The 72,089-nt window shown below is 39.2% G+C and overlaps 1 protein-coding gene and 1 pseudogene across 1 annotated transcript; one reads left to right on the top strand and one right to left on the bottom strand.

Annotated features, from left to right (window-relative positions):
* Positions 1 to 27,905: 27,905 nt before the first annotated feature.
* On the bottom strand, positions 27,906 to 28,280 carry LOC148023357 (mannose-specific lectin-like). Its single transcript, XM_087695368.1, has one exon. The coding sequence runs from the start codon at positions 28,278 to 28,280 to the stop codon at positions 27,906 to 27,908; it is 375 nt and encodes a 124-aa protein (XP_087551494.1).
* A 2,072-nt stretch (positions 28,281 to 30,352) lies between these two features.
* On the top strand, positions 30,353 to 41,767 carry LOC148023356 (uncharacterized; annotated as a pseudogene).
* The last annotated feature ends 30,322 nt before the right edge of the window (positions 41,768 to 72,089 follow it).

The following is a 72,089-nucleotide window of genomic DNA, read 5'->3' as shown; positions in this document are numbered from 1 at the left end:
AAACCATATAAAGCCTCAAAGGGTGAAACTCCTATGCTCGCATGAGTGGAATTTTTGTAAGCAAACTCAGCCAAGTGTAACCAAGAATCCCATGAAATTTGGACATCGTACCAAAAATGGCGAAGATAAGTCTCCAACCATTTATTAACTCTCTTTGTCTGTCCATCAGTTTGGGGATGATAAGCCGTAGATGGAGCCAATTTAGTGCCCATAGATGTAAATACTGCCTGCCAAAAGTTACTCATAAACTTTGAGTCCCTATCATGGACAATCACCTGCGGTAATCCATGTAGTCTAAAAATATGCTCCATAAACTGGTTGGCCACTTGAGAAGCAGTAAACTGAATCTTTGTTGGGATAAAATGAGCAGCTTTGGTGAGTCTGTCAACCACCACATAAATACTATTCCACCCCTTCTTAGTAGTAGGTAAGCCAGTAATGAAATCCATAGTAATATGAGTCCATTTACCCGTAGGAATAGGCAATGGTTGTAACAAACCTCCTGGCTTATGGGTGCTATCCTTATTTTGCTGACAAGGCATACACTTCATAACAAAGTCCTTGACATCTTTCCACAGTCCTTTCCAATAAAAGCTTTTGCTGATCCTATCATAAGTCTTGAAAACTCCCAAGTGTCCAACTAAAGGTGAATAATGTAACTCCTCCATAATTTTCCGCTTAAAAGAAGAAGTAGAGGGAATAACAATCTTGCCTTTCCACCAAATAAGACCATTTTTAAGCTGATAATGCAAGTTTTCTTCCGTAAGACCTTGCTATAATTTCTGAAAGATTTGGCTGAATTCCTCATCTAAAAGATAGGCCTCCTGTAGTTCTTCAATCCAATCATTATGTAATTCTGTCATAGCCGACACTTTGCAGGCCCACATACGAGAAAGAGAATCAACCACTATGTTATCTTTACCCCTTGTATGAGTGATGTCAAAATCATAATTTTGTAATGTAGCTACCCAGCGACGTTGCTTTGGAGTGAGATTTGACTGAGTAAGGAAATACTTGAGGACCCGGTGATCACTATGTACTCTAAATCGGCTGTCATATAAGTAATGGTGCCACTTCTTAATTGCATGCAGGATAGCCAACATCTCCTAGTCAGAAAAATTCATGGCCATCTCCTTATCTGTAAGCTTACGGCTCTCAAATGCAATTACTCCATGCTCCTGAAGCAAAACAGCCCCAATGCCACGGCCACTAGCATCACACTGTATAGTAAACTCTTTGGAGAAATCCGGGCATACTAAGATAGGAGCAGAAGTAAGGAGTTCCTTAAACTGGTTAAAGCTGCTATCTGCAAGCGTCCCAAAAGAAAGCCTCCTTCTTCAACCTGTCAATCAAAGGAGCTGCAATTGCCGCATAATGCTTTATAAATCGACGATAGAATGAAGATAGACCAAGGAATCCTCTAAGAGAGGTAGTAGTAGTAGGCGTTGGCCAATCTCTTATGCATTGCACCTTCTTTGGATCAGTCTGTATTCCTTTTTCACTGACTATATGTCCCAAGTATTCCACTTCAGTCTGCATGAAAGAGCACTTCTTCTCCTTAGCAAAAAGCCTATGATGTCTCAACACATCAAAAACCCTCCTCATATGTGCCAAGTGATCCTGTAAAGTCTTGCTATAGATCAAAATGTCATCAAAGAACACCAAGACAAACTGAAAGAGGAAAGGTTGCAAGATCTTATTCATCAGGCTTTGAAAGGTAGCTGGAGCATTTGTAAGCCCAAATGGCATCACTAAGAAATGATAGAGCCCACAATCGGTCCTAAAAGCAGTCTTGACTTCATCACCCTCTCGCATGCGAATCTGATGATACCCTGATCTCAAATCAATCTTAGTGAATAATCGAGCCCCCTTAAGCTCATCAAGCAAATAATTAATCCTGGGTATAGGATACCTATTCTTCACTGTTATCTTATTGAGATCCCTGTAGTCAATGCACATTCTGAAAGATCCATCTTTCTTTTTGACTAATAGGACTGGAGATGCATAAGGTGAAGAACTTGGTTCAATGAATCCCATCTCAAGAAGTTCTTTGATTTGCTTGGCTACTTCCTCTCGTTCACACTTTGATAATCTGTAAGGTGGCTTATTGATTGTCTTTGAATTGGGCTCCAAATCAATGGGGTGATCCACCGCTCTCTTAGAAGGCAATGAAGTAGGTACTTCAAACAAATCTCTATACTTCTCAAGAAGAGCTGTCAAGGCTGGATGGTTTGCTGAATTATTGGATTGATCCTGTGTTTCTCTGTTTAAACGTAAAACAAATATTTGTGAGCGCTTCTTGTACTCTCTTTTGAGTTGTTGAATGGTGATAAGCTGAAAATCAGATTTACTAGGAATTCCCTGTAAATGGATAAGCTGTCCATTGGAGATAAACTCCATATATAACTATGAGAAATCCATAGTGATCCTGCCTAATGTCATCAACCAATCACAACCAAGTACAATATCTATGGGCCCCATTTCCAAAGTGATCAAGTTTACTTTGGCTTCAAAATTTTCAGCCAACTGCAAAGAAACCTGTGGGCAAATCTGTGTGCTGATTTCTTCTTTACCATTAGCCACTTGTACTCTAATGGGTTGCTGTAAGTCTATGGGAACACAATTTAACTTGTCCATGATGGACTTATTGACAGAACTATGAGTACTGCCACTGTTTATCAGGATGAACACTGACTTTCCACATATGCTTCCCTTCATACAAAGTGTATTAGGGCTCTCAGATCCCGTCCAAGCATCCATAGAGATAGAACAATTAGTGGCAGCAAGCGACTCATCATAAGATCCACCAGGGTCAAACGGAACATCTCCATCTAGATCAAAAGGAAAAGAGTCGGCTGGATCATAAAAGTACTCCTGTCCAACTTTCTCCTCAAGATCTTCATTTTCAACATTAATTGCCACTGCATTAGCTTCATCTATGTCATCTTCAAAGTCCTCAAAAACTAGTATATTCTGAAGTTTTGGCTTGACATTTTTGTATACACACTTTGAAGCATGATCAAGTGTATACTTTTCTCCACACTTGAAACATAAGCCCTTGTCCTTCCTTTCCTTGTAAAGATCCATGGGAATAGATTTGGGATTTGTATTAGCTGAAGTAGACTTAGGCTTGTTGTCCCCCTGTTTGAATTCAACCTTTGGACTGTTTGCTGTCCTGAAATTACTTTGAGGCCTAGAAGCATTAAATGGAGGATAAGTTGGTACCCGTAAGCTCCCATTAGGCACATGATTGCTGCCATAAATGTTACCAACTTGTCCCTGCTTTAAAATAGTCCTTGACTGTCCATAACTAGGCTGAAATGAAGATTCTTTCCTATACTTTCTTCCATAGCACTTCGCAAGCTCAATAGCCTTGAAAAGTGAAGTAGGATTTTGCGCCATGACATCAGCTAACAAAGATGGCTCCAAACCATACATAAACTTGTGAAGCTTAGCCTCATCACTGATGCTTTCCACATACATGGTCAAGTTGAGGAATTGGTTTGTATACTCTCTTACACTTAGGCCCCTTTGTTCCAAACCATACCATCTTCGTGCTAACTTATCTTTCTCAAGAGACAAAACAAAGACTTCAGCCATAAGTGCCTTGAAAGCTTCCCAATTCTCTACAAGTATATTCTCTTTCTTGATATACCTCCACTAAGTATGGGCAAATCCTTCTAGATACAAGAAAGCAAAGTGAATCTTCATATCATCAGTTTTAGGGTATATATCAAAGTAGGACTCCATCTTAGAGGTCCATTCCTCTAAGTCTGATGGTGAAGATGACTGGCCATTAAATTTGGCTAAAACAATTTTATCCTTAAACTCCCTTTCATGAAAGGGTTGCTGTCCCAAAATTGATTGATTAGGATTACCAAGTACAGAGCCTCCAAATTGAGACTGAAATCTTCCAACAGGTGGCTGAGAATTACTATGTAATCTTCCTGTTGGTAAAGTACCCCTGGAATTTTGAGTATGCAGTCCCAAAGCTTGAGTATTGGCCCCATTCAAACTGCCCAAATAGTCATCATACCTTTGTGAAGCTTCTCCTACTTCATACTAACTATTTGGAATGCCTCTTCTTTCAATAATCCCATTTCCATGACCATTTTGGTTAGATGACTGAAGTGGGGCTGAAGGGCCATTGTTTGAACAAGCCTTCTCATTAACATCTCTTGATACCATTTGCAACTGCATGAATTTAGAGATTTGTGCCATGAGTTGTTCATTGGATTCCACCAACTTATCAATAGAAGCCTTGGTCTGATCAGTAGATAGAACCATTTGCTCCATTCTTGACAAGATGCCTTCATGTCGTTCCCTATGTCTTTGTTCATGGGCACACAAAGTATTATTGAGTATACTGACTTCTCCTTGTTGTTGAAGCTCTTCAGGGTTCTCTTGAAGTGTGCTATCCATCATGGAATCCCTGATTTGCTGAGCATAATCCTCCTGGACCTTATTTTTGCCTTTATGTCCTGCCATATTAGTGCAGTCTTGCAGTACCCCCCATCAGAAAAATAGCTATAACTTTGGCTAGGAAACTTCGATTTCAAAACTTTTTTGTGCGAATCAAAGCTAAGAATTCCCTCTTCGAGATGAGCTATAGCACGCTATAACAGGTTTAGGATAGAAAATTTTGTAGCTGGATTTTAGAGTCTGAAGTGTCCAGTCCTACACCCTGTCTAGACTTGTAAGTGCCCTGTAATGCAAGATAGTAACCCCAAATGGCTACCAAACCACCCTGCAAAAGGGTATATAGGACCTATGGGTACCCTGTAGTACCTGCACTTGTGCTTCAGTAATAAATGGTGTACCTATAACCACCTGTAAATACCCTGTAAGTGACTTGTAAATTCCCTGTTTTACCCTGTTTTGGTCCTGTATGTACTTGAGTCCTTGGAAAGTCTTCAATCTTCAATCCTCCACTCATTGTACCTATGTGAGGGATAAAATGGCATGATAGGCTCCCTACACGGGCTTTCAATCACCGAGAGGTGGGCAAAGTTCCCCCCGGGTCGATTGGTTGCACCCCTTCGGGATCTTCAATAGTGAGGGAGGGTCACCTCTCTTTTGTCCCACTATCTCCCCCGGCATCCACCTTTTTCCTCGGTGGGAATATCAACATGGCAGAGGCTAGTGTTCTAAGCAATCAGCATGATATGCATTTCTAAAATATTCATTCAGCCTTTTATGAGATGCAATTAAATGAGATTTTGAAAAATTGGGATAGGAGAAGGGTCTTACCGATGCAATTCAGTGACTCACTGATTGCTAGTACTTACTCTTTTACAATATTTCAACTTAGGCAAAAGAAATTCAGCCAATCAATCGGATTAGAGTAAACAAATTCATCAATCAATGGATTCATTCAATAGGATTCAAGTATTATACTGAAATTTCAGATTGAAGCCTCTAATTCACTGATTGGAACTAATATGCATAAAGCAAGCATTGCATTCATGAATAGATGGATTCAAGCAAAGGTTGGCTGAGAATTTGATGAATAATGTTCAATTCTTTAATCTCTCAATCAAATGGATTAAGGTCAGTAATTGGATTAATGAGAGAGATTAAGAATTGAAGAAGAGTACCTTTGACATGGCTGAAGATGACTTGATCAATCTCATATGCTTGATAGAGCCCCCGGTTGTCCAATGTTGGTAAAATAATCCACAAGGCTTGTTTATCCGGTGCTTAAGAACAATCTTGGAGCCTCAAATGCTTGAAATTGAAGCATTAAACCCGTTTCCCCCAAATTTTTGCTCCATAGAAGCTCTTGATCTTCAATCTTTAACCATTTCGTGCTTAAACCTTGCAATTTGTTAAAGAATCCTTGCTGAGATGATTCCACTGGCTAAAAGGATGAAGAATCTTCAAGAAATTGTTAAGAAATGAAAGCTTGGGCTGAAGCTTTCATGGCTACCCATGGACTATTCATGTAGGGTTTGAAGAGAGTGAAAGGATGAGGAATATAGCCCTATTTTGGAGTAAACACACTAGGAAGTTGAAGAAATCACTGCCAAGGATCATTTAGAAGCACCATAGCTGAAGACTGATTGAGGAGAGATGAAGAACAGGGCTGGAAAAATTAGCGCAAATTTTGGGCTGATGTCCAGTCCACATGGCAGTTCCTACAGACCATAAAATGGTGCTCCGCTTGTTGCATTTGATGTTTAGAGTGCCATTATGCAGGCCATTGTTGATGGAGAGCAAGGATCAGTGAGTAAAGAAGAGATCTCAGCCAGCAAACTCCATGGAAGCTTCGGCAGAGCTTGAAGAAAGAGGAAAGGAAGATCTCTTTTGAAAAGTAACTGTAGTTTAGTCTCTAACTAAGCTCGGTTAACCATCCTTTACCCTAGTTACCTCCATTTTTGCATGAAATTTGATGACGTCCAGCCATTTAAGCCATTATCTGCCATATCTGACCTTGGATATCTCCAGATGTAGTCTCTTACTAACTGTAGATGTCCTGCAGCACTCCACTAGTCACTGTCTTGTACCATTTTTGTTTGAAATTGATTTTGAAATAGGAAAATGGGACTAAAAATGGAAGAAAAGAATGGATCAACGACTCAAGCTCTGATACCACTTGTCAAAGAGAGAACTAGGAAGAGAGAAAGAGGAGAGAGAAGACTGCAGGAAGAGAGAGAAGAAGAGTGACGAGGAGAGAGAATGACTAGATTTAGAGAGAGAAAGTCAGGAAAGAAGGGGAAGCCATAGAAGCTGTGAGCAAGAAGGGAGAGAAAGATTGTAATTGTATTAATGTGTCAAAAAGATGTGAAAATTTACATCTTCTCTCCTTTTATACCAATGTCAATGTGAAATGGCATAATATCAATATTATTAACACTAATTTGTTATTCCCAACTTCTTACAGTATCTAGTCAATTTCTTTAATTAAAGCATGCATGAGTATTTATACACTCAATGTAATATATAAAAGCATTCTATGGGTGTGTGTGTGTCTAATTATGCTTAATTTGCCAAAATTATAATTAGCGAGCGATAATCATGATTAGCAAAATTATGCACAATTAGTAAGAATTGATATTTTTCTTGCGATATTAGATAGCATATAAGTATGATGCAATAAAGAAACCCTCAAAAATCTATTAATATCTAATTATTAAAAATTAATCACTTTTCCTAATTATGAAAAGAAATTAGGGAAAATTAGAGAATCTTAAAATTAAAAAGTGATATGAGTACTATGTGTGAAGATTAATGTAAGGATTGAGAAAAAATTATGAAAATCTAATTTTGAATTAATTAAGGGTAGAAAATCACTTAATTAGAGTTAAAAATTGAACTAATTTAATTAAATAAAATTAAGAAAATTATAAAAATTTAAGATTCTAGAAAATTTTTGCAAAATTTTAAATTTTTAGAATTTAGAGATATTTTTCTATAATTTTTACTAATTTTAGGAATTTTAAATCAAATTTTAAAGTTAAAAATGACTTTTTAATTAAAGAAGATGCAAAAATTAATAAAATTTGCATTAAAATACCTAGAACATTAGGAAATTCTAGTTTTATTTCAAAAATTGAAAATTAGATTAAATTTAAAAAATAATAAGGTAATTGTAACGGAAATTCATATTCGTACTCTATGCTAACCTCAATCTATATGCGGAAATTGTGTCAGTTTTTTTTAATTTTCCTCGTGAGCTTATTATTGTGTGTGAGTGAAAAATGGACCCAAAACGCGCTCACGAGTCCATATACAATGAAGCCGGGACTAGCCGCGAACACGAAGCGTTGGGAGCAACACAACTACACACAATGTCGTCGCTACTACGAATGTACACGAGGTGAGTGGAAAAGCTTTCAATTACGAAGTTCTTGAATTAAATTAATGTCATAATTTAAAGGCATTGCATACGTGACCTTAGTCTTAGCCTAGGGACTAATTGAGAGAAACCTTGACCATAAATGCGGACAATCGTCCAACGAAACTCGCGCATCTGTTTTAAAGTATTTTAAATTCAAAAGAATGTTTGATCTTCCCAAATGGAAGTGTTTGAATTTCCCAAATTTGTTTGGCAAAAAAAGTAATTTTTTTAAATAAGGAAAGTTCTAATGGGTAAAATTGAATTCTCGTCAGCTGGGCGGAATTGACGGCTTCGGTCGTGTGAATAAGTCCTATGGACGTATCCTCCACCCCATTGGGACATTTCCCCACTCTGGAAGGCTAGCGCATCATAGCTTGAGATGGGATGAGCGGCTCGTTTTTCTTGGGCAAGAGACAAGTGGTGCCAATAAGCCCGCTAAGCGAGGAGCATCTCCGAGGGGCAAGGGGACTTAGCGGGGGCTATGAGTCAATTAAAAATCCCTTAGTCGCTTAGGACGAGAAGCTAGCTACCCTCGTTGGTACCGCCGGATTCTAGATCTTCCGGTGTATTAGCATAGTGCTTGAGGCCGAGTCAATTGGAAGCGCAAGAGCTCGGAAAGCCATGCAATGGAAAGGCATTGGAAGTCCCGACGACTCCGATTCATGGCCGGGTGGATCCGATAAGTCAGATAGCTTTCCAACAATTCTAGGTCCGTAGGAGACGGTAAGGATGAGAACCCAAATAAAACTTGTTTTAGGGAAAAGGTTAACGGCCGTGCCTCACACTTGATGGGGAAAAAGGCGTTAACTCTATGAACCAAGTGCAAGGTTTATTTACTGTAATCTTGAGGTCGCAGATCTTGATTAACAATTAGAGGCTTTAAGAGACCGTGTTTCCCCTGCAAGGTAGATAATAGACTACGTTGAAGCAGTACGCTGATGCAAAGAGATTGGATAGAAAATTTGCAGAGGGCGATAAAGTTTTCCTTCGAGTACGACCCAAAATAAGTTCACTATCCCTAGGGAAGTACAAGAAGCTCAGTGCAAGGTATTGTGGACCCTACACTATTACCAAAAGGATAGGATCCCAAGCCTACAAACTGGACCTACTGGCACATCTCAAGGTACATAATGTTTTTCATGCAAGTCTGTTAAAACCTTACATACGGAACCCTGATCATGTACTTGACGATGAGTGGATTATCATGCCAAGTCAGAGTATTCTTGAGTTACAACCTGAAAGAATAGTGGAGACTCGAGAAAGGATTCTTAGGAACCGAATCCTAAGAGAGCATTTGGTACAATGGAAGGACTACCCAACCGAGGATGCGACATGGGAAGACGAAGTTTCACTTCTCAAGGATTACCCTCAGTTCTTTGCGAGATGAGGACATCTCAAGTCCTTATGTTGGGAGAATGTAATATCCCAACCCGAGGTTGTGCTATTCCGAATCTTTTTCTTACGAGAACTTTAAAGAGAATTGAGTTTTTAAAAGTGTACAAATTCAGCTTTCTTTTTGTACATTTTTTGAAGGAGTAATTACCGTATTCGCAAAGGAGTCTTGTGCTATATGTGTGTGCGTACTCATTGGTCGAAAGGGATCGGAAAACGGACAAAGTATGTGCACATTAGACTCAATTCAATTAATGAGGAATTGTTGGGAAAAATGCAAAATTGAATGGTGAAAAGGCTTAGGGCAAAAACCATGGTTTTAGGCACATGGTTTGGGCATGTGTGGTGCATGAGGCAACCACTGCCAAGTGTCAGGAGCATGTGAGAAGGCGCCTCTTCTAGAGAGAGAATGGGCTCAGTTAAGTGCTCCTAACACCCTCTCACTAAGGCCCTGCACTCCCCTATATAAAGACCCCATCCTTAGCCATTTTTAGAGAAAATTTTAGAGCAAAATTTGAGAGCAAATTTAGGGTTAAGCTTTAGAGAAATTAGGGTTAGGGTTTGTGAGATTAGGGTTTCACATTAGGGAAAACCCAAATTTCCTAATCACTCATTAGATTTAGAGAGAAGTTGACAGCGAAGGAGCAAGGACCATAAGCGCTAAGGTAATCTTGTAATTTTCAAGTTGCATATCCTCTTAATTGCTGCAAATTAATGAATTTCAGCACTAGATTAAATTCTTACTCTCTTAATTAAGCTCAATTAGACCTCAATTACTCTCCTTCTCTCTACATTAATCAAAATCCTCTTACGTATCTAGTCAATTTCTTTAATTAAAGCATGCATGAGCATTTATACACTCAATGTAATATATAAAAGGATTCTATGCGTGTGTGTGTGTATAATTATGCTTAATTTGCCAAATTGTAATTAGCGAGCGCTAATCACAATTAGCAAAATTATGCACAATTAGCAAGAATTGATATTTTTCTTGCGAAATTAGATAGCATATAAGTATGATGCAATAAAGAAACCCTAAAAAATCTATTAATATCTAATTATTAAAAAGTAATTACTTTTCCTAATTATGGAAAGAAATTAGGGGAAATTAGAGAATCTTAAAATTAAAAAGTGATGTGAGTACCATGTGTGAAGATTAGTGTAAGGATCGAGGAAAAATTATGAAAATCTAATTTTGAATTAATTAAGGGTAGAAAATCACTTAATTAGAGTTAAAAATCCAGCTAATTTAATTAAATAAAATTATGAAAATGATAAAAAATTAGAATTCTAGTATTTTTTTGTAGAATTCTGAATTTTCAAAATTTAGAGAGTTTTTTCTATAATTTTTGCTAATTTTAAGAAATTTTAATCAAATTTTTGAGTTAAAAATGACTTTTTAATTAAAGAAGATGGAGAAATTAATAAAATCTGCATTAAAATACCTAGAAAATTAGGAAATTTTAGTTTCATTTCAAAAATTGGAAATTAAATGAGATTTTAAAAATAATAAAGAAATTGTAACGAAAATTCATATTCGCACTCTACGCTAACCTCAATCTATATGCGAAAATTGTCAGCTTTTTTTAATTTTCCTCGTGAGCTTATTATTGTGTGTGAGTGAAAAATGGCCCCAAAATGCACTCGTGAGTCCGTACACAACGAAACCAGGACTAGGTGCAAACACAAAGCGTTGGGAGCAGCCACTACTCACAATGTCGTCGCTACTATGAATGTACACGAGGTGAGTGGAAAAGCTTTCAATTACGAAGTTCTTGAATTAAATTAATGTCATAATTTAAAGGCATTGCATACGCGACCTTAGTCTTAGCCTAGGGACTGATCGAGAGAAACCTTGACCATAAATGCGGACAATCGTCCCACGAAACTCGCGCATCTGTTTTAAAGTATTTTAAATTTAAAAGAATGTTTGATCTTCCCAAATGGAAGTGTTTGAATTTCCCAAATTTGTTTGGCAAAAAAAGTAATTTTTTTAAAATAAGGAAAGTTCTAATGGGTAAAATTAAATTCTCGCCAGCTGGGTAGAATGGACGGCTTTGGTTGTGTGAATAAGTCCTATGGGCGTATCCTCCACCCCATTGGGACATTTCCCCACTCTAGAAGGCTAGCGCATCGTAGCTTGAGATGGGATGAGCTACTCGTTTTTCTTGGGCAAGAGACGAGTGGTGCCAATAAGCCCGCCAAGCGAGGAGCATCTCCAAGGGGCAAGGGAACTTAGCGGGGGCTATGAGTCAATTAAAAATCACTTAGTCGCTTAGGATGAGATGTTAGCTACCCTCATTGGTATCGCCGGATTTTAGATCTTCTGATGTATTAGCATAGTGCTTGAGGCCGAGTCAATTGGAAGCGCAGGAGCTCGGAAAGCCGTGCAATGGAAAGGCACTGGAAGCCCGTATGGGTTGTGCAATGGAAAGGCACTGGAAGCCCGGGAAAGGGTTGTGTTGTGGATGAACTCGGACACCTCGATAGGCCATGCTGGGACACAGAAACGCCGATGGAGGTAGCATCATTAAATAAAAGTTAATGATTGTAATTGAATAATGAATTTAAATCAAAGTAGGGACTGTTTTTGGTAAACAATGTCTTATCTTGTTTGAAACGTTTGAAAGGCTATTTTAACGAACAAAATATCGTAAATAAAGTAAAGGAACCTATTTGTATATGTAAAACAATGTGGTAGTAATTAGGAAACACTGGACCCTTCAAGGAAAGTGGGGAATTGGTAGTCCCGACGACTCCGATTCATGGCCGGGTGGATCAGATAAGTTGGATAGCTTTCCAACAATTCTAGGTCTGTAGGAGACGGTAAGGATGAGAACCCAAATGAAACTTGTTTTAGGGAAAAGGTTAATAGCCGTGCCTCACACTTGATGGGGAAAAAGGCGTTAACTCTATGAACCAAGTGCAAGGTTTATTTACTGTAATCTTGAGGTCGCAGATCTCGATTAACAGTTAGAGGCTTTAAGAGACCGTGTTTCCCCTTCAAGGTAGATAATAGACTACGATGAAGCAGTACGCTGATGCGAAGAGATCGGATAGACAATTTGCAGAGGGCGATAAAGTTTTCCTTCGAGTACGACCCAAAAGAAGTTCACTATCCCTAGGGAAGTATAAGAAGCTCAGTGCAAGGTATTGTAGACCCTACACTATTACCAAAAGGATAGGATCCCAAGCCTACAAACTAGACCTACCGGCATATCTCAAGGTACATAATGTTTTTCATGTAAGTCTGTTAAAACCTTACATACCGAACCCAGATCATGTACTTGACGATGAGCAGATTGTCATGCCAAGTCAGAGTATTCTTGAGTTACAACCTGAAAGAATAGTGGAGACTCGGGAAAGGATTCTTAGGAACCGAGTCCTAAGAGAGCATTTGGTACAATGGAAGGACTACCGAACCGAGGATGCGACATGGGAAGACGAAGTTTCACTTCTCAAGGATTACCCTCAATTCTTTGCGAGATGAGGACATCTCAAGTCCTTATGTTGGGAGAATGTAATATCCCAACCCGAGGTTGTGCTATTCCGAATCTTTTTCTTACGAGAACTTTAAAGAGAATTGAGTTTTTAAAAGTGTACAAATTCAGCTTTCTTTTTGTACATTTTTTGAAGGAGTAATTACCGTATTCGCAAAGGAGTCTTGTGCTATATGTGTGTGCGTACTCATTGGTCGAAAGGGATCGGAAAACGGACAAAGTATGTGCACATTAGACTCAATTCAATTAATGAGGAATTGCTGGGAAAAATGCAAAATTGAATGGTGAAAAGGCTTAGGGCAAAACCCATGGTTTTAGGCACATGGTTTGGGCATGTGTGGTGCATGAGGCAACCACTGCGTAGTGTCAGGAGCATGTGAGAAGGCGCCTCTTCTAGAGAGAGAATGGGCTTAGTTTACTGCTCCTAACACCCTCTCACTAAGGCCCTGCACTCCCCTATATAAAGACCCCATCCTTAGCCATTTTTAGAGAAAATTTTAGAGCAAAATTTGAGAGCAAATTTAGGGTTAAGCTTTAGAGAAATTAGGGTTAGGGTTTGTGAGATTAGGGTTTCAATTAGGGAAAACCCAAATTTCCTAATCACTCATTAGATTTAGAGAGAAGTTGACAACGAAGGAGCAAGGACCATAAGCGCTAAGGTAATCTTGTAATTTTTAAGTTGCATGTCCTCTTAATTGCTGCAAATTAATGAATTTCAGCACTAGATTAAATTCTTACTCTCTTAATTAAGCTCAATTAGACCTCAATTGCTCTCCTTCTATCTACATTAATCAAAATCCTTTTTTGTATCTAGTCAATTTCTTTAATTAAAGCATGCATGAGCATTTATACACTCAATGTGATATATAAAAGCATTCTATGCGTGTGTGTGTGTCTAATTACGCTTAATTTACCAAATTGTAATTAGCAAGCGCTAATCACGATTAGCAAAATTATGCACAATTAGCAAGAATTGATATTTTTCTTGCAAAATTAGATAGTATATAAGTATGATGCAATAAAGAAACACTCAGAAATCTATTAATATCTAATTATTAAAAAGTAATTACATTTTCTAATTATGAAAATAAATTAGGAAAAATTAGAGAATCTTAAAATTAAAAAGTGATGTGAGTACCATGTGTGAAGATTAGTGTAAGGATCGAGAGAAAATTATGAAAATCTATTTTTGAATTAATTAAGGGTAGAAAATCACTTAATTAGAGTTAAAAATCGAGCTAATTTAATTAAATAAAACTAAGAAAATTATAGAAAAAATAAATTCTAAATTTTTTTGCAAAATTCTAAATTTTAAAATTTAGATATTTTTTCCTATAATTTTTGCTAATTTTAGGAAAATTTAATCAAATTTTTGAGTTTAAATGACTTTTTAATTAAAGAAGATGCAGAAATTAATAAAATCTGCATTAAAATGCCTAGAAAATTAGGAAATTCTAGTTTTATTTCAAAAATTGTAAATTAGAATTAATTTAAAAAATAATAGGGTAATTGTAACGGTAACTTATATTCGCACTCTACGCTAACCTCAATCTATATGTGAAAATTGTGTCAGTTTTTTTTAATTTTCCTCGTGAGCTTATTATTATTGCGAGTCCGTACACAACGAAGCCGGGACTAGCCGCGAACATGAAGCGTTGGGAGCAGCCACTATACACAATGTCGTCGCTGCTACGAATGTATACGAGGTGAGTGGAAAAGCTTTCAATTACGAAGTTCTTGAATTAAATTAATGTCATAATTTAAAGGCATTGCATACGCGACCTTATTCTTAGCCTAGGGACTAATTGAGAGAAACCTTGACCGTAAATGCGGACAATCGTTCCACGAAACTCACACACGTGTTTTAAAGTATTTTCAATTCAAAAGAATGTTTGATCTTTCCAAATGGAAGTGTTTGAATTTCCCAAATTTGTTTTGGAAAAAAACAATTTTTAAATAAGGAAATTTCTAATGGGTAAAATTGAATTCTCACCAGCTGGGCGGAATTGATGGCTTCGGCCGTGTGAATAAGTTCTATGGGCGTAACCTCCACCCCATTGGGACGTTTCCCCACTCAATGTGCAAAACCGTAACACGCTCCAAGGTACTCAATGCCCATGGAGACCTGATGAGACCAATAGGGCCTCCACATCAGTACTACACAAAGAACAGAGTGTAATGTGGGGCATCCATACACTACGAACTCCAGGACGACGTGCAGCCTCATAGTCCGTAGGTAACACGCCCTCAACATCTACAGCAACAATGGGCCGGATTAAGATGATGGGAGGCCGGCGGTGCTTAATAGGAGGGTACATCGACGATGAGCCAGACACGGACCCAGAGGAGCCGAGCCGTAAACCCATTCAGACGGGGAGCCTAGTGTAGGCGGCAAGGCACCATGGGAGGACACGGAGATCCCTCCCATCCACACATCAGGCCCTCGAGGCAAGGTACTACCTCCTCGAGCTCTACGAACCACATAAATGCCCGTAGAGCCTGAAGATGAACAAAACAATGAAGATGATGAGCAGCAGCCTAGCAATGAAGGGCAGGAGCTACAAGACATACTTCAATAGTAGCAACACGCCCTTGCACAACGCATTAGAGGCAAGCGTAATTAGAAACTTCAAATGTAATCTTCCTTCTGTAATGAAAAATACTTTTGTCTATGACTATGTCAGAGCGCTCTAGCTCCTTTTTGATTGTATAATTAACTAATTGTACACAAGCGCTCTAGCTTAAAATTCTTGTTTTGATATTTTTTCTCATCTACAAAAGTTCTTGCGGATGACACGAGACTTGCGCACCGACCGGCGTGCTGGTGATGAATTTATTTTTTTGTCAGCTGTCTGCTAGGGGCCCCTGTGTGGCCAATAATCAGCCTTCCAAGGATTTTGGATGGCTGATCTATGCGCCTCTCTGGCCAAGGCCCCTACAGCCACACAGGAGCCCCTAGCAGCTGACAAAAAAAGAATTCATCACCAGCACATACTTGTCTGTCTGTCCACAAGTCTCGTATCGTCCATATCAAAGCAATAACTTTAATTTCAACTGAACAAAAAGGAATGAACAGAAGTTGTGCAACAAAACATGTGTTTTCATTAAAAATCATGTTTACATTCGACTGTCATTTCCAAGAAGTTTATTTACAAAGTTTGTGCAATGCCGCTTGGCTTTAGGGACCTTAGCAAGCAAAAGGGTTTTGGTCATGGCATCAAGATCATCACTGCCTAAGCTTCGGTGTATCCCTATGTGGGCAAGCACTTTACCCCAGAATCCTGTGCTAAAGGTACCTATAGCTAGACCCTTCCTCACTAGGATTACATAGTTAGCCCCTTGGTTTATAGGGGAGAGGCACAAAAATTTTGAGAGGGCTTTCACTGCCCATACATAGAATCGGTCGAAGGGTGTGAAGTCTATGTGCAGGATGGCAATATCTTCCTTTGGCATCCTCTCGATATAGTGTACGATTGCCGCTTGTGGGCCGAATGCCTTGCGCGTGGCTCACCCATGCGTCCATGTCAATTACGTTCTCCAAGTACAAGACATATTAGCACTAGCAGTAAAAACCAAACTGTACTGAGCGACATAAGGTGTTTGTTTACCTCATCCAAATCGTCTTCCTCTTTGTTCGTGTTAAGGTTAATGGAAGACCTTTTGTGTGTGGTGCCTTTTTCTACTTGGAGTCGGGCAGGGGGTGCATCGTCCTCTGCAACGAGCAATGCTTGGATGGCCATGAATTCCTCTTCTGACACTAGGTCTTGCTCTACATTCTCGATCTCCTGGTTCATGAGGGTGACAGTTTCTAGTACAGAATCACCAAGGGGGAGGAGCATGTCACTCGGGGGGTCAGCAGTGTTGTCTAAGGGGAATTCAATCTTGATGGCAAGCATCCCCCAAGCATTCATCCATTCGAAGGTTGCATGCTTTATCCAAATCATGGAGAAAAACAGGTAATATCTCGCCCTCGTTAAGCTGTAGAGGAATCCATTTACCCTTTTTAAGCATCCAATGCTCATAATGAAAGCGAATATACAATGTTGTGCGAGATCTTAGGTATCTTATGCTAATATTTTGCCCCATGTTGCATCTATAAGTGTACCCATTGTGCAGTCCTTCCTCCACAATTGCACATTTCTCACCAAGTAATTCCTCAAAAAGCTCAAATTCAACCTCCTTGTATACAAACATAGTAGTAGTTTGGCTGAATGGAAGGTCATGAAAAATGTGCACAAAGACATGGATTGCGCTACACCAACTCAAACCCAGAGATCTAGATGTTGTTCCAAACTTCATTGATGAACAAATATCCATACTGGTCTTAAGCTTGAGGGCAAACACTGACCAAGCATCTAGTTGGGGCCATTCTAAGCTATGAAGATCAGGTGGTGAGAGAGGTTCGAGTTTACCATACTCTCCCGCTTTATTAGGAATAATATACGTATGCGAATAAAAGAATACCCTCCTCTGATTGAGCTGTGATGGAGGCATTCCAGCAAACATCACCTCCCCAATGCTCGTATGAATCGATGTGAATGTACTCGATAGACTTTGGAGAGTTTGCTCTTCAACGAGACTTGAGGGGAAGATGACTACAAAAGCACCAAAGTAAGTAAGCATGCAATGATTTATATTGAAGTTGAAGAGCAACAATGTGATACACGAAACAAGAAACCTACAATTCGTAGAGAATGCCCTCTATCAAATGTTATTACGTTCATGTATGTCCGATAATCCAATGGACAATCGCCACCACTCTGCACATTTCTTCTCCTTGAAACCAAGAAGCCTCCCTTTCCAATGTCGGTCTAATACATCGCGTTGCCGCACACGATAAGGGCCAATCGCTGTGGGTTGCATGTAAACCCAAGAGCCTCTCTCGAACCTTGTTGCTACCCATTCTCCACCATTGTTCCGTGTGTTATGCAACACAAGTTCTTCAATCTCGTCTTTTGGTCGTTGATGGTGTGTGCACGGGGTGGTCATTTGAATGGAGGAAGGGGGGAGCTAGTATGGCTTGAGAAAGCTAATGCGAGCTTCTAAGAGGTTTGGTGAAGTGTAGGTTGTGGCAGCAATGGATAGCTTGAGAGAGAGCTGATGGAGAGAGTTTTGATGGAGAGCTTTGGTGAGGTGCACCAAAGGAGGGGTTGAGATGTATGCATCAATGGAGACCATGGGAGCCTCAGATTAGGTGCACTAATGGAGAACTTGAGAGTGGAGAAGCAACGGAGAGAGCTTGGGAGGGATGGTGCACTTGTAAGCTAGGAGAGCTTAAGAGTGGAGAAGCAACAGAGAGCTTGGGAGGGATGGTGCGCTTGGAAACTTGGAGAGCTTGAGTGTGGAGAAGCAATGGAGGGCTTAGGGTGCAAAGGAGATGATGATTCTTAGTAATGGAGAGCTTGAGAGGTTTAGAGAGAGAAAATGGGAAGGAGAGGATGTGGACTAACAAAAATTTTACTTGCAATCAAAGGGAGCTTGGGAGAGGGATACTAGAGATAAGAAATGCTTTTTTGACCATAGTATAGGTTGGGAGGGAGTTTTATAGGGAAAAAGTGAAGTTTTGAAAAAGTTTCATTTAAAAAAAACTAGGGTTTTTTTATGCACAAGATTTTTTGGTGGGGCTAAAAGTGCATGCATTTAATAACCCCCAACTCCCCCTACCCCCCACCCCACCTAACCCCACCCCCTACGCCCCTTCCTTCACTCTAGGGACAAAGACATAATGAGGCTGGAAAAGTTGACTTCCCCCTACTCTATGGAGGGCCCCAATTGTTACCACCATCCTCTTCCTATTGGCCCATTCATAATCACCCCTTAATCTAAAGGGCCCTTTTGAGGTCCAAAATTTTCCTAATGGGGCCTTCTTTTCCACAAATTTGTCATCTTTTTTTACCTATTCTCCTATCAACTACGATAATTATTAGGAAATTTACCGTGACGAATAAGAAAGATAAGAAGAGGTTCCCTAGAGTTGGCCACAATCACCATGAGCACTACCTCTTCTTTCAATCGCCATTTTGAGGACAAAATGTAGTGTGAACCCGCACCCTAGGTTTAGAGAAAGAGAGACAAGGGGAGAGAGAGGCAGAGACATAGATATAGATAGAAAGAGAATACCATATGACCCCTTGGCCATAGGGCTAGAAAATTGTAAGACTCAAGAAGAGAGACAGAGAGAGAATGAAACGCGAGAGAGAGAGAGAGAGAGAGAGAGAGAGAGAATACCCTATGACCCTTTGGTCACAGGGCTAGAAAATTATAAGACAAAAGAAGAGTGAGAGATAGAGGAAGATAATGAAACAAAAAGAGTGAGAGAAAGAGAGAGAGAGAAACATAAAAAGATAGAGAGAGAGACAGAGAGGGATTATAGAGATCATGGACCTAGATATACCATCTAGCACTACTGTAGCCATCATCGTTGACCTTGCTTCTAATACTTGCTTCCATTGATCAACCACCAAAGAAGGAGCTTGATAGATAGGTTACTAGGACATCAAAGAGCCATCTTGATGGATACCTAGGCATTGAGACGTACTTCAAGTTTGGTGTGCAATTCATTGCGTTCATTACGACAAGACTCCTACAATTGAATGCATCATGGTCGTGGAACAATATACTTGTGTTTCGATAAGTTTTGGGGTGACCAAATTATTTTTGGGGATCAGCAGGGCCAACCATCTTTGTAACTATATTAGGACCAATTTGGTTTCCAATTTGTAGATTATTGAGCCTGGTGAGCCTAGGAAGTTGGTTTTTATATATGTAGATTTTTGATCATGGGATGTGGGCATATAGGCCGCCTAGTTTGCTTTGTGGAGGAGGCTTTTTTGAATGCAAGAACTAAAGGAGCTCTCATCAAAGAGAGTCATGTGATTTTCATAAATTCTTGCATGCAAATGAGTAAGAATTAGGTTTATTTCTTTTACATGTGTGTACTCCTATGCGTTGATGTGCTCTATGCATGTTTTGAGTGACCATGTGCATCATATGTGTCGTGTGTGTGCAAGAACTATGAGAGGTCATAGCCACTCATAGAAAACTCCATTTCCCTTCATACTTCAACCATATGATCCTCTCAGCATATAGATTAGGGGGGTATATCAAGTCATCACCATTTTGAGACAAAAGCATCATATACACGATTGTGTTAGATTTGGTTTTGGATGTGCACGAAGCACACCACACACTCATATTGTGTTTCAAAGCATATACACACCTTAGGTATGAAACCAAATCTTTCCACTATGTTTTATTATGTGTGTGCATGCATCACACTCCCACAAGAGACCTAGACACTCAATACTAACCCAAAATAGGTCCAAAAAGTGTAAACAGCTGGTGCAAACCCTTACAACCATTATGGCAAACCCTCGGCTATGGATGCATGGTTCAACAAGTTCCACATTAGTGTCCTTGCAGTGCTCCTATAGCAACATGTCAGTAATGAAAAGTACAACTGCTATGAAGCCAACACTACATTATCACACGAATTTCTAAGGCTAGAGAAAATTACACATAGGTTGCGGGCTAATCATTTTTGCATTGAAAACTTACAAGATGAGTTCAACTCCATCACCAACACAGCAAATGCTAGAATGACTAGAGCTCAAGATGGCCAATACAGGGCCATAGCTATCAAGATCCATCAGTAAATATGCACACTTTGTGAAAAAGGATCTCCCTACTTTCTAAGATCCTCACCATCTCCTGTGTTCCCATTCACATAAAACGTGAAATCACCACCAACTTGCCACGCCTCATCTGTTTGGGAGAACTTGAATGGGACACATAAGGGCCTTCTTTTTCACAATTTTGTCATCTTTTTTGACCTATCAACTACGAAAATTATTATGACATTTATCGTGACTAATAAGAAAGATAAGAAGAGGTTCCCCAAAGCTGGCCACAATCACCACCGGCACTACCTCTTCTTTCAACCACCATTTTGAGGACGGAATGTAGTGTGGTAGGGGGAATGTAGACCCGCACCCTAGGTTTAGAGAAAGAGAGACAAGGGGAGAGAGAGAGAGAGACATAGAGACAGATAGAAAGAGAATACCATATGACCCCTTGGCCATAGGGCTAGAAAATTGTAAGACTCAATGAGAGAGAGAGAGAGAATGAAACAAGAGAGAGAGAGAGAGAGATAGAGAGAGAGAGAGAGAGAGAGAGAGAGAGAGAGAGAGAGAGAGAGAGAGAGAGAGAGAATACCCTATGACCCTTTGGCAATAGGACTAGAAAATTGTAAGACTTGAGAAGATAAAGAGAGAAGAGAGCGAGAGAGAGGGGAGAGAATGAAACACAAGAGAGAGATAGAGAAAGAGATACAAAAAAGCTAGATAGAAGGATATATATATATATATATAGAGAGAGAGAGAGGATACCCTATGACCCTTTGGCCATAGGGCTAGAAAATTATAAGACACAAGAAGAGTAGAGGACGATAATGAAACAAAAAGAGTGAGAGAAAGAGAGAGAGAGAAACATAAAAAGATAGAGAGGGAGAGGGAGAGGGAGAGAGAGAGGGAGAGGGAGAGGGAGAGGGAGAGGGAGAGGGAGAGGGAGAGGGAGAGGGAGAGAGAGAGAGAGAGAGAGAGAGAGAGAGAGAGAGAGAGAGAGAGAGAGAGAGAGAATACAAAAGAGAGAGAGATTCAAAAAAGATAGACACAGAGAGAGAGAGGGAGAGAATACCCTATGACTTTTGTGGCTTCTTGGCATTAGGGGAAGGATGAGGTCCATAGGGGCCCTTTAAGATGCCATGGGCTAATCAACATGATTAAGAGAAAGGAAAATGGGTGTTTGCCATGTGGAGAAGAATGTTGGGTTTTTAAGAAAGTCTAAAAGATTCTTTCAAAGATTCCTTGTGTACTTTTTCTCTCTAGAAAAGTGGGAGGGAAATTTTTTGATTTTCGGATCAACATTACAGATCTGGAATCTACGCATTGAAATCTTTCCATAGATATGTTACATGATGTAGTTTTTCTCGTCCTCCGATTTTAAATTGGTTTTGGTGGGAAATTTTAAAATTTGAAATTCTAGCCGTTTGAAGAAAAGAAGAGCATCCAAAGTTAAAGAACATTAACAAGTTAAGCCAAAGTGCTTAAAATTTTAATATGGCAGCTAAAAGGGCCCCTATGGACCTCAACCTTCCCCTAATGTCACAGGCCTAGTAAAGAGGCCTTGCGACCTAGAAAAGAGACCTATGTAGCCCGACATAGGCCTAGAAAGGAGACCCCTGTGGGGTCAAAGGGCCATAGGGCTCTGAGTGAATGATGTTAATAAATTGGTATGACTGAGTCCTAGTGGCTAAAGGGCTATGATTGAGTCCAATGGCCCTTTGGCCATAGGGCGCGAAAACTCAAAGACTCTTTGGCAGTAAAACCCAGTCACATAGACCTAGAAAAGAGACCCCTATGGCCCTTTGGCATAGGGCTAGAAAAGAGACCTCTATGGCCCTTTGGCATAGGGCTAGAAAATTTAAGGACTCAAGAAGAGAAAGAGGGGGGGCAAAATGAAACAAAAAGGAGAAAGAGATAGAGATTCAAAAGAGAGGGAGCACCCTATTACTCTTATGGCAAGCCGGTCACACAGGCCTAGTAAAGAGGCCTCTGGCAAATAGAAAGAGACCTATGTAGCCACACATAGGCCTAGAAAAGAGACCCGCCATAGGATTATGAATGAGTGATGCAGAGAATTAGGTGCGTATGAGTCACATAGGGCTTTGAATGAGTGTGATGGCTAAATGGTTGAGATTGAGTCCTCTAGACAAAGGGAGTTGTCACTCTTGGCTAAATGGCTATGATTGAGTCGTATGTCCCTATGACCATAGGAATAGAGACTATATTGCTAAATGACTAAAATTGAGTCTTATGACCCTTTAAGACACGAGGCTAGAGAAGTCTATCTCATCGAATGACTAAGATTGAGTCCTATAGCCCTCTAGTCATAGGGCTAGAAAATTCTAGTACTCTTTTGCAATAGGAGCTAGAAATGAGGGCTATGATTGAGTGGCCACCAAAAAACTACTATGACCACTCAAGCTCTATACCAAGACCTATGACTGATTTTTCTTAGCCCTATAATGGATACCCTTATAGTAATAAGAGGTCTTCATTATTGAGTCTTGTGGCCCTTTGGCCATAGGGATATGGATGAGTGAATATAAAAATATCTCTAACTGAGTGGTCTTATGCCTCCAAGGATACCTCTACATCAGTAATAACTCTTCATTCTTGAGCCGTAATGCCCAGTGGATTACCATTCGAGACCTAATAATGAGATTGGGTGGTTATTGCCTAGAAAGGAGACCTCATAGAAATCTCTCTCTTTGAGTCCTATGGCTTTTTGGCCATAGGACTATGACTGAGTGGATACCATAAAGCAGGAATAGAAAAGAAACCTCTCCATATTTAAGAAATATTTCTTAATGAGCCATATGGCTATGTTTGTAAGGGCCCTTAAACATCAAGAAACCTTGCTTGTTGAGTTTTATGGACCGTTGACCATAGGACTAAAATAGAGATGTATTTTCAAGGCAGCTAAAAACTCATATGGCCAAAGGGTTGTATGGCTATTAGGTTATGATTAAGTCCCACGGCTCTTTGACCATAGGGATATGGGGTTTCTTTCAATAAAACAAGTTGATATTCTTGAGAATAAAATCCCTATAGGGCTATTCATCAAAGGAGAGAAGATGCCTCTTACTTGTTTGAGTGACCACTAATAACTCTTATGGATTTGGCCATAGGGGTGTGGGGCTATTATATATGGTCCTTAAGATCGTTGGAAACACTTTGTAAAAAAAATTACTTTGTGGACACCTTTGTAGGTGAGATGTCACAACAACAAAAGAACCAAACCACCTTTGGTGGATGGCACTATAGAGCCTAAAAAACAATGGGATTTGGATTTTTGCTCACCATCTAGAGGCATTCTAGAGTAGGTTCATTTGATCTTTAAGAATTGCCATGACTCTCCCTTCAAGAATTGTGGAGCTATTCAATATATGAAAGTAGACACATGCGGCATTGATAGGTCTTCATGCCTTTGTGTGAAGACAACAGAGGGTATATCTTATCTAGTGAATCCTTTGGCCTTGAGTGTTGTATCACACATGGCCGAGGGTGAGATGATGATGATGAAGGTGGAATGGTTAGAAAACACCTCTGTGAGGAGCTAGTGAGTGCCACCACTTTCATCACTGCATTAATGACGGTAAATCAATATCTCTTGAAAAAGGAAAAATGATAAGAGGAAGCGTCAACATGAAGAGAAAGATGCAGAGCCAATCAAAACTCTGAAGGAGGTGGGGACAACAACATCAGAGGTCAAAGATATTATTCTGCATGCAGAGCCAATCAAAACTCTGAAGGAGGTGGGGACAACAACATCAGAGGTCAAAGATATTATTATGCATGAGTTTATAGAGATCATGGACCTAGATATGCCTTCTAGTACTAGTGTAGCCATCATGGTTAACCCTAATTCTAGTGCTTTTTTTTATTCCATTGATCAACCACCAGAGAAGGAGCTTGATAGACAAGTTGCCAAGACATCAAATAGCCATCTTGATGGATACCTAAGGCATTTAGCCATACTTCAAGTTTGGTGTGCAATTGATTGTGTTGATGTATGTTGATTACTACAACCTTGTGTCAGACTCCTACAATTGAATGCATCCTGGTCGTGGAACAATATACTTGTATTCTGCCAAGTTTTGGGGCGACCAAATTATTTTTGGGGATCAGCAGGGCCAACCATCTTTTGTATAAAACCATCTTTGTAACTATACTGGGACAATCGATTTTGTTTCCAATTTGTAGATTATTGAACTTGGTGAGCCTAGGAAGTGGGTTTTTATACTTGTAAATTTTTGGTCATGGGCTGGGCATAGAGGCCGCCCAGTTCGCTTTGTTGAGGAGAATTTTTTAAATGCAACAACTAAAGGAGCTCTCATCAAAGAGAGTCGTGTCATTTTCCATCAATTTTTTATTGCAAATGAGTAAGAATTAGGTTTATTGCTTTTACATGTGTGTACTCCTATGTGTTAACTATGCGTTGATGTGCTCTATGCATGTTTTGAGTGACCATGTGCATCATATGTGTTTTGTGTGTGTGCAAGAACTATGAGAGGTCATAGCCACTCATAAAAAACTCCATTTACCTTCATACTTCAGCCATAGGTTCCTTTCAGCATATAGATTAGGGGGGGTATATCAAGTCATCACTAGTTTGAGATAAAAACATCATATACAGGATTGTGTGAGATTTGGTTTTGGCTGTGCATGCAACAGACCACACACTCATATGGTGTTTCAAAGAGTATACACACCTTAGGTATGAAACCAATTCTTTTATATTATGTGTGTACATGCACCACACTCCCAGAAGAGACCTAGACACTCAATACTAACCCAAAATAGGTCCAAAAAGTGTAAACAGTTGGTGCTTCCAAAATCTTGTCAAATTTTCTCCAAAGAGCCTTATAACCATTATGGCAAACCCTCGGCTGGATGCATGGTTCAACAAGTTCCACATTAGTGTGCTTGGAGTGCTCCTACAACAACATGTCAGTAATGAAAAGTACAGTTGCTATGAAGTGAACACTACATTCTCACACGAATTTCTAAGGCTAGAGAAAACTTACGCATAGGTTGCAAGCTGATCAATTTCGCATTGAAAACTTATAAGATGAGTTCAATCGCATCACCAGCACAATAGATGCTAGAGTGACTAGAGCTCGAGATGGCCAATACAGGGCCATAGCTATCAAGATCCATCAAGAAATATGTGCACTTTGCAAAAAACGATCCCCCTACTTTCTGACATCCTCACCACTGCTTGTGTTCCCATTCACATCAAATGTGAAATCGCCACTAACTTGCCACGCCTCATCTGTTTGGGAGAACTTGAATGGGACACATAAGGGACTTCTTTTTCACAATTTTGTCATCTTTTTTACCTATTCTCCTATCAAATACGATAATTATTACGACATTTACCGTGACTAATAACAAAGATAAGAAGAGGTTCCCCAAAGCTGGCCACAATCACCACCAGTACTACCACTTCTTCTAACTACCATTTCGAGGATGGAATATAGTGTGGTAGGGGGGAATGTAAACTTGCACCCTAAGTTTACAAGGATCTTCATCAAAAAATGATCGCTCAAGGCATGTTTTACAGTTTTTTGACATTTTGGGTGACTAATCTAAAATCCTGCCAAACCTTGCGAATATATCCACATGGTAATATGTTCGGGCTCGTATGAGTTTCACTTTGTAACTTCCCAATCATCTGAACTCCCGCCCATGAATTTAGCTAGAACTAGCCTTGATAGCACTCAAATTAGAAGAAACTTGAGTTTTGGCTAGTTTTGGACAATACCTAATTTTTGGCCAAAACTCCTATATAAGTGAGTGCTCGTGTAAAACCCATCCTTTTTTGCTCCTTTCTCAACTCCCTCTTGTGGAGAGTGAAGAAGCATACTTGTGAGAGCTCTCTACTCTCATGAGCTTGTCTTGGTTAAGGAGGACTAATCTATTGCTTATGTTTATGCTAAAGCATGTCTATTGCTCTCTCTCTCTCTCTCTCTCTATTGCTTACGTTTATGCTAAGGCATGTCTATTGCTCTCTCTCTCTCTCTCTCTCTCTCTCTCTCTCCCTCTCTCTATCTTCTTGCTTGTGTGAATGCATGAGTGTTTGCTTGAGCTTGAATGCACGTGTGTGTGCTTGAGCCTAGTGTAGGGTTTACATTAGGGCTAGCTATGCATTGCATTGAGAGCCCGCAAGTGTTCTTGCCTATGTGCTTGAACCATACTTGTGCAGTGAGAAGGAAGTGATAGGATTAGAAGGAGCTTCCTTCAAGCTCTTCTTCTCCAAACCAAGCATCAAGGGGGGCCACTCCAAGAGCTTGAATCACAAGACCTATACTCCATTGTGAGTGAAGCCTCCATGCACCAACTAGGTTGGCAAAGGTCATTTCCTTAGGAACAAATACGATTAGGATAGTGTCTACACAATAGACTACATGGCAATAGAGGCCCTTGAGATTTTAGACTCTCACCACCACCTCATAATGGGATTGCTCTTATGAAGACTCATCTTCGTAGCATTTGTGGTTATGATATGGTTCAAGTAATGGATCTTTTGAGTGAAAAATCAAAATTTAGATTCCTTCCCAAATACTTTGATCTTCTTGATGAAATTGAATATAGCACATATTAAGTACTCTAGGTGTTCTATTTTTTGTTTATTATAAATCATTATATCATTAAGGAGAACTACTATATTTTTTCCCAAATATAAACCTAAAACTTTATCCATCAACATCATAAGTGTTGCTAGAATATTTTTTTAAAAAAAAGCCCATCCATGCTTGGCATTTGGTACTTATTTCTCGCCATTATCTAGTTAAGTATATAGTAATCTATTAAGAAGCACATGCAACCATATTTTTATTTGCAAGAAGAATGGGAGAAGCCCACGATGAAGAATTTAAGCATATAAATTCAACTAGAAATGATGCATAGTAAGTGCATGAGTCTAGTAGAAATGGTGGATATATTCAAGCACAGACGTGCAAATACTAGAAATGCCGTAACTACATAAGTCTAGACGTGCGAATACTAGAAATACCGTAACTACATAAGTCTAGACACGTAAATCTGGTGAGTTTAGATTCCTAGAAACAAATGTGGGATGAGAGAGAGAGAGAGAGAAAGAGAGAGAGAGAGAGAGAGAGAGAGCACATGCAACCATATTTTTATTTGCGAGAAGAATGGGAGAAGCCCACCATGAAGAACTTAAGCATATAAATTCAACTAGAAATGATGCATGGTAAGTGCATGAGTCTACTAGAAATGGTGGATATATTCAAGCACACATGTGCGAATACTAGAAATGCCATAACTATATAAGCCTAGACGTGCGAACACTAGAAATACCGTAACTACATAAGTCTAGACACGTAAATCTGGTGAGTTTAGATTCGTAGAAACAAACGTGGGATGAGAGAAAGAGAGAGAGAGAGAGAGAGAGAGAGAGAGAGATTGCAGACGATGAGAGGTGGCCATTGTTTTATTTAGCTATATAACACCTGGGCCCAATCCAGTTACAACACAGGCAGAAACACCACCCCTCTTCTATAAGTAGTGTAGCTTGTATGTAAGCTACTTCTTGTCGACGCAGTTAGACCAGACGGACACGTCAGCGCCGTCATAGATGACGGCGTTGCCGTCGTTCTGCAGCACTAGCTTGTAGCTGTCGTCCTTGAGAGGCTTGTCGGAGCTAGCCCACTCCACCGTGCCGCAATCACCGAGCACCAGTAAGCGGCCGTCCCTTTGCAGGCAGGCCCGCTTGCCACGCTTAGCTGTGTTGCTGTGCCAGACGGCAGTTCCAGCTGGCGACTTGTACTCCACAAAATTCCCATCACCCTGCATGATCAGAGAATACTGCCCATTTTCCGAGGTCAAGCTCTCATCCATCGCCAGCTCTTGGTCGGCGTACAAAATGGAGCCATGTTTCTTCGCCTGCTCTGCTGCCATTTTTCTGATCCTGATCTTCAGAAGGTGCTATTAGTTCTTCTTCTCCACTTGACCATCTCACCGCCGTCTTGCCTCTTTATAGGCGCAGGTGATAATTGCCTATTATGTCCGCATTATCTATATTCGCGGCATTATCTTTATTATTCCCTTTTTCCTTTATGCTCATAATTATAGCATTCGTGGTCCATGGAGAGAGTGGACATAAGATGCGGTGTATGCGCCGTATCGAACAAAGCTTGGCATGAAACACCATACCACCCTTCTCCCATGTCCCCACCAATAGCAATAATACAAGCTATAACACAAGCACTCATCACTCGAACACTATTCAAAATATGCCCACCAAGGAAACCCAAAGGTAGTGTAAAAGAAAGCATCCATTATAGAGAGAGGGGGTGTGTGTGTGAAAGAGAGAGAGAGAGCGAGACCCCCACACACACACAACGACCTTATAGTATTGGCAGAGACATGTGCCACACGATCTCTACCAAAGCATTATCTATGTGCTATTTATGGTTATGTTCGTATGTTCTTAAAAATCTCACCATGTTGCTACTTAATTGAAAACATTGGAGGAGAGAGAGAGCTAGAACACTTGCAAGCACACACACCCACATGTGTGCATACACACATAGTACAACACACCATCCTTACAAAAGCATTATCTATGTGCTATTTATGGTTATGTTCTTAAAAATCTCACCATGTTGCTACTTAATTGAAAACATTGGAGGAGAGAGAGAGCTAGAACACTTGCAAGCACACACATCCACATGCGTGAACACACACACACAGTACACCAATCGTCGGTGTACCAAATCGGGTTTGTTCTCATGATATAGTTTCTCTAGCACTACGGGGGGGTCACTGCTTTTTAAAATCCTTTTTTGCATATTATTTACTTACAAAAGGCTTCCATTTTAAAGGGGGCATTTACATATTGAATAGAAATAGAGTGTATTTTAATAATTAAAAACTCATAGATAAGGGGTTTTAAAAATACACCTTTAACACATGTGATATAGAGGGTTTATGGATAGCGAACCGGCCCTTGAGATATTGTGAGAAGGCCTGAGGGAAAGAGAACCACCTCTATAAATAGTCCTTTTGAGAGCCTTGGAATGAACAACAACCAAACATGGTCATCGCCAACTATAGCTTGAACAAAGAAAAAACAAAACAAGGACCAGAGCTAGATTGCCCTTGAACATTCACCATGTCACCAACACCCAAAACAATAAAGAGACGCAAAAAATACACAACTTGAGAATTGCTCTAGGCACCAAGATTCAATCACAGGGGCTTAGTAGGATGAGAGGAAAAACTCACACTCTCATGCCACTCTTAAACACTACCTGAGCACCTAGCAACAATATGGAATCTCACCTCTTAGTCTCCTCATCACCGAAAAGGATTGAGATTCTCTCCGAGAAAGGCCATAGAGGATATTTCTTTGCTTGCGTGTGTGTTTTGTACCCGCTTCTTCTTCGGCTCAATCCTTGGTATCTTGTTCATGTTCTTTGTGTGGGCCAAAGAGAAGCTTTCCTTGCTTGATACAATCCTTGATATAATCATCATAGAAAAAAGAAAGCTAAGTGCTAAGTTAGGATGCATGGAGAACACATCTCCCTCATAAGAGTGACACTGAGACTGAACACGCATATACAAGAGAATTCAAACTCCAATCAATTCCAATCCCCTTCATAGTGAAACCATATACACACATTTTGTTTCATGTCACTTGGGCCAAACCAAGAAACGACTTGGTTGGCCCTCCTCTTAACCTCGATGGATTGAAGTTTCTTTGCCCAATAGAATTTTTCAGAAATGTTTTATTTAGATCGACAAATCACAGCAGACAAAGAGACCCAAAGCGCAAATATCCAATGAAGCTATCAGAGCTTCAACACATAGGATTATCATGCACACTATATCAAAGATTTGTGGAGAACCACCAGGCTGAACCTAATAATGGACAAGTGGCAATATACTTTGTTCAACAAGTATATTTCCAGGACATATAAGGAAGGCAAGTTATGTGGCTGCAAAGAGCCAAGAATGCTGGCGTTGGCATGGGTCATCCCGTCGATCGAAAGCGGGCAAGAGAGATGGGCATAGAATTGAAGCAGACAAAGCCTGTGGTACTCACCACCAACGACCATGACATCTTAATGAATTTTGCAGCCGAAGGCATGACTTTAGTGACATAAGGACTCACCGTAGACACTATGGTAACTCGCGTCCATGAGCTAGAGTTGAGAATAGTTGAAATGGAGTTAGAGAATCAATGACTAAAAGGAGTATGCAAGAGATATGAGGATGCACATGCTCCTCTACCTCCTATAATTGGCGACACTTTTGCAATTGATAAGCTCACACAAACTCGTGATTTTGTAAATTTGGATTAAGACTTGTTGATATATAGACAACTTTTGTATATATCTTGGTATTCAATTTCAAGACTTGATACATGGAATATAATTTTGAGATTCTGTCTAATGTATCGTTTATGCTATTCTTTTCCCCTGCTATGTTTTTTTAGTCTTTAATGCATGTTATGTTGTCTTCACTCTGTCAATAGTAGGGACTATATCATCCACATTGGAATTAGTTGAATCAACCTCCCATTCGTTCTCAGACTCTGAACCTTGGTCTTTAGAAACAACCTTGTGCGTTCGTTTTGGATGTGGCTTCCCTTCTGCATGTGTAATATGAGTTGCAATTGATGACGACCTATGAAGCAGTCGCATATTACAAAAGCAGTACACTAGGTCTCTTGCCCTTGAAGCTTTTAAACGATTACGCCTCTTAGTATGAATGAAATCATATGCAGACCAATTTCGCTCACAACTGCCTGAAGATGTTGCCACTGATAATACCCTTCTTGCCACATGTTGGAGCTCTACTTCATTAGAACCATACTCATTCCATCGAACAAGTGAACTTAAGCATGTAATGGCATCTAAACACCACTTGTCACTAAACTTTCCCTCTCTACCAAAAAACCGTATGCGACCATAAAATGCACGTTTTCCATCTTCCCCAGGCAACAGCTGGGGCACACACAAAGTGGAAATTTCGAGTCACCTCATCATTCTTTGTTTGATCATGCAATTGAAATGAAGGATCTAGCATGAATGCAGCGCCATGTAGGAGAGTGTGCATCATTGCCCATCGTCTTTCTGCACAATTGGCTATCTCTTTATGCTCTACAAGCTTCAATTTTTGAAATGATTTTACCTTGCATATTGCTTCAGACATGAGCCAGTATACTTTACCAAGTACAAATTTGTCACTGTCCACAACTCTTAGCAATTCTACAAATGGCTTAGTGACACTCACAATTTTGTCCACCTTGACCCAAAATGCATCTGAGCTGATTGTTGCTGCGCATTTCGTTGCTGTAAGTGCATGCATCTAATGCTTAGTGACCCATCCAACCTATCGTCCATCTGCAATTGTTTCCCTCAATACATCTCCCACTTCCAATAAACGTTCAAGGACATAATAAGCAGTAGCAAAGCATATAGCACAAAATATGCATAATACTTTTTCCGACCTTGTGCGAAAGAGTACATACGTAAATTGATGCTCCCTGATGCACTTAACCACATGATGTGCCTCTACTAAAGTAAGTTTTGAAAAACTCATTTTCCCTATATCCTTGAGGAGTAAACTGATTGAGTGTGTAGCGCAAGGAACCCATGTAATCTCTTTGTAGTTCTCTTGTATAATCATCCATGCTCCTTTATAGTTAGAGGCATTATCAGTCTTTATAGATGTGACATTAACAGGTCCTCCAACATGTGCAATAGCCCTCTCATATATCTTTGAAATATACATGGAGGTTTTCTCTTTAAGAGATGTATCTATTGCATCCAAAAACACTGACCCCCTTGGACATATACACATGATATTTATTAGAGGCCTCTTCTTGCAATCTATCCATCCATCAATAGCTATGGTGCATCCGTAGGCAGGTACATAATCAAGGACAGAACACTTCAAGCTTTGCTCAAGTCCACCTTTGACTTTGTCTAAGTACTCTGTGCACATCTTATTGTAGTCCAGAAAAACAAACCCAGGCTTTGCAAGAGACATCAAAACATCTTGAAATAAGGGATTTCTCATTACATTCAAAGATATCCTACAAGCAATGAAAGCTTGTGTACATTTCAAGTGCAACTCTAGCATTGATGACTTATCAAATGCACTATACAGAGTTCCTTTCTTTGATTTGTCCATGCTGTTAGAGCATCCGTGTTCCTGAGAGCCTGCACTCACATTGTATCTATGTTCTTCGTCCATCAACTGTGAGTGTTGTGATGAGGAGCCACCCACATGTTGTAGTACATTCACGAAATTGCTTGGTGCATCATTATGTCTTGTAGTAGACGTAATTTCAATAGTGTAACCTCCCCCCCCACTTTCCAGAGGCCTTTAATTTCTGAATATATTTGGAAAGCTTTACATGTACATTAGAAGGTGGATTACGACAATGATTCACGTTAACACCCATCCCTAGTAGATGCTCTTTAGTTCTAGTTGCGCTAGCATGGAACTCATGCTGACATGACTTGCATCATACATGAGAAGTGTTCTTTCCAGCTTTTAATTCTTCAACATATTCCCACTCATTACCACAAGTCATTTCAAATTACAAGAATTTGTAGAATTAACCAAAATAATAATAGGGGAGATGCAAAGATATATGCAAATTAATTAACAATATACATCTGTGTACGCACTACAATCAAATATCACCATGGACAATTAATATCTAAATTAGTGTATCCACCTCCAACACCCAAAGTAGTATTGGCGTGTCCACCCTATTTTAGCACCACAATCCACTAATACCCAAAATAGCGTGTCCACATTCAACACCCAAATTAGCGTGTCCACCTCCAACACCCAAACTAGCACTGGCGTGTGCATGCTATTTAATGTCTCGATGTAAAGGATAGGTATCCACAACTAGCACCCAATTTAGTTCTAGTGTGTGTACCACATCCTGTGTGTAACCTAGAAGAGTACAAATAGAATCGGGAAAAATTAACCCGAAAGTTTCCTGTATATATAGAGAATATATTTCGATCGAATAATATATTTATTCGATCAAATACAACCTGTAAAAAAGCGAGTCAACGTCTAAAGGTGATGTGTCATCGTATAATGCAACCATTTATTTCTAAGGGTTCACCAAATACGTGATTATACAATTATTCACGTATAGTCGTATAATGTATAATGCAACTTAGGTGGAAATGTAACTCTCTTTTGATCATTACACACACTATCTAAAGGATTGTAAAGATCCTTTTGTTGGTTGATATCATTATTATCTTCAATTTGCTGGTTGACATCACTTCTATCTTTGATTTGCTGGTTGATATCACTACTATCATCGATTTGCTTCACCTCATTGCTTTGCTGAACAACTGTAGAGTAAGGAGGTAAGACTAATCAAACTCAATAGTAGTCACCTAATATTTTGAATTAAATAGACAAAATTAATAAGAGAGGTTGAAGGAGATCTCTACCAAGGTATTGTTTCTTCATGAGACCTATGACCCTTAGGCCATAGGGCTTTCTAGGTCCATGATAGGTCCTAAAAGGGGACCACTTGGCCATATGTATAAGATATATACAGCTTGCTAGCAAAGAATCCGTATATCTTAACCCTATGGCCCAAGGGCCATATGGGTTGCTAGTGGAAAACATTGGGTTTTCTCATTGATGTGGTCTCCTCTACATTCCTATGTCTGGGTGGCCATACGGGTTCCATTTGAAGGACACTCAAATACAGACCCAAATGATTAAAGATATATACAACTTGTTAGTGAAGAATCCCTATATCTTGACCCTAAGGGCCATAGGGGTTGCTAGTAGTCACTCAAACATTGGGTTTTCTCATTGATGGGGTCGCCTATACATTCCTATGCCTGGGTGGTCATTTGGATTCCATCTTCTCCTACAAGGGCCTATGAAAATGTGGCCGTAGGGATATCATCTTGATGGGGTCTCATCTAAAGGCCACTCAAATATAGACCCAAATGATTCAAGATATATACAACTTGTTAGTGAAGAATCCCTATATCATAACCCTATGGCCTAAGGGCCATAGGGGTTGCTAGTGGCATGGTCACTCAAACATTGGGTTTTCTCATTGATGGGGTTTATTAAACATTCCTATGTCTGGATTAGAGATCACTCAAATATAGACCCAAATGATCAAAGATATATACAACTTGTTAGTGAAGAATCCCTATATCTAAACCCCATGGCCTAAGGGCCACAGGGGTTGCTAGTGGTCAGTCAAACATTGGGTTTTCTCATTGATGGGGTCTCCTATACATTCCTATGTCTAGGTGGTCATATGGGTTTCCTCTTCTCCTACAAAGGGCTATTATTGGGTGGCCATATGGGTATCCTCTTGATGGGGTTCCATTTGAATGCCACTCAAATATAATCCCAAATGATTCAAGATATATATAACTTGCTAATGAAGAATCCCTATATCTTAACCCGATGGCCTAAGGGCCATAGGGGTTGCTAGTGGTCACACAATCATTGGGTTTTCTCATTGATGGGGACTCCTATACATTCCTATGTTTGGGTTAAAGGCCACTCAAATATAGCCCCAAATAATCCAAGATATATACAACTTCTTAATGAATAATCCGTATATCTTAACCTAGTCACACAATCAATGGGTTTTCTCATTGACGGGGACTCCTATACATTCCTATGTCTGGGTTAAAGGCCACTCAAATATAGCCCCAAATAATCCAAGATATATACAACTTGTTAATGAAAAATCCCTATAGCTTAACCATATAGCCTAAGGGTTTTCTCTTCTCCTATAAATGATTCAAGATATATGCAACTTGTTAGTGATGAATATCTTGACCCTATAGCCTAAGGTCTCAACATCATATGGGTTTCCTACACAAACTGGTCATTATGAATTCCTTGTCATGCCGTTTGGCTTGACAAATGCACCGGCCACCTTCACAAGGATGATGAATAGGATCTTCATAGATCACCAATACTTTGTTATAGTGTTCTTTGATGATATACTAGTCTTTAGTAAATCCGAAGAGGAACACAAGAAACATCTTGCTAAAGTTTTCCAATTACTCAAGGAAAATCAACTTTATCTTAACCCAGAGAAAAGTATGTTTTTCCAACAAGAAATTGAATACCTAGGTCACATAGTATCTAAGGAAGGGATAAAGGTTGACCCAAAGAAGATACAAGCTATCAATTCATGGCCAAGACCCAAAAACTTGCATGAACTTAGTTCTTTTCTTGGTTTATGTAGTTTCTACACGAAATTTGTGCGGAATTTTTCATATAAAGCTCACTATCTCACCTTGTTGCTAAAGAAGAATACACCTTACACATGGACTAAAGTGCAGGATCAGTCTTTTCAAGCACTTAAATACGCTTTAACACATGCACCAGTACTCCAATTACCTGATTTTAATCGTCCCTCCTTTGTGGTTGTTACTGATGCTAGTGAAAAAGGTTTGGGTGTTGTTTTAATGCAGGATAACCATCCACTTGCTTATGAAAGCACGAAATTTAGACCAGCACAGGTTAAGTATAGCACATATGATAAGGAATTGTCTGATGTAGTGCATGCACTTAAAATTTGGAAGCATTATTTGATGGGTATTGACTTTGTTATAAAAACTGTTCATCAAAGTTTAAAACATTTATTCTCACAGCCATTGATTTCAGATAGGCATATTAAGTGGGCTGCATTTATTCAAAATTTTCAACCAATTCTTCAATACCATCTTTGCCAGATGCTTTGAGTAGAAAGACAACTCTTAATCACCTACTATCGATCATTCATAGTATTTCATTTGAATCTATGCGTGACACTTATGCACTTTATGATGATTTTAAGCATATTTGGACTCAAATGAATCAACCCAATGCACAATCAATTGTTGATTACTCTATTCAAGACAAATTTCTCTATTTTCAAAAGAAATTGTGCATCTCTAAACCATTTCGAAACCCTCTCATAGAGAAATTGCATAATCCACCTTATGCGGGCCATAGAGGTGTAGCAGCCACATTTCAAAATCTATCTCGTGACTTCTTTTGGCCTCTTATGAAACAAGATGTCAAATCCTTTGTTTGATTTGTCAAAAGGTTCAGTCTACCATAAGCAAGAAGTTGGGGTTACTCCATCCACTCTCTATTCTCGAGAGACCTTGGGAACATATTTTTGTTACGTTGTTTCCTCTAACGATGCATAAGCACGACATGATTTGGACCATCATAGATCGTTTTAGCAAACATGCTTATTTCATTCCTTGTAATAAGAAATTGTCTGCACCTCAAGCCGCTAACTTATTTTTGAAGCATGTGTTCACTCACCATGGGTTACCTAAGGTAATAGTATCTGATAGAGATTCCACGTTTTGTAGTGCATTTTGGCAAGCTTTATTCTCTAATCTAGGTACTACCTTAGACTATTCTACTACATTCCATCCACAATCCAATGGTCAGAGTGAGATCACTAATCGCACAATCATTGATTTGCTCAAAGCTTATGTTCATACACAACCAAAACGGTGGGATGACTACATACACATTTTGCAATTTGCATACAATAACACCACTCATTCTGCTACTACAAAAGCACCTTTTGAAATAGTATATGGTCACACACTCCCTACACCTGTTACACGATTATCAAATACTATTCCTGCTACTGCTGACAATTTAACTGTTGATTTTGATAAGATTTATGCTGATGTTTGTGCTGCCATTTCCCACTCACAAGAATTGTTTACTCATCAAGCTAATAAGCACAGGAAGCCTTATCTTTTTAAGACAGGAGATTATGTGATGCTTCACATTCAAAAGCGTCATATCAAAAGTGTTGACACTAACCCCTTTGTGAAGCTAGCACCACGATTTTATGGACCTTTCAAAGTCATTCACAAAATTAATGATGTTGCATATCATCTTGAATTGCCTAATCATTGGAAGATACATAATTCTTTTCATATTAGTCTCTTGAAACCTTTTAAGGGTACTGTTCCATCTCATCCCATATATGATGAAGCTTCTCAATTGGTGGATTAAGAGGAACAACTACTCCCTGATGCTATAGTGGACCATGAGACTACCACCACACGGGTTGGTTCTGTGTATAACCATTATCTTGTGACTTTTAAGAACCATCCTAGAGAAGATGCTAAATGGTTTCCCTAAACGTTTTTCCGTACTTATCCCGAACTTCGGGACTCTTATAATCACACACTAGATAGTTATGAGTGAAGCAACTGAGGACAGTTGCTATCCTAGGTAGGAGGGATGTTACGGGGTGTCCGTACCCTCCTAGTGTGTAACATCCATGGTTAATGGGCACTATACTCTTATGGATAGCTGGATTGAATTGATCGATTTACTGTCTGTTGTTGGTGTATTAAATACTATCGTGTGTGATGGACAACTGTAGGTTGGAGAGAGTGATAATGAAGTGAAGGGCAGGATCGACGGATGGCGGGAACACATTTTGGATGGCTTACTAGTAGCCGAGATTACCCAGATTTTTATTATGACTATGGTTAATAGTCACTTGTAAATAAATACCCTAAGAGGGTGCACTTGTAAATAGCCTTGAGATAAACAGATAAGACATACAATAGAAATAGAAGCTTGCTTTTGGGATAAAAGCTCCTTCTTGTAAATAAAGAAGTCCCTTGTCGTGCACCCTAGTTTTGGCACAAAGGGCACCCTTTAATATATAAATACTCAAGATGGAAAGGGTGCCGCCATTTGGAGGGGGAGATTGAACCCATTCTTGTGTTGGTGCTTTTATTTAATCTTTACCCAATGTTACACTCTATGCATGGAGATTTCAATTGTTATGCTTGATCTTTATGCAATCTTGTGTAAGTTTGTGCGTACTTGAGGGATCTTGTCCCTTTCAAAGTTAGTGAACTTAGAGTTTCCTAGAGAACTATGTAAATTTATTAGTATGAATTTTCTTACTCAGAAATTACCTCCTTGGAGTTTTTCGCTCTCGGAAGGTTGGCATACCCGAATTTGAGTAAGAAATGAAAGTTTCTCTTCCAAACTATTGTGGATAAGGAGAAAGAATGTAAGTGGAATTAGGACGAAAGGAAAAAATGTGAAAACTTTCCACTCCAGGAGCACCCAATGGAGAAGAGAGAATGTAAGAAATTTAGCAAGTCCTCAAAAGAGGGGTAAAACGCATTTTTAGCACATTCTCAGCCAATCAAACAAAGAACTACAAGAAGAGAGGCGCCTCTTGTTGCTAAAATGAGCCCTACATAGTCACCTGGCCCTCTAGAGGCTAAAATAAGCCCTACACAGTCACCTGGCCCCCTAGAGGCTATATAAAGGCCCCCTACCTACATCATTGCCTAACCCATACGGAAGAGAAATCTTGTTTGACAACCTGTATTTAATCATTTTTGCTAGTAGGAAAACGTAATTTATCATTTTTCGCTAGTAGAATATGTAATTTTTCTCTTTTATTTATTCAAACTAGAGATTCTTTACTCTAGAAACATAAATACTCACTCCTCTTTACATGGATTATATATATATATATATATATATATATATTTGAAAAAAGGCTCAATTTTATTTTTAATTGAGAAGGTAGTGTCATTATAATGATGAAATTTTGGGAAATCTAATTAAAGAGTTACTTTAGAAAATTGAGTAGGGGACTAGGAGAAGATAAATAGATGTGTAATTATGGAGTTTAAAATTCTAAAATTAGTGAAAAAATAACATAGAATTTATGGGAAAATTAACTAAACACTTAATTAAGCTAAGAGGATTTGTTAATCACTTCCTCTCACTTAGTATAACCTAGGATAATTTTCCCCTTAATTTGTGAATTAAGAGTATAGAGAATTTTCTAATTTAATGAGTTTTTAGGAATAAATTTATTAGGGAAATTATTTAGAAGAGTTGGAAAATTATGAAATTTGGAATTGAGGCCTCTTAACACCTATAATATTGATTTGCTCCTTGGTGCTCAATATTGAAATAGACATAAGCTAGCTTGATCTCTATGTCCTTCTTCTCTTGTAATGAATTGATTCACTTGAGCCTTAGATTTGTCACCTTGATTTGCTTTAGGATTATATCTCACTATTTGAGATCCAACATTAGACTGACTTTCATTACCCTTGAATGCTCCTTGCGGTCCTCTAAATCCACCTATTTTTTAATGTGCTATTGCTAGAAGTTCCTTTGGGAAAGATTCATAAAATTCTAGAAGCTAGAGGATTAGTTCGATCTGAGAAGCCTTTATTGGGGTTAGGTTCTTGGTTAAAGTTCTTGTTCGGGTCCCAAGAGTTGTGAACATTTGAAGGATTTAGGTTTGAGGGTTGATGTAGATTAGGGTTTGGAGGACAATCTCTAGCACAATGTCTTGGATCAAGACAATTAAGGCACAAATTCTCTCTGAAGGCCTTCTCTTTAAGGAAAATAGGTAGCTAACTTATCTCCCATTAAGGATTAGGTTTGAAGCTGGAATGATTCCACTTAACATCCCAATTTGGTAGAGGTTCCTCCTTGCACTTCTTGGTTAAATTCACTTCTTACTCCATTGGCTTCCCACCATCCAATACGTCTATGAAAGTAGCCAATCAAAGAGATTGCAAATGAGAATTCAATGGAGGGTTCAAAGCTATAATGAATCTAGCCACCTTGACTTCTTAAGTCATTCTTGGAGATGCATATTGCAATAAGATGAGGAAGTGATGATAATATCCCTCCAAATCATTAGGGGAACTTTGAGGTCATTTTTTTGCCTTTTAGCATGTAGAGAGAGAGTGCTCTTAGCCAATGAGAGGAGAGCTTACGCTATGGAATCTTTCTTTTTTAAAATAAGAAGTGCATTTCTTTTGCTAATTTTATTTAGGGGAAAATTCGTGAAAGGGTCTTTTTCATGTCAGAAGTCACTTTTTTCTCCTCTAGCTCTTCCTTTTTCACCCCCAAACCATCATGACAAATGTCGAGCTCAGCCTTCTCTCTTCACGAGGCCACCTACTTTCTTTAGAGCCAAAGCCCCCCCCCTCTTTCTCGCCATTTTGAATTTTGTTGTTCCCCCTTCTCCTTCTCTTGCTCATTCTTCTTCTTCATTTTTTGGCTATAGAAAACTATGCCAGATCTAAACGTCCTAGTACCTCCATTGAATATATATCCACATATAATACATTTGATATGCAGGAGGGTAGATGGATTCCTATTACCATAGCTAAGGGTAGTTGGATAACTATGCAACAAAACAGGAAAAAGAAACAGGTAACCACCAATCCATTCATTTCGTGTTGGAAAGGAAGAGTGAAGGATTTTAGACACGGCTCAAACATGAAGACAATAAAAGAGGTGCTGGTACAACATGTTTTTATGCATACCATCTTCAACCAAATACTTGGGATCTTCCTTTACACAGGCCTAACTATAAGTTCTCTTTGCATGTTAAAACTGAAGTTAGATTTATGATTTTATAGATTTATAGCATTTAGCTTTTTATTTTGTAGATTTATATCCCTCCAACTTAGAGGAATGGCAGCCAGTGGAGTGTATTGTTGATATTATTGATGTTTTTCATGCCTCTGTTGGAGAGGAACTCTATAAAGGAAGAACAAGAGGGTTCCTTGCAGAGAATGGTGTGTTCTTTTATGACCATTTCTATGTCTCTCCTAACTCACAAGGATCATGGGGTTCTCTGACCAAGCTTCCACTTCCTGATTTTGGGTGTGAGGAGTGGCCTTTACCAAATTCTAGCACAAGTGAGTGCTATAGATGTAAGCTATTCAATGAACTTCAGATATGTATGAAACCTAATATTGCCAGTAAACAGAGCAAAATTGTCCTCTTCATGCCTATCCTTGTGTTTGTAGACTTCTTCTCTAATATGCAAGCTAGAAGGTGTAAAACTTTGATTCTCAGTGAGAAGCTTACAAGCAAAAAATGTTCTTTAGTTTCTTGATGAAGGCTGGGACACAAAAGTAGTTAGTGGAATCACATGTAAGGTGCATCAAGAGTCAATTTCTTGCAAGTATATGGTTGCTACACAAAACTTCATTTTGACGTTTTATTATAGTAGATGGCACCATGTGGGTGGTGTCCTAATCCCTCTAGACCAAGACATGGAAGATTTTGGGGTGAATCCAGTCATTGATCTTGATTTGTGGCTCAACAATGAAGTTATCACTATTTTAAAGATAAGGGCCATGTGTACATTGCAACAAGTGAGACAGAATCTTCTAAATGAAAAAATTGAATCGCCAAAGTCATTTTCTTTCAAAGTGGATGACAAAAAGGCAAGTTTTTTTGACACTAACATTAATGTTCTTAACATTTCATACTAGCATGCATATCTTCTTACTTTACACTCTTTGCAGGTCTCTAAAAGGAGTGAAAGGAATATAAGATGCAAAGACATCCAAAATGTTGCTGTTTAAGTAATTAGGTAAAAGAAACATGAAAACATAATCAGATTGATTTCTTCAAAGACTTACATATCAAATTACTTTGAATTATATTTACAAGTGCAAACTTTTGTTTGCCTTTTCTGTAGGAGATTACATATCTCGGATTAAGAAGGTTGCTGGAGATTACTATCAAGGATTTACAAAATGCTGGAGATATACAAAAAACTTCCACCGAAATGTAACCCAAAAGGGAAAATGGATGTACAAAGTATTTTTTTAATGAGAAGAGTCAATCTATTTCTTGTGTCTTGGACTCATCCTAGTAGAGGCAAGTATTGGCTTTGAAGGGGTGCTTGGTGGTGTTCTCTCTTCTGCCTTTCTTGCTTTTTTCTTTTGCTTCACCTTCTTATCCTCCTCTTTCTTCTCCTCCTGTTGTTGTTTCTTCTTCTCCTCCTCTTCTTTGTCCTCCTCCTTCTCTTCCCTCTCCTCTTCTTTGTCCTCCTCCTTCTCTTCTTTCTTCTCCACTTCTTTCTCTTCCTTCTTCTCTTCTTTCTCCTCCTTCTCTTCTTTGTCCTCCTCCTTCTCTTCTTTCTTCTTCTTCTTCTCTTCTTTCTCTTTCACCTCTTCTTTCTCCTCCTCCTCTTCTTTCTCCTTCTCCTTCTCCTCTTCTTTCTCTTTCTGCTTCTTCTTTCTCCTTCTGCTCCTCCTCCTTCTCCTCCTTCTGCTCCTACACTTTCTCCTCTCTAGCCTTTTTGGATTTCCTTGGAGTCCTTGGCTTCTTAGGAGTAGGGACCTTCTCCTTCTCATCCTGCTCCTTGGAGGTCCCTGCCATCCCTTCTCTTTTGCTCTTTCTCTTCTTAGATGGTTTTTTCTCTTCTTCTAGCTCCTATAGAGGAAAATTATTCACAACCATTGTTACAATGATTCTGGCTCTTACAAGCCAGACTTGTGTAGCATTGTAACAATCCAAGGAAAACTGGCCAAAACAAGAAAAGGGGGTTAGAAAGTAAGAGGGTTGTAAAAATAAGTGTAGAATTTTTTTGCATTACAAAAGAGGTGGATTGAAATACTCACTTTTATATTCTTCTGTTCATTGTCATAAATGAACTTAATCATCCTCTCAGCATTTATAACAACCCTCCCTCCATCCACATGAGTGGGAGTCAGATTGGATTGGACAATGCATGAATAAGGAGAAATTATACTACTCTTAAGAAAGGCAGAAAACCATGATTGTATAACATAACTAAGAGATCAAGGTACCTTGATTTGGTGATGCTCAACTGTAGATAAGATTGGAGGCATTTGTGGACAACTCTCCAGAAGCTGCATGAATCTCATTGCACATCTATACAAAACACTTTTATATTCTTCTGTTCATTGTCATAAATGAACTTAATCATCCTCTCAGCATTTATAACAACCCTCCATCCATATGAGTGGGAGTCAGATTGGATTGGACACTACATGAATAAGGAGAAATTAGACTACTCTTAAGAAAGGCAGAAAACCATGATTGTATAACATAACTAAGAGATCAAGGGACCTTGATTTGGTGATACTCAACTGTAGATAAGATTGGAGGCATTGGTGCACAACTCTTTAGAAGCTACATGAATCTCATTGCACATCTATACAAAACAAAACAATCAATGTATTAGAAATTAGTGGTTGACCTAATATAGTATTTGAGGTAACCATAGTGAAGGTTTTATGAAATTGCTTACAATTTTGCTATACCATGTGATCCTCTCATAGAAATGAGATAAAAACATTTCTTGTCAACTATGTCTATGATAATAAGACTCCAATGGCTTCCGTAAATCATTATTAGTTGTAAATGTTAGACTCTAATGGCTTCTAGAAAATCTATATCAGTCTTGTAATTAGAGAAGCTCTGGTTAAAAGGACTTACCCTTCATTATAGGGCAGTAAGACCACTTCAAGGGTCTCCATATCAATTTTGGCCACCCAGTGCTTAAATGAAGCAACCTCAGTGTCCATCCTCCTGAGATACACTGATATGGAGGGATCAATAACCTCCACCTTTTGTTGCACTCCCAGCTGGAAACTATGCATCATTACCCTTCAAGAACATATACATTCAAATAAGATGGGATTTTGATATTTTGCAATAAAAGAATAAAAAATATTTAGCATAATACTTCTCCTACCTCAATGATGCTAGCACAATGGTGTCATTTATCTCCCTCTTGATGTCCCTAAGTAGTGTCAGGCACTCATGGTCCAAGACAATGTAGTCCTCTCTCTTCACAATATCATCTGGAGGGAAGGCAACTACAAGGAATCCAGCTGCATCAACTTTGGTGAAAAGTACCTTCATTTCCTGCTCCATGTAGGCTAGCTGCTCTTCACTCTCCTCCATTGCCTTTCTCTCTTCTTCCATCCCCCTCCTTGCATCCTGCTTAGGTTTGCCTCTTATGTCCCCCTTCCTCATCTTTGTACTTGACCTCCTCCTCATTGGATTTTTTATCCTCTAGCTTTGGTTTCCTCCATGGAGGTATATTCAATATGTTGAAGGTCTTTTCATCCCTGAATGGTACGGGCTTAAGAAATTTACTAAATCTATACATCAGTCTTCTAAGGACAACCATGTCCTTATCCATGAGAGTGACTTTGTGAGCATGGGCAACAAAAATGTAAGAGTCCTGGAAAAACTCAATGATGAGATCTTCAGCTGCCTCCTGGAGACAATCAAGGGCTGATCTTTGCCATCTCATGGAAATACTCCTCTGGTCACAGATCTGCCTACATAGCCTTTGGAAAGGTAGCCTTGGTATTGCAAGGTTCAATGCTTTCAGTGCCCTCCTTATATCTCTAAGGGAGGTGACATACTGTTTGAACTTTCGCTTTGTCATGGGTGGCTTCTTCCTTTCCTGGCTCTAACCCTTGTATATCTTGGCTGGTATGCCTCTAGGGTCAACCTTTTCCTTCCTTGCAGTTTGCTTGGTTCTAGCCATAGCAAAGAAGTGTTGATGAGCTATGCAAAATCAGTTCACAAGGAGATAGAGGTGCCCTTCCTAATTTGCGCACCTTATCAATGTGAAAGAATATATCTAAAAGGAAAGGAGGTAAAGAATAGCAATGTAAGTGGCAAAGCTTAGCCTTGGGGAAGAAAAATTTCCATTGATGAGTAGTGCTAAATCAGTGTAAAGTAAATGGCGAGCCTTCTTCTAAATTTGCGTAGCTTGTGAATGGGCAAAAATATGTTATTTAGTGGGTGTGGGCTGGGGAATAGGTTGAATATGGGCCTTGCTAAGTAATGAGGGTGAAAAACAGACAGTTGATGAGCTGTGCGAATTCAATAGTGAACAAGGGTGGAGTGTCCTTCTTAATTCGCGTAGCTCATCAATGAGAAATAGTATGGTTTTTAGAGGGTGTGAGTTGGACTTTCTTGGCAATAAGTGTGAATCAGGATATGTTGATGAGCTACGCGAATTCAATGGAGAAGGTGGGGGGAGCGTCCTTCTAAAATCATGTAGCTCATCAATAAGTGTGTGTGCAATGTATGTGTATAGGCAAGAAAATGGAATTCGAAATAGGAAGGTATGGGTTGGAATGGAGAGAATATAAAGTAATACTACCCTTCTCCTCAACTTTTTATAGGTGAGAAATGTGACCATTGCCTCACACATGTGGCACCTTGGGAAATGTGCTACACACGTGTGAGGCAACGGTCACATTTATCACCTATAAAAATGAAAAGGATTTTATGATGACACTTTACATTCTGCATCATTCATATCTTGCCCATTTTCATCCACAATAACACTCCACACACACAGACATACACCTCCTAGCCTTTCAGGCATATGAATCTCTATTGACGAGTTGCGGGAATTCTTCAAATAGCTTTTTTGAGCTTCCCTTCTATTTTTACGCGGGCCATCAATAGTTAACTACCAAGATTTCATGCCCATTAGCTTCAGTATTCCAATTACGCCCAAGATTTCATGCCCATTAGCCTTCAATATTCCAATTACAAACCTTAAAGCATATTTTTTTACCATTGTTGAGTTGCATGAATTCTTCATATAGCTTTTTTGAGCTTCCCTTCTATTTTTGCGCAACTCATCAATTGTTAACTACTAAGACCTTTTCCAAGATCTCATGCCCATAATCCTTACGTATTCCAATTACACCTCTTATAGCATATTTTTTTAACCATTGTTGAGCTATTCGAATTCCTCATATACCTCTTTTTACCTTCCCTTCCATTTTCATGCAGCTCAATAATATCTACCTTTCCTCAAGATTTACAAGGATGAGTAAGAGGAAGCTCTCATTTGCAGATCTAGAGGTTGAGGATGTTGAAGATGCTCCAGAGGTCAAAGTTTTTGAATTTCTTATGAGTACTGGAAATGTATCTAAATTGTCAAGTATAAGCCAAATGTTCAACACACCAATGGACCTCAATTCTCTCCTTCAATCCCTTTCAAATAGGTTCATGGATTTGTTAGAGGTATTTCTCCTCTTCACAAGGGATCATAGGGTTGACAATTATGTCCACTTCTCAGATGTTGTTGTGGCAAGCTATATCTCTAAGTCATCTTCCTGTCCCCACAAGTAGAATCTCCTTGAAAATGATTTCAAGAGGATATTGGAGAAATGTGAGTGGCATGTCAATGGTAATTACTAGATTCTAGAAAAGGATATGGCACTTCTTGTATTCTTTCAATGGATATAAGAGAGTCTTCCCAAATCTGAAGCAAAGGGAGAGGTAGAGACAGCTGATGTTGAGGCACATGAGGTTGATGATGCAGCTGAGGAGTTTCAAAAGGAACAGGAAGAGAGGAGAACTTGGAGGGTTTTTGATATTGCAAAATTCAAGACCCATAATTTAACCAAGGTTGAGCATAATATCAATGATGATGATATTGACTTGGAAAAACCTTTGCAGGCTATTCCAACATTTCCAAGCTACAGAATCAACAACAAAGATTATGTCCTCCTCAATGACATAAAACATCTTTATGACTTGAGGGAAGACTATTGTTTAGCCATCCTTGCAAAGTGGGGCCAAAATGATAGAGGCTTTATAGATAGTTCAATAGATCCCATCTCTACATTGGATACCCAGGGTGATAATTTTATTGGACAAAGCTACAGTAGGGCAATATTTCACAGATCTTTGTGTGGCTTATGAAAGCAAAGGCCTTCCATTAGAAGAGGAATTTCAAGAAATTCAAAGGAGACAAATATTCAAGATACGGGATTTGAAAATGCTCAAGAAATAGTGCCACAAGAGACTCAACCAAAGAACTCAATAAATCTTCACTCAACTAAGCTGATAGAAAATGATGAAAATCCACATGTATAAGTTTGTATTTGATATTTTTTCACATGAAGGATTGAAACAAAGTATCTAAATTAAGATTTTTATTTTTTTAGATTGACATTGAAGACCCAAATAAGTTCTTGGGGAGAGCAAAAGGTTCAAGGCCCATGGCACAGGCAGAAATCAAAGCTTGGGTCACTACATAGGTGACCTAAATACATATACAGTTACAATTTACCACAATAAATTTAGCACAAATCCAGGAGTTCCATTTCTAGCTTTGAAGGCCCTCTCAAGGGTTGTTGGATCTCAACCCTTGCATAGGGGAGTGGAAAAAATAATACTTGTAGAGAAGCAGGAGGCTATTAGGGTCTTTGGCTATATGCCTGGTGTTGTAGCCTCTAGGGCAGCATACTATGCTACTCTAGGTGCATATGTCCTTGCACATACAGGCAGTGCAAAGAATATGAAAAATATGGTGGGATATAGGAAACAAGAGCTTTTGAAGTGCAGAGGACCGATAGAGTGGGAGATTAAAGACATCACCAAAGAAGAGCAAGGAAATCCATCATCAAGTCAAGCTCTGCCTTGAAGTCCATCCCTTTGCTTAGTTTCAAGCCATTGTAAAAACTTTTCTCTTGCATCTAACCTCCTATATGCTCTCTGTCTATTTTCAGTAAATTTGTATAGTCCTTGTTGTATCTGAGCTCTCATATAACACTTTGGCCTCCTTTGACTTTGTTTTATGCCAGTATTGTCTGTAAAACCATTGGAAAACTTCTAATAGATTGTTTGCTTTGTTTTTTCCACCACCATGTCTTGTGTGTCTAAAATATTTGGATCTTGCTTGATAATGGGACTTCTCCATGCCTTGAGTTGACCAGATAGATAAACTTCCATATTCTTTCACAAACTAGGGAGTATGATTGTAAAGTATATGCTGTAAACCAGGGAGTAAGATTCGGAAGAAGCATGGAGTCACTTGATTGAATCATAAAATAAAATTGAAATTATTCCTTTTATAAGTAATCAAAGGTAAAGTAGGAAAATACATCTCATGTAGTGTGTAAAGTGCTGACCACTCCATGCTTCTATCATGGATTTTTTGAACTTATTGAGCTACCTCTTATACTCAGACAGGTCCCCCTCTTACCAAAATGTCTTATTGCAGAAGAAAAATATTGTTTCTAATGCCTTCCACACTGCTGCCTTCCTATTACGGGCCTGGCCATCATCACCATGATCTTTTATTGCATTGTGTAGTGATTTCCACTGATTCCACTTGATGTTGGATCCACCTGTTCTTGAGCTAATCTTTTCTATTTCTCCATGGAATCCTAGAAATATCCTTGCCTTCACACCACCAATAGAGGGCTTTCTAGGAATAGCATTTACTAAATAGAACAAAAGGGCAAGGTACAAGAAAGAGCCTCTGAACGGATCAAGACTCAGAAAGGTTCTTCCATAAAGCCAAAGCATAGTAACGAAGAAATGGATGAGAAAGTCATTAATCAACACACAACCTGGATCTACATATATGTGGATCCCCAAAGGCAAAGCTTCTCCACCCAGAAATAACGTTAAACGCTTGTAAGAAACACTGCTCTTCAAGGGAGGGCTTTCAATCGAAGAAAAGAGAACAAGAAGGACAATGGGTGATTCCAGGAGGCAAATTCCACGATGGATTCTGTGAGGTTTTACGGTGGATTCCGTAAACTTAGATGACCGGGGCTCATACACAAAGTGGATTCTTTGTGCGAGAAGTTGATGGGGACGCTTGTCCTTTTCGGGCGTTTCATTAATTTAGTGTGTACATGGGTGATTCCATAGCGGGTGATTCCGCAAAATGCATATTAAATTAATAAACGTTTATGAGTTTAGAGTGCGCACTCGTAATAAATTAAGGTTAAGATTTATTTCTAACCAGTTGATTTATTTATGTAGCTGAAGACTGCTAGGTATTCACTTTTGTCGGTTTAATTGTATTATTTTACTAACGATTGTGAATGCTTCAATTGATGTGTAGAGATAGCAGCAGTGGCGGAGGAAAGCATTGGAGTCTAGCGAGTATTCGACCTTTGGATTATATTTTGATAGGCGCCACGCCTATATTTTGTTATGTCTATTGAGACATCGATTATTGATTATTATTTTGTATGCGCCTATGCGCACGGATATGTTATTTCTATTTTGGACATTGAGATTGGGCGTGCCAGACTCTATGGGCACCGCCCATTAGCTTTATTTCCTATTTTTGTAGAAAGCAAACTCAAAAGCTAAAATCTTGTCATATTTTTGTAAATTGGGCTATTATTGAGCATGAAGATGGAAATATACATAAAATACATGCTTTGTGAAGCGCTCACACAAGGCATGGGGGAAGATTGAACCCAATTGGTCTCTTGCTTCTTGTCGTTCATGCTTTTACATTGTTTTTTGTGCAAAAAGGTAGATTTCATTGTTCTTGGGGACCTTCCGGGATTCACTATGTGAGCATTCTGCGACCGATCTGTGCACCAGTGGTATCAGAGCGGAGCTAAGATTAAGAGCTTCCAATCGCTACCCATCTCGAGCGAAGGCGGAGCTCCAGGAACGATCGGGCTCTACCGTCAATCTCGTCATGAACCGTCGATACAAGCAGACTTCTGGCGATCAAGAACCCCTGTTTCTACTCTCAAATCGCGAAGGACCAGGCTGTACAGGCGGAGGACCACGCATCCATCTCCTTCATCAAGTCGTCAAGAAACAGTGAGCAAACTCCATAATCCATCTTTTTTTAAAGCTTAATTGTTAAGCTTATAAGCTTAAAAAGAAGCTTATTGCTTCAAATCTTCAATCGTGAGGTCTCTGAGGACCTCGAATTTTTCCGCGTGGCGGAAAAAACGGCCCCCCCTCCCCCACGAAATCAGACGACTTACTGTTTAAGCTTTTTAAGCTTAAACTCCTAAGTCAAAGCAAGGTTCTGCAAGTCACACAGGGCAAGAAAGTCACCAAACTCCGGGCCCTGCGCATCAGAAGTCAAGTTCTGTAAGTCAACTGGAATCAAGTCCTGCAAGTTCATCAAGTCGGCCTAAGTTCTGCAACTCTGCAAGTCGGCTAAGTTTGCAACTCTGCAAGTCAGACTAGTCAATTGGAGTCAGAACTGACTAGTGCTCAAAACTCCTAGAAGGCTTGTTCCTATGCAAAAACTTTGAACTGGAAAGTTTTTCGTGACAAAGTATTCCACCTATCTACAGGTTCGCTAAAGTATTTCCAGCAAACAAAGAAGAAAATATTGCATATTTTCTAAAAATTGAGAAAGAAATACCCAAAAAATACATAGCCTTGTAACCCCGAATTTGAGCTACGCTCATCCCGCTAACCTGATTTTGAGTGAGAAAGGTTTATTGAGTTTTACAGGATGACGACTCCACATATGGATGATCCTATGGCTGAAGACGACTTACCTGAGCCTACCATGGAACAAAAGATGGATCTAATCATGCTGCAATTGGAAGAAGAGCGAAGGGCTAGGCAAGCATTGCAAGCGCAATTGACAAAATTACAAAGAGCATCCACCGACAAAGAAGAACCACAAGCTGAAGATTTGATTCGACGTACCATCGACGCCACTCTTGAAGCACAAACCATTCACAAGGAATCCAAGATAAGTAAACGAAGTTTCAAATTTCACACTTTCAATGGCATACGAGAAGGAAAGACTGTTTTATCATTCATTAGCCAGTTTGATGACTATTTCCATGAGGAAACTTATCCAGAAAAATATAAAATCAAGTGTGTTACTAATCATCTGATAGACAGAGCATCACTTTGGTGGACTGTAGTACGCAAGAGCATAGAATGTCCTGCTACTTGGGAAGATTTCAAGAAGAAGTTCATGCAGAATTTCCTTCCACCGCAATTTCATGAGAAGGCTATCAAGCAATGGGATCTACTTCAACAACGGGATCGTGAGACTATTCCACAATATACAGAGCATTTTTGGAATGCACTCCTACAGCTACGCATGCTTGAAGACGTACCAAAGACGACACATAAGCGAAAGTATATGTCTGGACTTCTTGGACATTACTACGCTGAAGTGAACATGTTCAAGCCTGCTACTCTTGAAGACGCCATCTCACTAGCTCACGATACTGAAGATAAGTTACACGGAAGGGACAGACGACCACAACAATTCCAAGGCAATGGTAATTATGGATCTAAACAATTCAATTCCAATTTTAGAAGGTTTAATCCAGGTCGTTTCTCATCACCATCTTTCCGCAAGAATTGGGCTAAACCACCTGCATTACCATCCAATGTCAATCTAAATCCTAAGTCTATTCCACAAGCAAATCCAAATGTACCCAGACTTCCAGCCATTGCAAATAATGTAACCAAAGCCAAGCCAATAGTATGCTATAAATGTCACCAGCCAGGGCATCTTGCAGCAAATTGACATTCAAAGAAGCCACCAGCACATATCAACTATCTTGGAGCCATGGATGAAGACGAGCATGAGGATATGCCTGATTTCACTGAAGATGAGGATAATCCTACTACTACTTCCGACACTTTACCAGGTATGCCTACTCCACATTCATTATTGACTATGAAATGTTTGGTGCATGGAAAGGAAAGAACTATCTTGCATGATGACGGTAGTACTCATGACTTTATTTCAGCAAAATTGGTAAAGGAATTGAAATTACAGACTGTACCTACGCATTATCGCATAAAAGCTGCATTTTTAGGCACTAGGTACAATGGCACACAAGAAGTACAAGATTTAGAGATTCAAATTGGTTCATACATTGAAAGAAGAAATTTCTTAGTTGTTCCATTACAATCAAGCGACATTATTTTAGGAATGCCTTGGAGACACTAGCATAATCCAAATATAGATTATTCCACACACACAATGAATATTAATTTTCAAGGAAAATCTATTACATTATATGGTATGCATGCATCTAATGTCTTTCCACTGCTTTCGCATACTCAAGCAAAACGTGCATTACGAAAGAGTACTAAATCATATCTCATTTGGGTGAATGAATTGCAAGCAAAGGAAAATCATATGCACCCTAGGCATAAGGAATTTCTTGCATATTTTAAGGACTGTTTTGCAGAAGACCTACCACCAGGTTTACCACCTTCACGACCAGAAGACCATAAGATTGATTTAATCCCTGGCACACAACCACCTTGCAAAGCACCATATAGGCACAATCAAATAGAGCAAAAAGAAATCCAGAGTCAAGTTGAAGAATTACTAAATAGAGGCTTAATTCGACCTAGCAGTTCTCCATTCGGTGCACCTGTACTCTTAGTCAAGAAAAAGAATAATACCTATCGTATGTGTATTGACTACCGAGCTTTAAATAAGATCATTGTAAAGAATAGGTATCCTATACCTAGAGTTGATGACCTTATGGACAAACTGCAAGGATCTTCTATATTTAGTAAAATTGACCTTAAGTCTGGATATCATCAGGTAAGGCTAAATAGATCTGACATATTTAAGACTGCATTCAGAACACAGTTTGGCCATTACGAATTCTTAGTCATGCCATTCGGATTGACTAATGCACCTGCCATTTTCAGTAGAATGATGGACCGTATCTTTCTGAAATATCAGTACTGTGTGATTGTTTTCTTTGATGATATTTTGGTGTTTAGTCAAAGTGAAAAAGAGCATTATGAGCATTTATCATTAGTTTTTCAATTACTGAAAGAAAATCAATTGTTTGCAAATCCTGAAAAGAGTAAATTCTTTAAGACGGAAATTGAGTATTTAGGTCATATTGTATCAAAAGAAGGAATTAAAGTTGATCCTAAGAAAATTGCTGCAATATTGCATTGGCCTGTTCCTAAAAACGTGCATGAGTTACGCTCATTCCTTGGTCTTGCTAGTTTCTATAGGAAGTTTGTACGTAATTTTTCATTACTTGCTTTACCATTAACCAAACTTCTCAAGAAAGGAATTGTTTATCAATGGACTAAAACTCAGCAAAAATCCTTTGACTTACTGAAACATGCATTAACCAATGCCCCTGTTCTACAATTGCCTGACTTTAATAGACCATTCTTCTTAGTTGTGACCGATGCTAGCGGATCAGGAATAGGAGCCGTACTAATGCAAGACAATCATCCAATAGCATATTCTAGTTCTAAGCTGAAACCCTCTGAGCTCAAATATTCCACTTATGACAAAGAACTATTAGCAGTTGTACAAGCATTAAAACAGTGGAAACACTACTTAATGGATTCAGAATTCATGATAAAGACCGACCAGCAAAGCATTAGACATCTACTTAGCCAACCCCAAATTTCTGACCGTCATATCAAATGGGCTTCCTTCATTCAAAGTTTTCATCCTATCATTCAATACCAACCCGGAAAAGAAAATATAGTTGCTGATGCATTGAGTAGAAGACCTGCAATTCATAATATTTCTGTCATATCTTTTGATTCTTTGATTGCTATGAAAGATACATATCATCAGGATATTACTTTTCATTCTGATTGGCAAAAATTAGTTCAAAATAATTTCACTCCTGTTGATTCATTGTCATATAATGATGGATTTATGTTTTATGAAAAGAGACTATGTATTACTATTCCATTCTGATCTTTTGTTTTGAATGAAATTCATTGTCCCCCATATCAAGGTCATAGAAGTATCATATCTACATTACGCATGTTAACTGAAGATTTTTATTGGCCGCATATGGATGCAGATGTATCTAATTTCGTTTCTGAATGTTTGATTTGTCAAAGAATAAAGAGACATCATGGTAAATAGTATGGATTACTAATGCCTTTGTCTATTCCATCTAAACCTTGGGAACATATTTCTATGGATTTCATTACCGGTTTACCAAATACTAAATCTAACCATGACATGATTTGGACAGTTGTAGATAGATTTAGTAAGCAAGCATATTTCATTCCATGTAAGAAAACTTTAACAGCATCACAAGCAGCACAGTTATTTTTGAAAACTGTTTTTACTAACCATGGATTGCCAAAAGTAATTATTTCAGATCTTGGGCGTGCCAGACTCTATGGGCACCGTCCATTAGCTTTATTTCCTATTTTTGTAGAAAACAAACTCAAAAGCTAAAAGCTTGTCATATTTTTGTAAATTGGGCTATTATTGAGCATGAAGATGGAAATATACATAAAATACATGCTTTGTGAAGCGCTCACACAAGGTATGGGGGGAGATTGAACCCAATTGGTCTCTTGCTTCTTGTCGTTCATGCTTTTACATTGTTTTTTGTGCAAAAAGGTAGAGTTCATTGTTCTTGGGGACCTTCCGGGATTCACTACGTGAGCATTCTGCGACCTATCTGCGCACCAATGGGTGCCAAAAACAAAGGTCTTTCGCACTTGCAGGGACATGGCATGGGTGCCCACAACTTTTTTAATGGCCTCTTGTCTAGCAGATAATGGTTGGAGCTTCCATGCAAAGCCTATATAGAGATGCACTAGCTTTTTTATAACCCTACAAAGGGCATGTAATGTGCATATATGAACATGTGTAAGAGGAATATCAAGAATTGCTTGGAGCACATTGTCCTTTACATGTCTATCAATGGGTTTTGCTCCAATTTGAAGACTTACATTCCCCAGCTGCTGCTGCAGACATATAGTACAAACATTTGCCCCCTTTGACACATTATACATACATTTCAAAGTCTTTAAATCACCTACCATATGCCACTCCACCTTGTATCTCCCCAAACCCTCAACATACAATTCTTCTCCTGCTTGCTGGACTTTGATAACCTCTGGTATAGTAGTGTGATGGAAATCCCAATGCAGTATGTTGAAATCCTCAGAATCCACCTCAAAAGCCCCAAGCCACCAAATATGCTGCTTTGACTGAACACTAAAGTGCCTTGGATCCTTTTTCAAGAATAAATCACCTTCTGTTAAAAGAGCTCTGTTCATAAGAGTTATTGAAACCCTTTCAAGCTTTCTAGACTTCAGAATCTCAGACTCATCTAGCTTGATCACAAACTTTGCAACCCCATTTGCCTCTTCATGGGAAAGGTCATAAAATTTAATCATAGCTCTTTGTAAAGTAAGAAGATCGAAGAATATATTATTGAATTCATCAAATTTAAGGTCTTTTTTCTTACCAACATAAGTATCTGTGATATGGAAGGGCTTCCCCAGCATCTCCATAACCTTATTATTAATAGATTGACGACGAACCTATCTAATTGATGATGGCTTTGGCAACAAAGAGGCTTTCAGCTTCTTCTCCTTTAGTTCTTTGGACTTCCCCTGGCTCCAAACAAGAACTTTTCAAGAAAGTATTCAGACACTGCTTCTTTGCCTTCTTGAACATTTCTCCTCCATTATATTCCCAACTAGCATTGGAGGAAGGACATCACTATAGTGTTGTGATGCTCTAAGCACGTCTTTCTATTCTTTATATGGTTGGAGTAATAACCTACAAAGAACAACATAAATACTACATCAGAAACAAAAATATTGACCTAAAAAGAACCACCAAAATTAAATACAATAATCTATTTAAACCATGAAGAGAGAAATGTCCTTACCTTACTGCTTGTATTTGTTTGCTACAACCTCCACCTCCATGCTTTAGATTCTCTATATTCTTGAGTCTTCTTTGCCTTTGTTGATATCCAAGCTTTGTTTGTTTTCTCCTTACTGTATTCAAGCTTTTCTCAAGACCCATAATCTTCTCCTTGCACTCTACAAGTTGTTGACACAATGAGTCCTTCTATTAATTTAGCAAGTGACTTTCCAATCTTAAGATATATCTCTCGGCTGTAAGATTCTGTGTATAGCCAAGAAGCCCACCATAACCATCGCCAAAAAACCACATCAATGATGAACTATTAAAAAATGGGGGGCTAGTTTTTCTAATAGGATCTATGGGATACAAGCCACCATCTGTCCATTAATCTAAATTCTTCCTCTATTGCAATCACAAGGTATGTAGTGCAGACCTTGGGACAGTATAAACTTTACTCCTTTTATGAAGAGGATCATATTCTCTTTCTAGCTCAATGTGAAGATGATAAAGGGCCCTTTTGCTAGAGTTCTCTTCTCTTTCCACCATACTAATAGCAAGTTTGTAGGTTTGAGAGAACAAAGAAGAAGATGGGCTGAATAGGTGAAATTTTAAAAATCTCATGGGGAGCAAAGAAGGAGAGAGAGAGAGAGAGAGAGAGAGAGAGAGAGAGAGAGAGAGAGAGAGAGAGAGAGAGAGAGGAAAGTTTGAATTTCAAGAGAGGAGGGAAAAAGATCTTGGAATGTTTTGATGTGACACAAGATCTTTGATGTTTTGAATTTAGAGAGAGCATTAAATGGCCGAAAAGTTGACTAGTAAAAATTCAAGGATTTACCCCTCTAAAAATATGATGTTATTAGAACTTTCTATTTCTTTATTTCCATTTGATTTTCTCTCTCTAGTATTTCTTACAGGGCAAAAAAATGACCTCAAAGTTCCCCTAATGCACAATTTCCTTTAGCACAATCCAAAAATTTGTTGAGTTACTCTACTACATATGCCCTATTCTGATAATTCTTCTTCAACTATGTCTTGATATCCTCAATGGGAGATAAGTTAGCTACCTATTTTCCTTAAAGAGAAGGTCTTCAGAGAGGATTTGTGCCTTAATTGTCTTGATCCCAGACATTGTGCTAGAGATTGTCCACCAAACCCTAATCTACGTCAACCCTCAAACCTAAATCTTTTGAATGTTCACAACTCTTAGGACCCTGACAAGAACTTTAACCAAGAACCTAAACCCAATAAAGGCTTCTCAGATCGAACTAATCCTCTAGCTTCTCAAATTTTATGAATCTTTCCCAAAGGAACTTCTAGCAATAGCACATAAAAAAATAGGTGGTGTTTAATGTAGAGATGATTTCGGAGTGGAGTAGAGCATTTTTGCCAATGCTGACTATTGGTACCTTACGCCCCACGATCTCATTGGAAATCAATCTCACATTAATCCAGCAAACACGACATTTTTCGATGATCGTAGGTAGATTGTACAAACAAGGGAGAGATAAAGTTCTTAGACTTTGCATAGAAAGAGAGGAAGCTGTTTCGTATCTGGAGCAAGCTCACATAGCAATAGGAAACATTCATGTGGCTCCTAAATAAACCTTCAAAAGAATAGACCAAATGGGCGTCTACTACTGGCCTACCATGAAAAGAGATGTGTATAACTTTGTTAGAGAATGCTCATGCTAGATGGGGCCAAGCCCTGTGGAATTGAATTGCGTCACTCTCTTTCAAATGTCTACTATCACACCGAAATGGGCAGAGTCATTAGTAGAATTCTTGTCTACTAACGTCTTCCCAGAGAAAATGAGTAAGTTATGGCAACGATACCTACAAAAACAGGCTCAAGATTTCTGTATCATTGCCAACCAACTCTATTACAGAGGAAAAGACGGTATGTTGAGAATATGCGTGACATAAAATGAATACTTGAGAGTGCTTTACTATGCTAATTCAAGTATCTCGGGAGGTCATTTCTCAGCAGATGTGACAGCTAAAGCAATAATGCACTCTGAATTATGGTGGCCAACCGTTTTCCATGATGCCAATGAATACATGAAACAATGTGATGAATGTCAAAGATATAAGGCACCAATACGAAGAGATGAGATGCCTTTGAGACCAATGATGGGAGCACAAGCGTTTGCCAAATGGGGCATTGATTTTGTAGGACCAATAGACCCCCCATTAGCTCGCACACATGCTCAGTACATCGTTGTTGCGACAAGCTATGTAGTGAAGTAGGTAGAACCTAAGGCTACGTAGAAGAATGATGCCCACACCACAGCAAAGTTCTTGCATGAATATGTGTTCACAAGATATGGTCTACCAATTGAGATTATGAGTGATCGAGGTTCGCATTTCTTGAACAAAGTAATTGAAAATCTACTAAGTGAATTCATGGTGATTCACAAGAAGCTTGGCATTTTTATCACCCGTAGGCCAATGGCCAAGTTGAAAGCACCAACAAGATACTTGGAGCTGTATTGACAAAGATTGTAAGTGGATCAAAGAGTGATTAGGAGTTGAAGCTACATTCAACCATATGGGTATATAGATTAGCCTACAAAACGGCGATCGAAACAACACCATTTAACATGATGTACGGCCTCGAAGCAATACTTCCCATGGAATTTCTAATTCCTACTTTACGAGTGGCCAAGGAGTTGAATTGGACTGGACACGAACTGTCTATGAGACTTGAAAGACTCGATGAAACTAGACTGGCCGTGGTAGGAGGGATGTATGCATTGAAAAGACAGCAGAAGAAGTTCCACGATAGTCACATCATCAACAAAGATTTTAAACTAGGCGATCTTGTTCTGGTTTATACTCTTAAACAATTTTAAGCCAAAGTCACTAAGAGAGGACGAGGTCCGTATGTGATCTCAAGACTATCTTCAAGTGGGGCAGTTAAATTATTGACCTTGGATAGAGAAGAAATGCCCAATTGGATCAATGGATGTCGTATTAAGAAATATTACACTTTGTTTCACACAAGCGGAATTGGACAGATTGCATAATGCCAAGTGGCGACAAGAGAAGAAGAAACTTGTGGTAGATATGCCTCAAGAAGAGGCCAAAGAATGAGCTAGAAAGAACAAGTTGAGAGGAGTGATTCCGTTAGCAAATGGAATCTCTAAGCAGAATAAGTTTACTATGGTTGAGGAGGACGAACTTGAAACATCGCATGATGAGACACCTCTACCATTCATTGCTATACAAATTGGCATTGAAAGAATACAAACTTATGCCTTTATTGATTCTGGAGTAGATGGAAACACCATCTCCTATGAATTGTTCCAGAAGTTAATGAATGTGAGCCTCAAAGAAACTAAAGCGATGTTTAAAGCTTTCACAGTTCATACGACCAAAGTGCATGGAGTATGTGATTCATTGTTGTATGTCAGTGAACTAATTTGCGAGGATAAATTATTTGTCACCCAAGTTGGAATACAAGACGTTCCAATTATACTAGGAAGGATATGGCAACGAAAACACAACTACTTCTCCAATTGGGGAAAAAGATTGATTCATTGTCAAACTACCGACAAACAGGTTGTGGGTACCGCTAAGGGAGCCAGATGAAGCTTATGCAGTAGCAGTCAAAGAGATTGCTAACACAAAGGAACACTCCCAAGTGGACTCTCTTCCCATACAGGAAAATCCTAAAGCAAAAGCACCACAAATATCACCATTAGCACCACTACGAACCAACAAGAGTCAAAGAAAAACCACACAGAGGTGGGTTCGAAAAGGTGAAGAGCTGTCCACGCCTACACCAACAAACGCAGGTGAAAAGTCTACCACAGAAAACAAAACAGCAAGGTACAAGAAAGAGCCTTTGAATGGACCAAAGCTCAAAAAGGTTCTTCCCCAAAGTGCCAAACCCAAGTAACCAAGCAATGGGTAAAGAAGTCGTTGATAATAGGACAACCATGATCTACATACAGATGGATCCCCAAAAGCAAAGCTTCTCAACCCATGGGAAAAGCTAAACAAGTGCTCGGACGCTTGTGGAAAAGGTTGGTCTTCAAGAAGGAGCCTTCACTCAAAGAAGAGCGCACAAGAAGGACAATGGGTGCCAAAAACAAAGGTCTTTCGCACTTGTGGAGGCATGGCATAGGTGCCCAAAGAACAACTTAAAGCATCCTTAACAAACAAGACAAAACAGATCGAATTGACAACAAGGAGCAATCGATCCAAACATCTACGATAATCTGGACAAGTTTGGCGCAAAAAGATAACAGACGAGAGTAATCAAGCGCAGGTATATTCTCCAGGATATACAAAACAGGTACAACAGGATCGGAAACCAAAGGGTTCATTGCCAAAGCCATCAGAGATACAACCAGAATGCAAGAAATCCAAGATGGTATGGCAACCAAAGCATAAAGCAATCTTCGAACCATCAAAACATGTACATTAATTGACAAAAGAGGTTACAAAATCCGACAAACACATGCGCTTTAGAGCTTTGGACTTATAACTCAAGTTGTTTGGGTTCTCGTCAGTGCTCCTACCCAGCAAAAATGGTTGGAATTGGTAAGAACATAATAAGGCTATGAAAAGCTAGCCACAATTCCAAGAACCATAAGAAGGGGCAAAGCAGTGAATTTGTCTTCGACGGATCAACAACTAGCTTAGAAAGCCTCGTTAATGAAAGCCCATGGAACACATTGTCGGATGATCGTCTTTCTCGCACAGCATGTCTTTCCAATTACATATCTGTTCAAAAGCATGAATAGGGTCACACTACATGGCCTTGCATAGGCACAAATCTTTTCGACCATTGCACACTCCTAAGCCTAAAGCCGGTCGTCACACATAATGCTTCGATTAGGTGGTGGGAGCACGAGTGCGAGACAGGTAAATCGTGAGATGGGTGCGTGAGTTATATAGAGAGAATGTCTTGAGCATTAGGCTAGTTCATCGGGCATATGGCCAAGTTGTTGCTATTTTTGCTTTGATGTACTTTCAAATTGTAATGATAACTGTGCTTTATTGTAAATAATTAATATTTGCTTTTATTTATTTTCAAAACAAGCCAAATTATGCCCAAAACGCAGCACGTAATTATGAGCAAAAAGGACCCAAACAGGGTTGGATGGCTATGAAAAATTACACTGCTCACATGCATCTATTGAACATAATTATAGGCTTGGAAGTTTCAATTTATGTCTAATAGGCTAATTACTAGAAATCATGCTATTTGTTTGACTATTTATCTTAAAAAATCCATAAAAATTAAAAGAAAACTCAAAAATAAAAAAAGCAGGTCAACGCGAGATCGCGACCAAATTGATAGAACACAGTTCGATGACAAAGCTACAGAAAGCAGTTTAAGCACATCGCTTAACCTTCAGATCTAGAGCTGTAGATCAGGATTCAGAGGGAATGCATATAGCCAAAACAGGGGCATTGAATGTCAACTAACCTATCTGTGAGGTAAAATTGGGGACATGAAGTAAGTCTTCTAAGAGCTAAAGCACATATTAGCAAAACTACTATTCATTGTCAAGTACTTAGTCTTTGAGGAGAGAGCTTACAAAGAGAGCTGCCTGATTTTTCAGAGCTTCTGTTCTCTTTACCTACTCTACTAATCGCTGAGACCAATCATACAGAGCTTATATATACTATATAGAGCACATTCAGTCCCACTACACTTCAAAGCTGCTGTGAGCAGAGAGCACATAGAGAGTGCACGGAGCTAGAGAGACACAGCAGGAGAGTTTAGCGGCTCTACACACATTATGTATGTAAACAAACTGTGTACACATGTTTGTATATCGTTTGGGAACATGCTACATACACTAACCATAGACCTAGACACCCAAAACTGACAAAATAGGGCCAAAAATAGGAAAACTGCAAAAAACACTACACCATAATATAAATAGAAGGATTAATAAGGATTTATGCTATCGAGAAATTTTTACATTATTTTCTTGCAAATAAAGTTTTCTTCCTCATTGACGTCCATCAAGGCGTACTCTATCTCATCAACAAGCCATGTGCCATGGGCAAAATAGTGAGATGGTTTGTGATGTTATTAGAATTTGACTTTACACCGTGCATATCACCTTTCTAGGATCACTTCAAGGGAATCATTAGAGTGGATGATGATTTACTAGATTCAGTTTTATTCATGGTGGAGACTACTCCAAGATGGGTTGAGCCTATCATTCAAATTCTTACCCTAGAACCAATTCATTCATCACCACCTACTAGGGATAAGTTCAAGATGATAGAACATTGTAAGTCTTACACACTTATCTCAAGATAAATCTACAAATTGGCCACAAAATGGCATCCTAAGAATATGCATTAGTCTAGTTGAGTATAAAATAGTTTTAGCCAATGCACATACAACCATGAGTAACCAACACATTGATAGTCAATGCATGGCTAAAAGAGTGATAATGAAAGTCCTTTGATGGCCAACACTATGCTCACACACTAAATAATATCTTAAAAAGTCCAAGAATTGTCTACGATTTATTCCTATTGTATATGCACTTTATTCTCGATCTCACCCACACCTAAATGGAGGGATTTCATTGTGCGATATTTAAAAGAAGACATAAAATGCCCGAGACATAGAAAAAAGCCATAGAGGTTGAAGCCTCAAACTATGTACTCATAGGATAACAACTCTACAAAAGGGGAAACAATGGAAATTTAAGGTTATGTGTAAATGAGGCAGATTACTTCAAAGTTCTTGGCCATGCACATTCGGGAAATATAGGACACTTTTCCAATGACACCATGGTAAAAGTAATTGTTGTGAGGGCTACTTTGTTTAGAGATTCAAACGAATATGTCAAGAGATGTGGGGCCACCTGCTCGCCACACACATGCACAATACATAATTGTGACAATTGATTATCTCATGAAGTGGGTTGAAACCAAAGCACAAGAAAAAAATGATGCTCGAACTTCTGCTAAATTCCTATATGAGCATATCTCTATCAAATATGGCTTGTCAATCGAGATCATAAGCAATCAAGGGGTACATTTTGTGAATGAAGTCATTGAATTTCTTCTTAAAGAATTCATGATTGTTAGGTCCGCTCCTCAAGCTAATGGCGAAGCCGGAGCATACTAATAAGATGCTCTGTATGGCTCTTACCAAAATTATGGAAGGGTCAAGAATAGATTGAGATCAAAAGCTTCACTATGTTCTATGGGTGTATAAAACCGCATACAAAACAATCATTGGATCAACACCATATGACTTGGTTTTCAGTCTAAATGCCATATTGCCTATAGAATTCCTGGTTTTGACTCTGTGAGTTGCTAAAGAGCTTGAATGGAATTATATTGAACTTTTTGAGCGAGTGGAAAAATGAAATTTTGATGCCTTTTTATGCTTTTTTGGACGGTAATTCCCACACATATTTCAACGATAATTTCCATGCCTATTTCCACTCTTATTTCCACGGTAATTTTGATGCTATTTTACGATGCCTATTTTGATATGAGGGCTTACCGTCAAAAGCTAGCATCGATAGATAAAGATCCTCTAGTAGTGTATGTATATATGTATAGTATATGTATATACTAGTATATACCAATGCATGTGGGTATGATGGCATATACATATGTATATATGTGGGGGAAACATATAGAGTATATGTATATATTTTTGTGCTAGAATGGATGTGTTTCCATAGGCTTGGAGGGTATTATTCAAGAGTAGCGATAAAAGGGCCCTTGACCAATGTGAGCAGACCCATATATGCAAAGAGTATCTTGGCCTGGAAGATAGATTCTAGGACCCCAAGGCATGCATTGCTTAGTGTATGAGACCTTCATGGTGCTTGATTGTTGTTTTCATGCTGTATATAGATGATTGAGTTCATTGCCATGTTGTATGATGTTTTATGATTGTTGTTCCTTTGTTGCTCACTTTTTGTGATGTGCAAATTCCATATGTGGTGATAATGAGATTGCTACTCCAAACAAGCAAACCTATGCAGAGGGTTACTCTAATTGTTGCTCTAGAGGGGTTGATCCTAGGTGATGGGTGCTTAGAAGAGGCTAAAGGCCTAAACCCACTATGTATACTATGGTTCCAATTATCGATGGTGGGTATTTGGAACGCTTTGGAGCTCGAGCCTTACTTAGGATCATGAGGTGATCATCAAACTTGATAATAGGGTACATTTTATTCGGGCTCACATTCTGGGAGGTAGGGATTCTCTCTTATTATAGCTAGAGCACGTGGATGGGTAGCCTTGAGCAATACTAGGCTCCAAAGTTTGGACATTTCTTTTTGCCAAAGACATTCGTTACATTTTTATTGTATTCATTATGCATAGTAATATAGATCATCCTTTTTGCTGTATTCCATATTCTTTCCTTCTAGCAGAGATACCATCAGTCACGTGGGTATCCTTGGTCAATCTATTAGTAGCGTGGGATCTCCCAAAGCTAGCAGGGCGGATTCTAATCGCAAGAAAGATCAAAACATGAAGAAGAAGTGTTATTAGGTAAAAGATAGAACCGAGCACTAGTGCTTATGTTTCTATGGTTGCAGCAATATGTAATGTCAAGTATTACATGCACTTGGTATGATTATATTACTTGCTCGCATGCCATTCCAACTTCTCAGGAGTCTCCACATGAGGTGGCATGTGCTAGCGGGCATGGTGGTGGAGTTATGTGCGAAAGGAAGCTAGGGCTTAGAAAAGAAGAAGAAAAGGGCAATATATTTGTGAATTAGTTTTGTGAGATTTTAGCTATAAGCATTAACTATTAAATATTTGTGAATTAGTTTTATGAGATTTTAGAAATGCTATGAGCATTAAGAAATAAATAACGTAAAGTGCAGGTCAACCCAGATTTAGTTTAGAACTCACGATTGTACACTATGTACAGTCCCGCATATGTATTAGTGCGCTTGGCACTGAGCCGTGACACGTAAGCATACGTACGTATCGATTTCAAACAAGCTCATGTATATGAAGGGCGTCTCCTTATCGACATGTACTTGTACTGATATATAGCACAACTGCGCCTTGGCAGAATAATAAGATGGTGAAACTACTACTAGTACTACTCATCATTGCAGTTTGTGATGTAGCATCAGGTACTGCTGCAGGTCACGAAGCTCAAGTAGCAGGTGAGTCGATCTGCATTACCTAAATAATTCATTAATCTAGCTGTAATTGCCTACTAATCAACCACCTAAACAATTACAGGACGAGAATTAGGGCGGAACAACCTGCAGAAGAAGTCTCCAGACCAAGAATTTCATAAGAAGCATCATCATGATTTTCAGCTGCTTAATAGACACAAGCAATTTTTACACAGATTTATTCCCACTTTGGTATATGTGTATATATATATTCATAAATAAATAAATAAATAAATAATATATATATATATATGTTGCTTGATTCGATTAATATCCACTACCTAACTTACTGAATTGTCTATAATATGGGTTACTGCTATTGTTGCAGAGCCATCGGCGTATAGTGAGTGGGTTGAGGGAGTAGGAAGCTTCTCCATGAGCTTTAGCTATGGCGGAAGGCATGCGTGAGTGTGTACAGCAAAGATGAGAGAGAGATAGAGAGAGGCCTGCTTGACAGGGATAAGCACACATCAATGTGTGAGTGGCTCCCCCTTGACCACTCATATGTATTAAAGTAAAAAGATATGTTACATTATGTTATTGAGTATTGACTTTACCCCAACAACCTCCAACTTAAAGACAATACGTCCTTAAGAGAGATATGTACAGGATGATATACATGGCCACATCAAGACTAAAAATTGGCCTCATCCCATACCCATCATATCTCTGCAATATGCAACCTGTTAGAAGGTAGACTCTTTGTAAGAAGATCTGCAGGGTTTTCATCTGTAAGAAGATGTGTAGCCCAAATGCACATATGTAGCGCATTTGGGTTCTGTATAGTGCATATGGGCATATGTTGGGCATTTGGGCTCTATGCGTAGCCCATATGCGCATGTGTAGCCCAATACCTATGTGTAGCCCAAATGCGCATATGTTGGGCATTTGGGCTCTATGCATAGCCCATATGCGCATGTGTAGCGCATTTGGGCTCTATGCATAGCCCATATGCGCATGTGTAGGGCATTTGGGTTCTATGCGTAGCCAATATGCACTACACATGTGCATTGGGCCTGTGCATAGAGCCCAAATGTGCATGTGTAGGGCATATGGGCTACACAATGCGCATATGTAGCCCAAATGTGTATATGTAGCGTATTTGGGCTCTATGCGTAGCCCAAATGCGCTTGTGAGCACATTTGGGCTATGCATAGAGTCCAAATGCGCATGTGTAGCGCATTTGGGATCTATGCATAGCCCAAATGCGTTCATGTAGCGCATTTGGGCTCTATGTGTAGCCCAAATGCGCATGTGTAGTGCATATGGGCTACACAATGTGCATATGTAGCCCAAATGCACATATGTAGCGCATTTGGGCTCTATGCATAGCCCATATGCGCTACATGTGCACATTTGGGCTAATGGGCTCTATGCGCATGTAACAAATGTAGTGGATTTGGGCTCTATGCGTAGCGCATTTGGCCTCTCCCCCCAAAGAGTAACAAGCGGATTCATCCAAGGAAGATAGGAAGGACGGGGTCTAGAATTCCCTTCCCCCTCTTCCTATCATTCTTGGATGGAGCCCAAGATCTAGCTTTGTCATTTTTGGTAAAGCATTCATTCTCTTTCTTTTCAATTAAAAATGCTCACCTTAAATCCCCTGTGGGAGCCCTCGATTAGGGTGGTCAAAAAATGGGTTTTTCACTCTTCATACAAAGGAGACCCTATCGAAATTTTGGCAAGAGGTGAGGGGTGGGGTTGAGATAGGTCTTCTTCTCTTGAGAGGCTGGAGTCATTGAGAGTCCCCATTTCATTCGTACCGACCCTCTCCTTGGGCTTCACATCAAGGGTCTCCATTTCCTTCGACTCAATGGCCCTCTCCTTGGGCTTGTAAAGAATTGAGAGGGTCACACAGAGTACAAAACATGGCTATTCGCTCTTTACAATGGGTATGTAAATCAAGACGAGTTCAACACGGTGGTTGTGACTCTTCAAGCCGTAAGTTAATATTTAATAATTACAAAACATGTGGATGACCATTTGGATGGGTCCTACATGGACCCATCCAAATGGTCATCCATATTATTTTGTTAAAATGCAAAAAAATATTACCAATCTTTTTACCGCGCTAATTACTGTGTTTATTGGCAATTATCCATTACCACATTTATTGCCTCACTTATTACCGCCTGCGCAATTACTAGTGGGTCTCCCATAAATTCCTATGTCTCCTATACATTCCTATGTCTCCGTGGTCATATGGGTTTCCTCTTATCTTAGAAATGATTCAAGATATATGCAACTTGTTAGTGAAGATTCCCAATATCTTGACCCTATGGCCCTTATAGGGGTTGATCACTCAAACATTGGGTTTTCTCTTCACATTTTAACATGAAGAATCCCTGTATCTTGATCTTATGGCCTAAGAGCCATAGGGGTTGCTAGTGGGTCTCCTATATAATCCTATGTCTCTGTGGTCATATGGGTTTCCTCTCCTCCTACAAATGATTCAAGATATATGCAACGTGTTGGTGAAGACTCCCTATGTCTTGACCCTATGGCCTAAGGGCCATAAGGGTTACTAGTGGTCACTCAAAATTTGGGTTTTCTCCACATTTTAACGTGAAGAATCCCTATATCTTGACCCTATGACCCTTAGGCCATAGGGGTTGCTATTGGGTCTCCTATACATTCCTATGTCTCTGTGGTGATATGGGTTTCCTCTTCTCCTACAAATGATTCAAGATATATGCAACTTGTTAGTGAAGACTCCCTATCTCTTGACCCTTAAGGGCCATAGGGGTTGCTAGTGGTCACTCAAACATTGCGTTTTCTCTTCACATTTTAACATGAAGAATCCCTATATCTTGACCCCAGGGTTGCTAGTGGGTCTCCAATACATTCCTATGTCTCTGTGGTAGTCGTATGGCTTTCCTCTTCTCCTAGAAAAGACTGAAGAATCCCTATATCTTGATCCTATGGCCTTAAGGCCCTAGGGGTTGCTAGTGGGTCTCCTATAAATTCCTATGTCTCCGTGGTCATATCGGTTTCCTCTTCTCCTATAAATGATTCAAGATATACGCAACTTGTTAGTGAAGACTCCCTATATCTTGACCCTATGGCCTAAGGGCCATAGAGGTTGCTAGTGGCCCCTCAAACATTGGGTTTTCTCTTCACATTTTAACGTGAAGAATCCCTGTATTTTGACCTTAAGGGCCATAGGGGTTGCTAGTGGGTCTCCTATACATTCTTATGTCTCTGTGGTCATATGGGTTTCCTCTTCTCTTACAAATGATTCAAGATATATGCAACGTGTTAGTGGAGACTCCCTATGTCTTGACCCTTAGGCCATAGGGGTTGTGCTAGTGGTCACTCAAAATTTGGGTTTTCTCTTCACATTTTAACGTGAAGAATCCCTATATCTTGACCCTATGGGCCATAGGGGTTGCTATTGGGTCTCCTATACATTCCTATGTCTCCATGGTGATATGTGTTTCGATTCAAGATATATGCAACTTATTAGTGAGGACCCCCTATCTCTTGACCCTATGGCCTGGGCCATAGGGGTTGCTAGTGGGGTCACTTATTAGGAAAACTTTGGACCTCAAAAGGGCCTTGTAAGGGGGGACTAATGAGAGTAAAGGGGCACAGATTGCCACATGGCACTCACTGATAAAAGCACCAAAATCATATCATGTAACATATCTATGGAAAGAGCTTACTGAAGCAATCCCGATGCACACTAAAGCGCTCAGTTTGGATTTGAAATGCCTAAGTTATGGCCATTCGAAGATCTCATAATTCCCCAAGTGGGCCCAATGTGTTACCACCAGCCAAATCCTATTGGTCCATGCAAAATTTGCCCTCAAACCATAGGGCCCTTTTGAGGTCCAAACTTTTCCTAATGTCAAAAATTGGGTTTTCTCTTCACATTTTAATGTGAAGAATCCCTATATCTTGACCTTGTGGCCTAAGGGCCATAGGGGTTGCTAGTGGGTCTCCTATACATTCCTATATCTTTGTGGTCATATGGCCTACATCTAATCAAAAGGATTTGCATGCTAATCATATTTAAATCAATTGTGTGCAGGGATGGGATTCAATTGTGGTGATAATGTTGGAATGTATATTGATGCTTGATTTATTGGTAGAGTGTGGGAAACACACCCAACTACCTATTGCTCTGGTACAGTTATTGGGGAAGGCAATGTATCACTTGTGGTTGGGATATGTGTCGATAAGGATGCGATTCTTCTCTTTCCCACTATGGATGCATTGAGGGTTTTGGATGCAACTTAGGGCACTGTCAGATGGAGTGTTGAGTCATTGCAGGGTGTATATGTGATGCAATGGAATGGGACTCATATGTAGGCAAAAGAGGGTAGATGTGTGATGCAACAGGATGGTACTCATATGCAGGCAAAAGAGGCTGGACGTGTGATGTAGCAGGATGGTACTCGTATACCAGCTGGAGATGCTAAGGATGGAATATCTTTAACATAGTTTAATGGACTTAGCTATCGTGATGCCTGGAAGGACAAACCATGTCACTTATGGGATCAAGGAAAGAACAAAAAATGTTGGGAAGGGAGTCATTATGTACGTATATCCCTATGATTCAGTTAACTTTGAGTTGTTGGGTGGCAATAATGTAGGAGTGGGAGTGGATGGAACATTTGATGGTGAGTCAAGTATCCCCATAGAAGATGTTTGCAGTGTTAGGCTTCTCATTTGGCCTATCGAACAAATCACTATGCTTGATGGGTGAGCTTTGCTACAGTATGAGACCTTATCTAAAGAAAATGATACATATGACATGCACAATGGGGATGCCATCTTTGCAAAGCCACTATCAAGGAAACGAAAGTATTGATTTGTAAATAGATAGCCAATGACATCTTTAGTGACATCCAAAAAAAGAAAAAAAATATCAGTAGAATCAGTGCAGTTACTATCAACCATTGATTGTTGTGTAAATAGTTGTTACCAACGTGCAAAATGTGATAATGTTCAGGCTTTGCACAAAGAGTTCTGGAGTTAAAGCTTACAAAAGAGAACAAACTACATGTATGACACCCTGCAGGTTGCTTATCATGATTTCCCATGTGGGAAGAAAGGTTATGTATTTTCTTTGAATGGTGAGGAGGTGTGTTGCAGAGCGTGGTACGAAATGCACAGCATTTTAAAAACATCATTCTATAGGTACAGGGAACATCATGAGAATGGTGTGCATCATGCGGTGCATGGGAATGAGGAGTTGATACGAAAATGGAGAGATCGCACAAAAATGGGGAGGGTACTCATATAGAGTTTTATAGACACTAGCTCAGAGAGAATGCCCCATAAGTGTAGGACAATGGAAGATGGCACAAGGGAGACCTTGCTTGTGGTACCAAACACATACAAGCAAGTTGATATTTTGCAAGATGTCAACAAAACTCTTGACAATTTAAATTATAAGCCTATGTCTAGCACCACATTCAACAGGATTTGGAATATAGAGTATAAGCATGTCACTTTGTCAAAAACAAGTGAGTTCTCGAAGTGCAATATCTGTAGTAGAATTAAGGCTCAATTGGAATCAACAAAGGATGAGGACATTACCATGCATCTCAAAGAAGATTTGAGAGTACATATGAAGCAACAACAAAGCTGTAGGAATGTATGGTCATTTCTCATTAAATGGTATGTGGCCCTCCCAATGCCACAATTGGATCATTAACATTGTGGTTATAGAATCTAGAAAGAATTGAAGGACATGGCCTTGGAGACTTATGCAGTGATGGTATGCCAACCTGCAATGTCATGTTATTCAAATCATTGAACTCAAGAAAGGCTTTGGATCGCCATTACAAAACAAGAGGCATGGGTGACTTCATCAATTTGACTAATGAAAGATCTCTTATAACTACAAGTGGTAATGAAGAAACTTCAAGTATGTATCCCAGTTCTTATAGCCTCAATGATGATACTCAAGGTACTCAATGTTCTCAAAACCTACAAATAGAGTCTACTCAACAAACTTCAGATTCAATAACCAAACCTGTGTTTCGTACATTACCAGAAAATCTTTTGCTACAATTAGATAGTTGTGCAGCAGCAGAAAATAAGAACCGTTATTTGTTTGCTTACTTGTCCTTGCTAGTGGCCAAAAGGGTTTTCAAAACAGTGATGTTGGGTTTTTTGATGGTGGGGAATACACATGAGGACATAGATGCATTGTTTCGCAGATTCTCAGAGAAGTTGCATACTAATATGACATTCACATTTCCACATCTTATGGATACATTCAGGCAATGTGAAAGCTCATCACTGGCACCTTTTTTGCTGACAAAAGTACTGGACTTCAAAGCCTTTGTTGACGGATACATATGTGATGGGGGGGAAAATCTAGTGGGACACTCCAAACCCTTGCAATTGTGGATTTTTATGCAAGGTGAGATCCCACTAAGTCACCTGAGTGGCTGCCTAGGGAAGGGGGAATTGAGTTGTGGAAGAGAGACAATGAAGGAAAACCAATGCTACCATTAGAATGCCCTGATGTGTTGCCTATTATTGATTATGTGAGGGACAATGCGGCAGTTGTTGAAGGAATCAAAATCTACCTACATTTTTGGCAAAAATGGTCTCAAAAGAAAGAAAAGGAAGTAGCGAGCACATAGTACATTTAGCCAGTCATTTCTTATTGGAAGGATATGGTTGACAAGCTACAGAAGCCAACCATCAAGCTTATTGGTAAATGCACAAATTTTTGGCTGAAAACTGTAGGAACCCATCATATGCAAGAAGTAGAAGAGGAGATAGATGAGTTCCAAGGATATGAGGAGTGGAATGAACACTATTGTGGTCCTTTAAATGGAAGGCCTAAGGATGCTTTCAAACCACACATTGATGTGCATAAAGGTGACTTTATTCTTGTGAGGCCATGGGAGCCTGAGTACCCAATATGACTAGGAGTTGTAGAATCAGATGTCCAGCTAGACATATCATCTCCTAACTGTAAGAATATCTTAGTTCAATATTGGGCACCAAAACACAAGGAAAAAGAACCCAACATTAGCCGAACTATATGTGGGAAAAGAGTTGGTGTTTCAACTTGTAAGACCCAAAGTGATGGGAGCTTGTTGATGATGTGGTTTGGTCGTGGATTCCAAGGGGCAAAAAGATTCCATAAATAATAAAAATCCCATCCAGTGTAGCAGAAAAAACTCAGGCAAGCTTACTTGTAACAATTGAACACTAGACTGCTTTTCTTCCTATGCTGAAGTCAATCACTATAGCCAGCCCATGCTTGATTTTTAAGCATAATATCAATTACCATTTTTTTCATACAATTTTAGTTATGTAATAAAGTATAGTGTATGGTAAGGCCTATGACCATGTGGTCATAGGGTTTCTATTTTAATTGTTCATGCTATCCATC

Source organism: Lygodium microphyllum, chromosome 16, assembly GCF_053477565.2.
Source record: "Lygodium microphyllum isolate KBCC chromosome 16, Lygodium_microphyllum_v1.1.10, whole genome shotgun sequence".
In the NCBI taxonomy this organism is placed as follows: domain Eukaryota; kingdom Viridiplantae; phylum Streptophyta; class Polypodiopsida; order Schizaeales; family Lygodiaceae; genus Lygodium; species Lygodium microphyllum.
Note: the sequence above shows the minus strand (reverse complement) of the source record. Positions and strands in the feature narration are given on the sequence as shown.

Excerpts from the sequence above, each read along its gene's own strand:
- LOC148023357 (XM_087695368.1), bottom strand. The coding sequence starts at position 28,280 with ATGGCAGCAGAGCAGGCGAAGAAACATGGCTCCATTTTGTACGCCGAC.